Raw genomic sequence first — 72,089 nt, 5'->3', positions numbered from 1 at the left:
CGGTTCCTACATGCCCCAGAATATGTTATATTAGTCAGTCCCTTCTTTTAGACAAGCTACGCGATATTTGTCTATTTTTTTTTCCTTTCGATTCGATTAAGTACTTTCTCAGTAGTCAATCGATCCACTCATCCAATCTTCAGCATTGGCCTACAGCATCACATTTAGAAAGCTTCTATTCCCTTCTTATATGAACTGTTTATCGTCCATGTTTCACTTCCATACAAGGCTACACTCCATACAAACACTTTCACAAAAGACTTCCTCACAGGTGTGTTCGATGTTAACAGATTTCTTTTTTTCAGAACCCCTTTTCTTGTTGTTGGCAGTCTCCATTTTACATCCTCTCTACGTCGTTCGTAGCCAGCTATTTTACCCTCCAAATAGAAAAACTCGTATATCACCTTTACTGCCTTATTTCCTAATTTCTTCAGCGTCATGAGATATTATTCGACTCTGTTACTTATCCATTGTTTTATTTTTGTTGATTGTCATCTAGTATTTGCCTAAATTATAGCACATGCAGATAGAAGAGGTTGACAGTGGCAAATAATGGGGATATCAACTTCATAATGTGAGTAAATTCATTTGGGAGGAGTATACTGCAGAGCTGCTGCGGATAGGGACAGACATAAGTGAAATAAAAATAAACAATTATTTAAATAAAATCTTTTTAAAATCACACGTCTTTAAAACTGACTACAAAGTATAAAATACTTTCTCCTAGCCCCATGAAGATTCCTGCCCCATACATATGTAGTTGCGAGTTTTTAGTTGCCATGAAGATACTTGCAAAATTTAAAACGAAAGACGCACGGCACGTGCAGTAGATAATGGTAAGAGGTGTAGTGAATAGCTGTTGTTGAGAAAAATGACACATCAGTTCAGATCATTTAGAGTACCAAAAAAAATTGTTAGTGACTTAGGTGAACTATTTATGTATCACTTATCTATTTCGCTCCTACGTTTCTCATTTTAAATTCTTCTAGTATTGTCATAGCTATCAGAAATTCATAAGCACATTTTTCAAAAATGTCTGTACGGGGTTAGGAACCCGTATGGGGCTAGGAGAAAAACCCTTATAGTCTATTTTAAAAACGCGTTATTATAAAACTATTTACATTTTAATATTTTCTGCTTTAAGTGTTGTGTATCTGAAATTTTTTAGTCGATTTCTAACATTTTGATGAAATTACAACAGATATATACTTATGTATATAGTCTGATACCGCGGATTTGATTCCCAGCCTTGGCATAAATTTTCAGTCACCGCTTTACTCTATATACATAAAATAATGAATGTATGAGACCATAAAGTCTCTGAAATTGCATCAATTCATTTTTACAGATATATATGGTAAGTTTCAGGCTTATTTCATGTTCCCTTCACCTGAATCAACCAACATATTACTTTCTCCTACATATATCTCACAGAAATACAGTGAAGGAAAATTTGAAGAGATTCGAATTTACACGGAGTCTTACCAGCAATCGTTCTTCCGGAGAACGATTCGCGACTGTAACACGAAAAGGGGAAAATTGCAGTGGTACACAGAACACCCTCCACCACTTACCGGACAAGAAACTGAGTTAATACAGCATTGTCATACAGTTATGACATATGATGAAAGTTTCAAGTCTCTGTGTTATGGGGAAGTTAATTTAAAATCAACTGTAAAATTTGTATCAAACGAACAGACAAGAAAGCGAGCTAATAAATATGTATTAAAACGGTCGTGTATTTCTCTTACTTCGATTATATAATGTGATACGAGATTTCTTTTTTGATAACTCAATAGGACAAACAAAGCTTTGGGAATCCAAAAGTATGTAATAATTTATTTGTGGCGTAAAATGAAAAATGTTTTGCAGAAGCCTGTTCTAAGAACTGTGGCTACAAACTGCCTTCCAATATACTAAACTTTACTAAACTGTTTACATATGTATGTATCTCTTTGTCAAATGAACAGTACAATACCAGAAATAAGAATACATTTAATAAATATTTAAAGCCATTTACTTTAGTCCAGAAAGGTGCCAATTACTCACTTTCTCGCTAACTTTCCAGCAGCCATGCAAAATTGAGGTATTAACGAAGTTCAGTTTGACAGGCGCCTGAAACCTAAACTGGTCGCCAACTCATTCAACTTCATCGATTTGTATACATAGTTAGTAGCATAAAATAACTTGGTGGGAAAAAAAGTTTTCAGCTTATATTTAGTAATGTGATAAGTATAAGTAAGTGTCGCGAACTTGTGTTCTGTTTAGAATGAGTAGCAATAATAGCTTAAGAATCATGAATGCATCTCTCGTAGTGCATTGTACATTTACATGCTCAGTGAAATGTTTGTTATTACACTTTAAATAATAATACATTTCAAATTTATTGACTTATTCCTTATCCTTCAGCCTAATTTCACTTTTGTGGATTTCTTAAAAAATTTGTAGTATATTTGTTTTATGACATGTTCTACAACCTTTAGGGTCTCCTCTCTATAGATTTACGGAAACAAGAGGAGCTACTCCGATCTAAATGGTGACTAACTAACCATATTGATGCATTTAATTATCTGGTGAAGTATTACTGTACAACTTTCACAGGGTAGAATCCACAAAATACATGTTACTTGAGGTACCAGTATACCACTAAAAAGGATAGGCAAACTTACGTACCAGTGTAACATCTTCCAACATTTACAGTCGAATTTCAGTTGCAGAGCAACTCGTTAATTGTATGTTCCTTGGAAAACTTTCATAAGGCACTAACGTGTGGCAAGGAAGCTGCGCACAGCACATACATCAGATGGGTTGCCCTGTAACTTGATCTGAAGATGTTATAAATTTGGACGACACGGGTAATAAAATGCGACAGTAAACTACAAAAAGAATGTTAAAATAATATTTATACAATATAGTTTATTGTCTGTCAAGTCATGTAACAACAGCACAACAACCTAATTGTTTCCAAATGGAGAATCTTTGCATTGTGACTGTGTCACAACATGTTAGGTATCGTCTTTAATGTGAGGCTGCATATGCCAACACGAAAACCTTCGTGAATGAAAACGGCTTTTTCTTGCCATTTAGTCTTGCTTCAATGTGGTAGTAGGGAAAGAGACCACCAGTCTCCTCAATGAAATCTTTCCAGCCTGGAGAGAAGAACGATTTGCTTAAGATCTGCTGCATCTTAGGTAAAACAGTTCTGTTACCATTTCAATACTTGATGTAGGACCTACTGAAAGAGTTTGTAAATGACTCACGTAAATATGGAGAATTTTTCACGTGTCTTTGAGTACCTTTCCCCATCTATCAGCAGCGAAATGAAATACCGTGTGTTTGTTGAACCCCACATTCGAGAAATGATTTTCTTTTGAATCAAAGTTATGAATGAGAGAGAAGCACGAATATCATTCACAGAGACTGTTACTAAGATCTCAGGCAGGAAAATGTACCGACATTATATTTTTGCTGTACCCAACGTGTTGAAAATGTTCAGAAACTATTGCTGTTTGACAAAGCTCAGGATTCATTCTTTGAGCAGACACTTTGGTTTTTTCCCTTGAAAATCTGAGTTATGATTGCGAGGATCAATGTGCCCGATTTCATCAACAGGTTAAATCGAGTGAGGTTCAGTATTAGAGCCAATGGTATTCCGCTATAAGGGGATGCTGATGTTTGTTACTTCAGCAATGAGTACAACAGCAGTTCATTGGAAAAAAAGCTGTTTTAGATTAATGAAAGTGAAGAGACAACATGTAATTCATATGCAAACAAGAAATTCATCGTTCAATAACGCCTCCTTTCATTCCTAAAAATGAAATTAGTTTTCATTCGAGTTACAAAAAAATGGCTCTGAGCACTGTGGGACTTAACATCTATGGTCATCAGTCCCCTAGAACTTAGAACTACTTAAACCTAGCTAGCCTAAGGACATCACACAACACCCAGTCATCACGAGGCAGAGAAAATCCCTGACCCTGCCGGGAATCGAACCCGGGAACCCGGGCGTGGGAAGCGAGAACGCTACCGCACGACCACGAGCTGAGGACATTCGAGTTACATCTCTTTCGCTATTTTTCTAGTTTATAACGAAGCTCTACATGAAGTAATCGTCACTTTTGTAATGGAGGAAAGTTTACAGTATAAAAGTAGTAAAGGAAAACCAAAACTTGATCACAGTAAGCAGATTCAAAAGAATGTGCACTATCTGACCAAAAGTATCCAGGTACCCTTTTGTAATGCGGTAAAGACCACTAGATGTCACTAGACGCTGTCCCGATAGTATAGAAGGAGGAGTGGTGATATTGTGTTGTCAATAGAAATGCAGTAACAGCTGAATGGGTCGCTCAGGGGAGCTCTGTGACCTCGAACGTGAACTAGATACTGGATGTCATCTGAGCAGCAAATCCATCAGCGACATTTCAATCCTTCTAAGGCTGCCAAAGTCGACTGTTGGTAATATGATTGTGAAGGGAAAATGAAAAGGAATTACCGCAGCTCAGCAACGCTTGAGGTGATACAATCATCGACACCACTGGACAATGAAAAGAAACAAGTGATTTGGATGATAAATCACGGTACAATCGATGTCCTTACGATGGAAGTGTTTGGGTTTGGCAAATGTTTGGACAACGTCAGCTGGCATCACTTGTAGACGCAACAGTGAAACACTGAGGCGTTGGTGTTACAGTATGGGGGTGTTTTCCTTGATTAGAGTTTAGTATTCTTATTATGATTAAGGAAACACTATAAGGTGAAAAATGTGAACACGTTTTTCAGCATCATATACTGCTAACATAATAACAACGATTCGGAGACAATTAATGCTTGCATCAGCATTACAATGCAACCTGTCGTAAAGCAGGTTCTGTGACGCAATGTTTTATGGGCGGTGGTACTCCTGAAATGTAGTAGTTTCCAAATGTGTCGACCTGGACCCATTGTAACATCTTTGGGATGGGTTACTGCTTCGACTTGACTCCTGACCCCTGCGTCCAACCACACTACGTTCTCTAGTTTCGGATAATGAGAGCGATTGGGCTCCCATTACTCCACAGACATTCAAGCGCCTAATTGAAAGTGTCCCCAGCCGAGTTTAAGCCGTCATGAAGACGAAAGGTGGAAACATCGTACATTAATGTCCACTAATATGTGACCAGATACTTTTCTTCGTATCGTATTGCTTGCGATAGTTATGCAGGGATGAAGAAGATATACAATCAAGGAGAGCTGAATTGAATAATTCCTCGTAATGACGACCACAAGAACAACGAACTTACATTGATGCAAAATTGCACAAAATAGAAAATAGACAAGGTTACAGAAATTGTCACCAGATCACTAAATAGTTTACGTTGGCCTATTGCCATAGAAAGGCTGAAAATATTTTCATCGAGCTGGAAAGAAGTGGGTGACCAGCCACCGGGACAACCACAATTCAGTCACAGTGCTCAGCAGTCCAGATGAGTTCCTCCTTCAGTTACAACAGTCATTGAAGCCTGTAGACGTGTATCACAGTGGGCTCGTCTTGAGGTTTCCCATTATATCCTTAACCGTGTTTCTCTCTCTACATAGGTACTCCTTGACATAAATCTTGAATAAGCACACCGAACAAAGAATTAGATGCCCCATACATGAAGTTTATACCATGCAACACCGAATCAAAAAAATGGTTCAAATGGCTCTGAGCACTATGGGACTTAACTGCTGAGGTCATTAGTCCCCTACAACTTAGAACTAGTTAAACCTAACTAACCTATGGACATCACAAACATCCATGCCCGAGGCAGGATTCGAACCTGCGACCGTAGCGGTCTTGCGGCTCCAGACTGCAGCGCCTTTAACCGCACGGCCACTTCGGCCGGCAACACCGAATCAAGTCTTGATAATGGAATCACTTCGGGAGAAAGAGAATCCACAACTTTCTTCAGAAATGCCAATCAGGCTGGTGCCACAAACTGATGACTTGATGCCTTAGTGGCATTACATTGCAGGGATACTGATTTTTATGTTTCACGTGCTCTTTCAAATAGTGCCAGACATTTTTTGTGGGGTTAAGAGAGAACCAGTCGAGAAGCGACAGGGTGGCTGAGCGTTTCTCAAACGAGGAATCATACGTGTATCCCCGTGAATACATATGTTGTCATCATGGAAGGCGGTGGCGTCCATCACACACTGACCGAGATAATGTAGAAGAAAGAGCAACAGCTGATCCTCGAGAATGTTCAAATAAGCATCCTGGTTCACAGTCACGGTAACTTAATTAGAACAGAATGGAAAAGAACTATTACCTTATAACACAGAATTTCAAGTAATCAAATTAATGTACAAGAGACTCATCAAAAAACAAGAATTTATTCACATTCATAAAATATCAGTACTATAATACGAGGAGGCTAAAACCAAAGGGGTGCGATAAAAACGACAACTCTGAGAGAATGAGCTGCAAAATTTGTATGAAATTTTTAAATGCTGTGTTCATTTGTTATCTTGTCTACAGTAACCGTCATACGCAGTGGTTATTAATGAAGCTACGCATACAATATCAGTGAATTAAATTAATAATGTTGGGTTCAGTAATGTTTTTATCAATAACCTAGTTAGCACTTACACTCCTCTGCCTCCAAGGATGTAACTTACTCGTACATACCTCTGACTCATTAATATCAGGTTTGGAACGAAACACAACAATCTAAAACAATCTCTTGTACCATTTTCACGTATTATACCATTTCATACATATAACTTTTATTGATTACTCATATAACGACGTGGATAAGACAAACGAATAAACAACGTCACATACAAAAACGTAAATTTCGAAGCAAGCTCTTCGCATACACACATAGATATACAACTATTTATTTGAAATACGCGAAATGTCAATTCCAAGCCCCACATAGCATTATCATAAGGCCTGACCCACCACTTTAACAAAGACATCTGTGTGCACATTCATATCTTTGTTTCCAAAGAGAAAACGCATCTTGTTAAGTAGTTCTTCAAATAAGCGCTAGAAATCAGCACAGATCACCCAGTGCACAAATATCCCATTGCCATGAACAGAGTGATTCTTCCACTACTGCATGTGTCTCCGAATGTTACGATTTATCACTTGCAGCCCTTTGTTTCTAACCACCTTATACGCTGCATAGCATACGTAAATTATTGTTTTTTAATGTTGCAAATTTTAAGGTTATATGTGAGTTCTCTTCTGCCCAAATTCTCGTATCATCCTTCATGCATTCTCCAACTGAATAATAACAGTCCTGAATCAGTACGTCATATAAATTTTTTTAGTGATTCTGAATTAATATTGAGCAAATATTTTCCTTCTAATCCCTTATATAATTTCGAACCCAGGTACTGTGTAGTTTCAGAACAAAGCTTTAATCAAGAGCAGGCAAGCATAAAAATAATTTTCATTCCTTCAGTTTTAATCATTTTGAAATTGTTGAAACTGATTTGCTACAAATAAGTGAGGGTTACTGTGAACAAATGCGAGAGTAATTAGTTCAAAGATATAATGTAAAGGAACACTTAGTACGTACGGTAAAGGACCACTTTCTACGAGTGGTAAAACCATGTTTCTTTGCTTTGCATCGTGTATATTTCTAAGGATGATTTGGTCAAGTGTTAATATTCGAGACACATTTTCCGGCTGCCTAAAATATACGGAATGGTTCTTATTAACGTCGAAAAACACCCGAAATGACGTAGATGACGCGGAGATAAGTAATTTAATGAAAGAAACATACGGTACAAGGAACACTGTGTATAAGACTATTGAAAACATCGAATTCACAACATCTGCTGCAGACAAGTAGAAGAACACAGTGGAGAACACTGCTGCTACTGCACTCGTCGACAGACCATGTGTTTTCTGTGGATGTCGACTGAATTTCAGCATTGACATTAATGATTCTTTTACACATACCTTCATGAAGTAACCCAAACATGAATGAGAAACATTGTACAGGTGACGTCACCAGATATTCCTCGCCACACCTGCAGCATTTGTGCGTGGACGTGATGGATGATTGAGATATGCAATAATTGCACTCGACCAAGCGATGCCGATTTCTAACATCTTTCGTTAAGTTGATCTGTTGTAAATGTAGAAATTACAAATTTGTTGTCCTCGCTGTTGCCAAATAAAAGTTCTTCTTATTTTGTGTTTGTTTCGTTTCGCCCGTTTTTTTTTTCGTTTTTTTCGGAGGAGGGGACGCCATTTAGTAAAAAGACGTAGGTCATTTACTAGTAACGACGCAGTTCGGAATCTTACTCATTTACTGGTGGCTCAGTCCATCAGGCTTTTCTCGTGCTGTATTTTGCAATGAACCAGCGGAGACTGTTAGATCCATAAGTAAAATAATAAATCTTACCTCAGTTCAAATACGTACCTGTCTGACGCAATGAAGAAAAGTACTGCGTGCCAGACGCAAAACTCGAAACCTAAGCCACACACGCTATAGTCGCGTACGTAGGCCCGGAGCCCCACCGACGTGAATCCTTGACTTGTGGTGGGATGATCAGGCGCGATAGGCTCAACCACTGCACGTGTGGTGAGGTACGTCAACTGGTAATGTCACATGTTCAACATGTGTCATCCACATTTCGGTACTTCACGATATTTGCGACCCATGTGTCCTATATTAAATCGCTTGCCTCGTCAGCTAAGTCGATTCGAAGATTTTTAAACGGTAGTAAAAATCACTGTATGATGGGCGAGCACTCGTCTTGTGTCGAAAGGCGACAAGTGTGTATCATGGAGCACCAATCCACAATGGCGGTCTTTGACAGACATGCTGCTCCACACATACACTATGTGATTAAAAGTATCCGGACACCTAGCTGAAAGTGACTTACAAGTAAGTGGCCCCTTCTATCCGTGTTGCTGGAATTCAGTATGGTTTTTGCCCACCCTTAGCCTTGATGACAGGTTCCACCCTCGCAGGCATACCTTCAATCAGGTGCTGGAAGGTTTCTTGGGGAATAGCAGCACATTTTTCACGGAGTGCCGCACTGAGGAGAGGTATTGATGTCGGTCGGTGAGGCCTGGCAAAAAGTCGGCGTTCCAAAACATCCCAAAGGTCTTCTGTAGGATTGTCGTGTAACCACTCCGCCACATGCCGTGCATTATGAACAGGTGCTCGATCATGTTGAAAGATGCAGTCGCCATCCCCGGATTGCTCTTCAACAGTGGGAAACAAGAAGATACTTAAAACATCAATGCAAGCCTGTGCTGTGATGTGCCACGCTAACCAACAAGGGATTCAAGCCCCCTACATGGAAAACGCCTCATTATGTACCGTGACTCGTCACTCCACTCAACACTTTTCCACTGTACAATCGTCCAATACTTACGCTCCTTATACCAAGCGAGGCGTCGTTTGGCATTTACCAGCGTGATGTGTGGCTTATGAGCAGCCGGTCGACCGTGAAATCCAAGTTATCTCACCTCCCACCTAAGTGTAATAGTACTTGCTGTGGATCCTGATGGAGTTTGGAGTTCGTGTGTGATGGTTTGGATAGATATCTGCCTATTACACATTACGACCCTCTTCAACTGTCGGCGGTACCTGTTAGTCAACAGATGAAATCGGCCTCTACGCTTTTGTGCTGTACGTGTACCTTCACGTTTCCACTTATCCATCACACCGGAAACAGTGGACCCAGGGATGTTTAAGTGTGTGGAAATCTCGCGTACAGACGTATGACACAAATGACATCCAATGAAGTGGCCACTTTCAAAGTCCTTCCGCGGAGCGCCTCATTCTGCTCTCTGATGATATCTAATGACTGCTGAGGTCGTTGATATGGAGTAGCTGGCAGTAGGTGGCAGCTCAATGCACCTAATATGAAAAACGTATGTTTTGGGGATTGTGGCGGGGGGTTCGCATACTTCTTTCTCCGGTGGATGTCTATCGATGTTTGTCCCTGTGCAGCCAAATAAAGAATAACATCACGTTAGTCCTATTTGGACGCATTTGATCATAAAGTGCTCTTGTTTACATATCGGAGCATGTATATCCTCATCGGGGTCACGCTACGTTCCATATATGCTGTAGCCGGCTGGAGTGGCCGAGTGGTTCTAGTCGCTACAGTCTGGAACCGCGCGACCGCTACGGTCGCAGGTTTGAATCCTGCCTCGGGCATGGATGTGTGTGATGTCCTTAGGTTAGTTAGGTTTAAGTAGTTCTCAGTTCTAGGGGATTGATGACCTCAGAAGTTAAGTTCCATAGTGCTCAGAGCCATTTGAACCAATTATGCTGCAGTAACACCCTCAACCAAAACATTTTATTGTTCCGTCCTTTAACACTGATTCGAAGCCACTGTGATATACATTTTTCCTGGCGTTCATGTTTGTTGCATTTTATTATATCACCATTGCAAATGTCTGGCCATATCATTTGTTTTCGAGGTATTGTGCATACAAGGCCCAATAATTTTTTTTATGCAGTAGCATTTCTAGGAAATTCACAAAGTGGGTATAGCTCACTGTGCGAAAGAAAAAGACAGAAAAAGAAACCTAAGCAAAGCATCACAGACTGCTAAACCACCGCTTGTTAAACGCCTCATAGAGTCAACAATACACTCGATGCCGTGAATCACTTGAAAAAAGAAAGCGTGACTTGTCTGACCTCCAGTGAGCTAGCGCCCAGTTTTTGTATCGCTTCGTCGATGGAAGAATTGTAGCTCTCAACTGCCGCTGTCAGCAACAGCCTTTTGAGAAATACCCGGCTCCAAATCTCTGCTGTATCCAGAGCTTTCGTAAATTGGTTGACATGGACGTGTACGTAGTGACACAGCAATTTCTGTCGAGTTAGAAAGCGATTGTCATTGACAAGCCGTGACACCCGTCTCCAATACATACACATGATTTTTCATCGTGCTGCATAGTTTCGAGTCGACACCCTGGACCGTCCGTGATGGTACAGCAACAATTCGGGTAACTTCGGTCAAAACGTGCTATTGGGGACGTCCGGAAACGAGAGTTCCTTGCCGCTGATTGCGCGGTCTCTCCCGCAGGAGGTTCGAGTCCACCCTCGGGCATTGGTGTGTGTGTTGTTCTTAGCAGAAGTCAGTTTAAGCAGTGTGTAAGTCTAGGGACCGATGACCCCATAGGAATTCACACAGATTTTAACATTTTGAAAGTTCTTTTCTGCTATTTGCGTCTGGACGAAGACACAGCTTACTGCCCTGATTCCGTGCAGACGATTGGCACATACGTAATACTTCATAAAAGATACACATTCGTCATTGCTTGCCACTAATTGTCACTGTCTACAGTGGTTAAAACAACTAGTGTGAGCTTTTAAGGGCTGACTAATATTTTGACCAGTGATCTTTTGTTCATCGAGCTACAAATTTCACAAGCTGCGAAATGAACAGTCACTCAAATATAAAATAAATTACCTATACTTCATGTCTATGGTCACAAATTTTTTTGTCATCGGACTACCGGTTTCGGTCTATAGTAGCCATCCTCAGATCTGTTTTATAAAAACATGTCTTAATATACTGGAGCCATAGTGGCATCGTGAAATGCTAAATATTCGAGATACCTTACGTGATTTTGTGTTCAGCGTCTGACGGTACCACTATGGCTCCAGTATGTTAGGACATGATATTATAAAACAGATCTGAAGATGGTCGTTATAGACCGAAACTAGTTGTCTGATGACAAAAAAAAATGTCACCATAGATGTGAAGTAAAAGAAATTTGGCCTATAAATTGCCTAGGATTTGCCGCAGCCCTAATCTGTGCTAAGTATGATGTTAAGGGCTACGACTTCTTGCAGCAAGACTGTAATGCTCCAGTGATATGGAGCACGTCGACTTGCCGGTCGCAGCCTTCTTCGAAGGTTTATCTTTTCGAAACTGCAGATCACTGCAGACGTTTGATAAAGGTGCTCCGAAGTACGCAACAATCTAGACAGGGGAAGGAGCGTACTTGACGATGCCGCAATCCGCAAAGCAGGAGGCAGACAGGATGGTGCGAATATCGGAGCTGGTGAGATAAGCCAGTGGCAGGTTCCCCAGGGGTACGGGAGTGGGCGTGGAGGAGAGGGAGAGGGACAGGGAGAGAGCAGGAAGGCCGCGCAGCGTCTGCACAAAGCAGCCCCCCACCCCCACCCACGCTCTCGCCCGCGCGCGCGCTCTCTCACAAAGACGGCGCGCCCGCCATTGTTTGGGCAACAGGCAGCTGATGCATGCAGATAACTTGGAGGGCCCTCCGCCATCGGACCGCGCCATCTCACAATCACTATTTGTTACAAGTCCGCGGCGGTGGCGATAGCTTCTCTCCTCCGATCACCGCAGAGCGCGGTGCCCAGTATGTGTTTGAATCACCTCCTTACTGCATGAGCACAACCACCAGTCTTTCGTGTCACGAGAATCCACGTTCGTGTTAAGAATCCGAGGTTCATCATCCTTGGTGATCCACCTGATGATGGACCCTCGAAGGCTAGTACTGACGCAGCATGAAAGACCACAGAACAAAATCTTGTTATTCCTCATAAAAAGCACACTTGTAGCTTTCAAGCAATAAAGTACTGGCACCGGGCAGTCACGTGACCATCCACCCCTCGTGGAGAATCAAAACAAGTGGAGAGGTATGTCTGTGTGTCAGTCGTTTGCATGGAATCCGCATAGTGCAATGGTGGTTGTGATTATGTGACGGAATGTCAAAAAGAACTACAGTGTCCAGATGTGCCCAAAATTATATCGTGAATGAAGATGTCTAGTTTGTTGATATGTCAGCTCGTACTGTTCAACTCCAAACTGTGAATCACTCACGCCAGGTAACACGGTCTTTAAGAAATCCTAACTGAAAGATACATCTACACCTACATTTATACTCCGCAAGCCATCCAACGGTGTGTGGCGAAGGGCACTTTACGTGCCACTGTCATTACCCCCCTTGCCTGTTCCAGTAGCGTATGGTTCGCGGGAGGAACCCCTGCTGGAAACCCTCCGTCCGCGCTCGAATCTCTCTAACTTTACATTCGTGATCTCCTCGGGAGGTATAAGTAGGGGGAAGCAATATATTCGATACCTCATCCCGAAACACACCCTCTCGAAACCTGGACAGCAAGCTAGAACGCGATGCAGAGCGCCTCTCTTGCAGAGTCTGCCACTTGAGGTTGCTAAACATCTCCGTAACGCTATCACGCTTACCAAATAACCCTGTGGCGAAACGCGCAGCTCTTCTTTGGATCTTCTCTATCTCCTCTGTCAACCCGACCTGGTACGGATCCCACACTGATGAGAAATACTCAAGTATAGGTCGAACGGGTGTTTTGTAAGCCACCTCCTTTTTTGATTGACTACATTTTCTAAGGCCTCTCCCAATAAATCTCAACCTGGCACATGCCTTACCAACAATTAATTTTATATGATCATTCCACTACAGATCGTTCCGCACGCATACTCCCAGATGTTTTACAGAAGTAACTGCTACCTGTGTTTGTCCTGCTATCATATAATCATACAGTAAAGGAGCCTTCTTTCTACGTATTCGCATTACATTACATTTGTCTATGTTAATGGTCAGTTGCCACTCCCTGCACCAAATGCCTATCCGCTGCAGATCTTCCTGCATTTTGCTGCAAGTTTCTAATGCTGCAATTTCTCTGTACACTACAGCATCATCCACGAAAAGCCGCATTGAACTTCCGACGCTATCTACTAGGTCACTTATATATATTGTGAAAAGCAATGGTCCCATATCACTCCCCTGTAGCACGCCAGAGGTTACTTTGACGTATGTAGACGTCTCTCCGTTGAGAACAATATGCTGTGTTCTGTTTGCTAAAAACACACAGCCACACAGCTGGTCTAATATTCCGTTGGCTCTTACTTTGTTTATCATTGGATGAGTGTTACACCTTGTGAGCAATCATAGCCTGCAAAAGTTGATGCAGTGAGTTAATACAGGTCCATTCCAACCACCTTCCGACTAAACATTTTGAGAGGAACTACATGCTACCGAAATTTAAAGTCAGGTAGCTACCAATTGCCAGTGCTACCAAATGGTTCAAATGGCTCTGAGCACTATGGGACTTAACATCTGAGGTCATCAGTCCCATAGAACTTAGAACTACTTAAACCTAACTAACCTAAGGACATCACACACATCCATGCCCGAGGCAGGATTCGAACCTGCGACCGTAGCAGTCTCGCGGTTCCGAACTGAAGCGCCTAGAACCGCACGGCCACCGCGGCCGGCCCAGTGCTACCAGCAGCACATATAGAGGTGCAGCTTGAATGGCTTAAAGAGGGCAAGAACTGCGTAATAGCTGAGAAGGGGTATATAGTGTACTAGTTCGACGACTGGAGGTGTTTCCTCCTTTCAGTTGATACAAGACCTCGAAGACAATGACTCGATGAAGCGTTTAACCCAATGTGCGTCAAGGGCATAATTCTAGCCAGACGCTATTCTGAAATGATTTTTCTTGTGCCATGACCTGAAGCCATACACTCAGATTCCCGTGAACCTTGTCCAGGATGTTTACTTAAACGTTATCGGTGACCAGATGTTGCCCTGTCTTCTACACCTTCATGAGGAGTTCACCGCAGACATGCCATACGATGGGAAGGTTGTCTCAAACTCACGCCATCCCTTTACCCTCATCTCGCCCCTTCTAATATGTCTCTGAGATGGAGGTCAGAACGGCGATGACCAGGACTGAAATCACTTCTGTTCTCAGAAATTGGTATAATGAGCGTCAGTGGGACCGCCCCTTCCCTTATGAGCTTCATTCACAAACCTCTGCGGTCTAAAATGGAAGTTTATACTGTGATGTCCAACAAAATGACGTTCTGGAGAACATTTGACACTTGAAGAGGACATATTGAGGCTGCAACGTTACTGAACATTATCTGACCCCTTTGAAGTGTAGCATGACCATAGGTTTTGTAGTAGCACACAGGGTGGAACCACTGGGGACCATTCAGAACCAATCTGAAGTAGCAAAGGCCGTTTACGCATTTTCAGCTTGATGTTTTGTGCCCTTCTTTAAGCAGCTCATGGGGACCAGCGACGTTAACACATGTGAATAAAGTGGAAAAGCGTCCCTCTAAGACACTCCAGTTCATCATCAATACTGTCAGTGCCACGTGTGCATCTTTGTTGAGCACTGTATAAATGTACCTGTAGAGAGACAACATTTGACGAATTCCTGAAGATCTGTAGGTAGGCAACCCCTCTGACCCTTCGCTGAGTGACGCTGTACTGCTATTCTAGAACCTGCTTGCAGGCATGCAGAACTACACCCTTGTCCAGGTTGATCCTCTCTTATTTATTTAATTTGTCTGCAATACTTGTTTGTGACAGGTCGTTCAAATGTTATACGAATTATAGTAATTACTTGGAGGAAGTCTTGTTGTCCAGTAAAACAAGACATGCCTCTTTTAATTTTATTATAAGCCTTAATGAAGTTAGTGAATATTTATGTGTTTTCTTACAGTGTTATAAGTTTTTTTTCAGAACGTTTTACAGGTTGGTTCTGTTATCAGTACAGATCCTTCCTATTCTTAATCCTGATTCCTGCTCTTTTTTTAAATTCTTGTTCTAATGTTTCTGGAGTATGGCTTGTATGATGTGTTCATTGTCTATATTTCTCGATAAATTTCGTAATTTGGCCTTTCTCCATTCTTGTGTACAAGGAACATCCCTGTGCGCTTCCATTGCAATGAATGTACATGGTGAAGTACATGGTCTAATCCTTTAGATCATTGTATTTGATAGGTATCTATATAGTTCACCATTAGTATTGCCAAATTTGCAGTTATTTCCCTTTTTTTGTAGTCCACTCCAATATTTTCTTCTGCATCTGTTCTTAATTTTACTTCTGCATTTGTCCACAGATCTTTGTAGCAAGCCAATCACTATTTTTATCATATTATGTGGGTTGTTACATCTGCCACACGAAGATTAAGATACTTGTCTACTTTGTACACTGCATTCTGGCACCACATGCATTTGTTGAAACTGTAAGTGTCCCAGGTGGCCTGCTGATGTTTTCTAATATTCGTTCAACATCATTTGGCAACATACTTGGTTGTTTACTATCATGTGTTTGTTTTTGTACCACATTCTTAAGACGTCATCCTTCCTCTATGCTCCTCCTCCTACTTGTTAATTCCACTGCCTTTTGTGAGTTTACAGAGTATATAGGCTGCTGTAGCTGATTTTTCAGTTATGTTTTTATATTCTGTTCTTCCTCTTCTATATCGTTAACTAGGACAAGTAATTATTTCTTTTCTTCACTTCTGTTGTAGACCTCTTATTGCATCTTTAGTTTCATGTATGTTTATTTGTTTTTCTTTGTATCATATGCCTAGTAAATATATTTCTGAAATTAACAATTAGTGATAGCTGTAGATATCGTCTGCTCTATAAATTCTTGTGTCTGTGAACAACTTTGCAGATTTTTTATTAGCTAAGAAGTGGCTTATAATGCTTGTCTGATCTGCTATGCAAGTCACTTTGTGAATCTGTTTTGTTTAAAGAAGGAATCCGTATTCCTCAGTCGATAGTAAGCTACGAAATCGCCCAAAAGCTCTTTCTGCATTATACGCACAATATTTCGAAGACCGACCCAACGATCTTCCACAGGTACTGTGAGGTTTTCTGTCTTTTGTAATCGCTGCCTTGATTCCAACCAGACTAAAGAAAGACAGCTGGGTGTGTCGTGAAAATATTATGTGTAAAATGGTAACAATAACTCGGCCAAATACCCGGATGTCCACTATAAGTCAGTCACGCCGAGATAACGTGAGGTATCATATGTTCCATTTCTGTTTACTTCCGTGAGGGGTAGTCACATGGTCTTGGATGCCTTGCCACATTTCGTGCAGCTCCCCTTGTCGGAGGTTCGAGTCCTTCCTCGGGCATAGGTGTGTGTGTTGTCCTTAGCGTAAGTTAGTTAAAGTTAGATTAAGTAGTGTGTAAGCCTAGGAACCGATGACCACAGCAGTTTGGTCCCATAGGAACTTACCACAAATTTCAAAATATTTCTGTTTACTATTGCTTCTCCATGGTTTCCTACTATATTATCCAACAGTTCATTAGTAATCTCGCATTAAAGTCTTATGCTACAACGTTGTGATATTTTCTATCACTTAGATCTAATGTGCGCTGAGACCCCTTGTTGTAATGTATCTTTTTCGTCCTTACAACCATCCTTCGGTGTACCTGTATTATTAGACTTCCCTATCACGACTACCTCATACTTCCCCAAAGCATTTGCACGCTCCAGTGACATATGGCGTGTTCAATTCCGCTACCTGTGTTCCGAACTTGGAAATAGCTTCTTGCTCATCAAGAAAGCATTCTACATTGATACTCAACAAAGCAAATTGTTCCTGTTAACTGCAGCGTGTCACTACAATTTAAAATTAGCAAACAAAACATTGTCCATAATAATAGGATCCTCACAAGTGGCTGAACATTCATGCTCGAATCCCTGTCTCTGAATATCTCCGTATTGTGCAGTAATGTGTCATTACCGTCGTTTAACATCAATGTTTTCATAATATTAAAGATAGTATTTTGTTTCTGGCGTTGGCAGTGCTATCCACATTTGTAATGTGCACTATAATTCAATAACGTGTCGGTTACTTAACGAAAGTTTCACCAAATAGATGAACTATGCTTCCATGCAATAGTTGAAAAGTTCCTTGCTTGTTAATGACGTTTATTCGATAAATTACGTTGTTTACAAATTTTCTTTTGTTGTTTCAGATGTTTTCTGGCGATTTTTGCAACATGAGAGATGCACGGAATTGAAAAATACATTTAGTTTTAGACATAACTTAAGAGGACAAACATTCGGTAAGGCTCTCCAGCATTTGACTACAATGGTACACATTCGCAGCCTTCCCCAGTATGGACGTCACAAGACACGCTAGATAGACGATGTACAAATGAAAAGAGTCAGGAAAAAATAGACGAAGAGAGATGCTAAATACCTCCATCGGCATTTGTAGGACAACTAACAATAGTTCATTAGAAAGGAACAGTAGGAGGAAAGCAAGCAGGAAACAGATAGTGGTACGTGTAGGACAAATTATCGTCGATGCAGCATTGACAGAAGCGAAAATATTATCAGAACATGGGAAGAGATGTAGCGCTACAATATTTAAGAGAAAGAGAGACAGACAGCGTCCAATTCAGTCGGCCATCTTTGCGAAGCTGTGGCGTCTCTTGAGTTGTGCGAGGCTGTCGGTCAGGTTACACAGTTACAAAGGACTAACGAGATTCTGACCCCGTAGCTCGCACGCTTAGCGGCTGGCGTCCCTTCACAAAGGCACGGACCCCCGTCACCAGACTGGGAGAATTCCTGCAGCAGTGCTCGTTCCTCTTACGCAGTCGCACTACTGATTCTCGGAGACGCGACGCCCTTAGAGGGGTATCTCCAATACGATATTACTCCTCTTAGGTGCTGCAGTTGTTGATTCTGCAAATGTTCATTTTCCGAACGTTGTACTGAGTTAAGGATATTTCAGTTACGCTTAATGATTTACGAGTAATCAGATTAATAAACACCTCGATTACGAACTTGCGGTAATTCTCACCGTTACGTACACACTTCGCGTGTTCCTTGTTATTCGTAATGTAGTGCGAAAGAAGGAGGTTCCAAGCCGCATGATTCATCTGTGAGCGGAAACTGAATGCGAACTGCACTGTACATCGTCGACTGCTAACTACAATACAATCATTGTATCTTCACATATTCATGGTTCATCCGATGTACATTTCTTTAATAGAAGCCAGTACATTCTAATGGACTGCAGATGTTCCTCAGAAGCGAAAGTAAATCAAGCGCGCAAATAAGGAACGTAATACAACCTCCAATACTTTCAGTATACATAAACGGATCATCAGATGGAATCCCTGACGATATAGTTGTGCACAGAAAAGTGTCGTCGTTGGCAGATCGCAAAGAATTTCAAAAGGACTTAGACAACACTCTAACTTCGTGAAATCAATGTTAGCTCTCTTTAAATGTGGTTAAATGAAAGGTAATGCCTGCAACAAAGTTGTATGAAAAATCGTATGAAAGTCCATAAATTTGTGTAACATTATCCATGGAGTACAGCGACCTGGTGCTATATTTAGGTTAAAATCTATAGTATAGATCGCAATTTCGGCTTATGTTAAAGCCATCTTCAGAATTTTTTTTTTTTTTTTTTTTACAGAGTACGATAATGGTATCACGAGAAAACCGAGGAACCGCCAGCACCAGCCATAGGGGCCAAAAAAAAAGAAGCAAAAACATCTGAAGATGGCTTTAACATAAGCTAAAACCTGTAAATAAACAAGTATTTATGCGGTCTCGACTGTTGTTTTTAACCTAAATTGTATGAAAGTGTTGTGCCTCCATTATCTACATACCGTCAGAACTTTATCTTTGGTAGCTAACTGATCGCCATCAAATAGATGCTCAATTTTATTTTTATTTTTTCAGTACACTATTCTTGTCAGCAATTTGGAAACATGGGCTGTTAAGCTGGGTGTTAGATAGTTCTCGTATTTGTTATCACCAGGACTGTACGGATATGTTTCTCCAAAAGTCCAGTGGTACGTCACCAGTCTCACACATTCTGCACCTTAGTTTCAATAATGGTTTCCCCTTTCGACTTAAGTTCTTTGAAAATCTTCTGGAATTCAGTAAACTACCTGGTACTAATATTACAAAGCGTAAAGTGGAAGACAACCTTAGCGTGTTAGATTGAACAGACTACTAGTTCAAATATTTTTTTTATACACTGATGACCCCAAGCATTATGACAACATGCTTAGTCATGTGTTTGTCCATCTTTGGAACGCAATACAGCAATGACTCTGTGCGATAAGAATTCGACAGCTCATTGGTAGTTTTCCTAAGGTATGTCGCACCAGAATTTTACGCACAGTTCACGTAATTTTCGTACATTAGAGGCTAGTGTTTTGTGGGGGCGGAGCGTCCGAGATGAGTTCCATAGGGTTCAGATTAGACCAAGACATCAAAGTGAGATCGCTATGATGATCCTCAAACCTCTGTGGCACGATTCTGGTCTTGTGACAAGTACAGTTGTTCTGCTGGAAGGAACCATCGGGGAAGACATCATACGTGAGAGGATGCGCGTAATAATGATCACATGGTCCACAGCTGTCATGCAGCTTCTATTACTAACACAGTTGGTCCCATGGTATCTCAGATAACTGTCTGTCGCAGTATACCACTGTCCCAACCGGCTCGCATGCGTAGAGTGGACCTTCCTTCAAGCAGCAATTCCCCGTGATTTTGGCATACCAAACACGACCATCGACATCGTGTGCCAAGAAAAGTCGTTCACCCACGGACCAATCTCGATGATCCAATACCCACGGCAATCGTAACTGACTATTTAGTTGGTTCAAGATGAATACACCTGATGATCGTCTGCTGCAAATGCCCACGTGCAACAGTATTCACTGCACGGTGTGCTCCAAAACACGTGTGCTTGACCAAGTATTGAACTATGTTGTCAGATCTGCCACAGATCGCCTTGTATCCTGCTTTACAGAGGGTATAAGCTTCCGGCCTCCACGTTCTGTGGGAGGCGCGGACGTCCCACACCTTGTCGCCCACTGGTATCACCATCCTCCATTTTCCTGTGATGCTCCCGACAGGAGCATGCGAACAGCCGAACAACTTCGCCGTTTCCGAATTGGCCTTCTGCAGATGCTAGATCAATCACAGTTACAGTCGCTTGTGTCATGGGATTTCTTCATTTGTGTCTCATATCGTCGCTAGAATGTTCCCCTTTCGTCTCTGCTCCGTTTATACACTTTTCTTACTGCGTCACATACCCTAAACGCCACCAGGTACTCTGTCTCACGATGGGCAGTTGTCGTAAAGTTTCAGCTCATCCCTTGTACTTTGTGTTCATACTAATTTGCTCAAACATCACACTGATTAAACGTAACGCTATCAACGTGTAATTTTAAGGCACAGCAACGTGACATAACCATTAGGAACAGAAAGTATTCGCAGCAGAGAGAAATCCCTGCATCGGGCCTGAAAGCGCTGCTGCAGCGCGTGGAATGGAGCGCCTTTGAGCACCGCAGACCCGCAACACAGGCGCGTCGACAGGTCCCCCCTGTGCCTGTGCGGTGCACCGGGCGGCAAGCCGACGCCCCGTCGCCCGCAGCCAGACAGCGCCAGCCAAAGCGGATACGCTGCCAGCTTGCGTGGGCGGATGAGGCTCCAAAGAGAGCTCAGCGCTCCTGCTGCCACCGCCGCCGTTGCTGCTGCTGCTGCTACTACTGCTGTCCGGAGAGTCTTACACACATGCCAAAATCAGCCGAGAGACATGCCAACATATCATCACGCAAACACTCACAGCGCCTCGTACATCTATCTTCTCTTGCCTGCAATATTAGTGGTCACAAATATAACTGAAGGGAATCAGAAATTATTCATTTGGGGTGAGAAGACAAAAGTAAGCAGAGGAACACCAAGGAAGATTAAGAGCTGTAACCTTGTGCATACTGCCAATCCGACATCTTGCTTTCCAAATATATAAAATGTAACAGTCAGCCAACCAGTTGCACACAACTTTTTTTAAAAACACATTAACCAGGTTTCGATAGCACTAAGACTATCTTTATAGGAATAGTAAAAGTTGTCTTTTGAGTTCAAGTAACTTTTACCTTCCTGATGAGGATAATCTTAGAGCTATCGAAACTGGTTAATGTGTATAATAAAAAGTTGTGTGCAACCAGCTGGCTGACTGTTACATTTTATATATTTGCATACACGGTTGCTAAGCTCACAACAAAAAAAAATGTTTAACATCTTGCTATGCATTTTTAACACAGTTCGATTGCTCTTAATTCCTCCTTCAGCCCTACCTAAGCGAATTTCTGCATAAAAGGCGACCCCCATCAGTAGATTCTAGGCCCGTAACTCACGTTTATATACGTATCTTGTCATCACTACTTAATCCATGGTTACAAACCCGCGGCTACATATAATGATTAACGTGATTTTAAAATAATAAATAACAAACAGGAACTTGGCGATGTCTATTACTACTCAGCAAAGAATAAAAACGAGTTCCACTTTAATTTAGCGTCACGAATGTTTTACCTGTACTATTTATCTTAAATGAATCGTATGAAACTGTTGCTTCCGCTGTTCTGCTAGTAACTACCATAAATCAGCCAAAATTCTCGAGAAGTGTCCACAACTCTCCACATTTTGTTAGGCAGGTTCTTTTATTATGGTGGCTTCTGACGTCATTCGTACGACGAACCCACGCCTTATGTCAGAATTACAAAGTGCCTTATGACTTAAATAATTATTTGTATAATTTTAGATGATGCTGAAAGCCATCTTTCAATATGAATCAGTGGATCATAGAAATTTAGGAGAATCTCATAGGTTGCTGGTTCTGCTAGCATGTAAATCTCTTTCATTATACTGATACGTAAAACGAACTGAGTTACAGATAGAAAGGAAAATTTCAAATAAACGCAAAAATCTCGATATACCTGTTTCTATGGTGTTCAAGGGAGAATAAGTGCAGATATTTTTGCACGTGGTTCCTTAATGTACAGAAACATTAATGTGTTTTTTAATTTTTCTTTCCACTTCTGAAAGGCTTCCCGAAAATACGTGGCATGGTCGTAACTGCACCACTAACTCGAATAAATCTGTTAGTATACACTAACCGTTTTCAGTTCACGCTCCAACAACCTGCCTGCTGTCCGGGGAAAAATAAATAATAGTGGCTTGCTTTTGCCACATGTACTTTGAGGTACTAACCAACAACTAATTGCTATGCTGCAAATGACGTAAATACTGATGTAATGTTGCTCATTACACCATATCCAGTAGCCCATAGAGATATGTGCATTTATACCTACTACATCCTGCAGACCAGCTCAGTAACTTCGAACGTGGACGAGCTATGTTGACTGGTGGTGATGTGATTGTCAAATGGAATCGCGAAGGAAGAGCCGCAGTTAAGCCATGATCACACAGATTTCTTGTACTGACGGATGGGTACATACAGTCTAGCAGTACGGAGAGTAGTTGTACAAAATCGCCTTAACATCAGGGGAAGGAACAACTCGTGAGTTCCGAAGCGCTATCAGGAGTCCATCTAACACCATAACTGTGCATATGGATTTAAAAAGAATAGGTTACAATAGTCGATCAGTTCCTCACAAGTTACACATTTATATTCTCAGTGCTAAGCGAAACTTGAGCTGGTGCAGGGAGCGACGCCAGTGACCAGTAGATGTCTGAAAACCACTGATTTTACGTATCATGCTATACCTTTGACAACCCCATGGCAGGGTCTGCATTACTCGGCTGTATGAAGAATGTTACTCGCCGTTATGGGTACCTGTGTACAGAAGAGGAACATTTCAGAGACGACGACTGTATCAGCTTGACAACGTACCATGTCTTAAAGCAATGTGTGTGTGTGAGGTAATGGTTTGTGGACAATAACATTCCCGAAGTGGACTGGCCAGTTTCGGCAGAGTTAGCTTTGTTCCAATCTCCTGAACTCTTGTGATGGAATCCAACGGAACAGTTTCGGCAGAGTTTGACTTTGCTCTAATGTCCTTAACTCTTCTAGTCTCAGCTCTTCAGGACGGATGGGCTGCCATACCTCCACAGACACTGACACCTCATTCAACGTGTAACCAGCAGAATTCAAGGCATTATAAAGATGAAAAGTGGACACAGATTACATTAATGTCCACAAATGGGTAACCGGATACATTTGATCGGATAATATATATAAAAAATAGGATTTCATTCACAAATCACATGTCAACTCTTAGGTTTAGCCAAGGCAAAGTGTTTGGTACAGTAACGATGAAATTGTACATACATTCTATTTCCTTAATTTTTTAAAATAACGTCTCTTGGTTGAAGCAAATTAAGTGTGTCAAGGTGTTTCGACCTCTTACATCGACCGTGATACCTTAATTGTTTCAGAAAGTGTCGCAAAGTAAGATGTGCGACACTTCCTTTCCAGTCTTTGATAAATTAGTTTCTAGGAACTATCTTCGATTAAGAGGTGGTTCTGACTTCGAATAAATGTTAGTAATACTGGGGATAATTTCTAAAAGGGAGACCAAAAACATTGGATCGTATGCAGAAAACTTACAAAATGAATATAAGCAAAAAGGTTGATGTGAAAAGAGACGTAAAATTTCAAGCAATTTTCTGTTGCATTCTAAAGTGTCTGTTATGTTGTATCAGAACCGACTTCCAGTCTATCTTCGATTTACGAAAAGAATAAAGAATTCTATTAAAAATTTAGCAAATGTCGTATGTGCACGGATTATATTCTAACTAATACAAAAGACAAATGCAGTTGTACTCATTTTTTACTAGAAAAAGCTTTTAACCCTAACCAGCTTCAGTTCGTATTCTCATCACTGCAGTTACCACACCGTTTTCACTGTTGTTAGTGGAATTCTGGACATTTCCCCATTAACAGTACAAAATTTTAGATGATACATCGTATAGGAATATTATTCTTTTTTATTTTGAGTCATCAGTCATCTGACTGGTTTGAGCGTCCTACCACGATTTCCCGTCTTGCGCCAAACTTTTCATCTCCAAGCAGCACGTACACCCAACGTCCTCAGCTATTTCTTGGATATATTCCAATTTAGGTATTACCCCACACTTTTTACCCTATACGGTTCCCTCTAGTACCAAGGAAGTCATTTCTTGATATCGAAACACAGATGTCATCATCCTGTCCTATCTACGTGAATGTTTCACACATATTTCTTTCATCGTCGATTCCGTGGAGAACCTAATCTATTATTTTTAACAGAATCCTTCTTTAGCATAACATATCAAACGCCTGGATACTCTTCTTCTCAGCTCCCCTCACAGTCAGTGATTCGCTTTCCTACCATACTATGCACCACACATATATTCGCATAAATGTATGTACAAATGTCTTCCTCGAATTGACCGTCCCTTAGCAGTATTAAACTTATCGCTTGAACAAATTTAAACCCAACCGCAAATTCCTTAACACCTCTTCACTGCATTCTTTTCCTCTGACTGGCTCGTCCGTATGTACAGAGTGAACCAGAATTCTCCCGACAAATTTCCGAGGTGGTAGTAGGACGGAAAGGAAAAAGAAACGGTCTAGTATACACGGGTTGGAAAATGCATATTTTAAGATGAACACTGATTCATCTCCGCTACTCTGGGACACACGTACTGAAAGCTCTTTGCTTTTTATATTCTAAGAGGTGATAGTATGCACCATAACAAGCAAAAGAAACCCAGTAAAAAAGCGCGTTAACGTGCATACCTTAAGGGCTATGACCAATTGTTCGTCTTCGCCTCTGTGAAGTACATATCTTCTACTGAACAACTGCTCATAGTTCTTAAGGTAGGCACTTTAGAGCCCATGTTTGCAGGACAGTTTTTCTTGTTGTGATCTACACTACCATCCCTGAAAGTTTGTCGGTGGAGTTCTGGTTCCGGGTGTATTACAGGCCTTGCACTGAAATATTTCATTGAATTTTGTCGTAAATTCGCGGGCCACATTTGACAGTATTGGAATCAAAACAGTAGATGCACTTAGACACTTCAGCTCCAGTGTTTAGATCGTCCCGTCAAAGTTTCAATCTGCTAACTCTTCATTAGAGAATATAGCCCCCCCCCCCCCCCCCCCCCGTAATTACCCCATCGCCCAGCCACTATCTCGTCGCCAAACGGACATTAGAGCTCTCGACCAGGGGCAGTAACTGCCCCTGATGCCGTGATATAGACTCCCCGACGTCCTCGCTGCATTCCGTTTACGATGGTCACAAACCAACAACCGTCTCCTCTCTCGTGCGCATCCATAAAACCTGGCTAATGGCCCTCGTTTATTCGCTGTTTAAAAATTCCATAACTGCGTAGCGGCGTGGGGACGCGGCAACCTGTGCTCTGGCGCTGGGAAAGCGTGGGAGGCGCGGAGGCCATACCGCTTATGACCTGGACCGTACCGCACTAGGGACCGACTGTAATATTTTATTCCAAGAACGCCCTTCTCGTAGTGTGAGGATTCTGCTGCCGATTTCTGCGTGGCTCTCCTAGACGCCGGAGAACTGTACAGGAAGACAAATAAAGAGTACACGTGAGGGGTAGTCTTTTAATCATCACCTCAATAAAATCAAGCTGCAGCCTTGTAACTTGGTGATAGTGTTAGTCCTTGTCTACATGTTCACCCTTCAATTTGACATACTTTTCGGGAACATACTTGTACCTTACTTGTACATTTCGGAATTTCGTTTATCCACCTCGTCGTAGTTCCGGAATTGCATGCCACGCAGTTGTTTTTTCCCACCCGAGAAAAGAAAAAAATGTCTTTACCCAATAACAGCTAAGCCTCCGCAGCTCACTGATTAGCGTGTTTGGCTTCTACCAGCGGCACCCAAGTTTCGAGTCACAGTACAGTACCGCCAGAGATTTTTTCTTGGTGGGAGGATTAGAATGGGGTGCACTCTGTCTCGTGATGCCAAATGAGGAGCTGCTTGAATGAGAAGTACCAGTTCCAGAATCAAGAAATCCAATAACGGTTGTGAGAGTAGTGTATCGACGCCAAGCCCCTCCGACCTCATACAGCGATGACATCGGCTACGGATGACCCGGCGCTCGGTCGCTACGGATTGCCAAAAGGTGGAGCTTTGATTTTCTTTTGCCAAAGAAGCACTATGTATGAATGTGTCGTGTGCAAAATGAGTTTTGTCGCTCTGGCTGAGCGAAAGCATCCCCATGGACAGCTTCGTCTTGACAGTGTCCCGTAAACTCTCCAGGATATTTCGGTATTGTTCTGTGGCGACTTACACATTGTGAATATCTGTTAACAGCACATATTGGTTGTCCCTGAAAACAGTGCACCTTCTTTTATTTTTTATTTTTTAGCAGTAGGGAATCGACATGTTTCAATGGTGTGCTTTGACATTTGCCTCTGGTAAATTGTGAGATGTCTAGCACCCTTTCTTGATGATTACACGGCTGTATTAACCAGACACAGCTGCGACGTTTCCGCTCCTCCTGCATAAGTTCGTCGGGGTTTTATACTGAGCTCACCAAAGCCATGGGATAGCTCCTAATGTCTCATCGGACCTCCTTTTGCCCGGCTTAGTGCAACAGCTCAACATGGCCTGGATTCACCAACTCGTTGGAACCCTGCAGAAAAACTGAACTACGCTGCCCGTATTGCCGTCCGTGATTGCGGAAGTGTTGCCGGGGCACGATTTTGTGCACGAAGTGACATCTCGACTATAGCCCGTAAATGTTCGATGGCATTCATGTCATCTGGTTGGCCAAATCATACGATCGAATTGTCCGGAATGTCTTTGAAACCAATATCGGACGATTGTGGTCCGATCACATGACGTAATGTCATCCATAAAAATTCTATTGTTTGTTGGGAACTTTAAGTGCAGTAAAGGCAGCAAATGTTCTGCAAGTAGCCAAGCATAACCATTTCCAGTCAATGATCGGTTCACTTCCATGTAAGTCCAGACCATTGTGGAACCACCACCAGCTTGCGTACTGCCTTGTTGACAACTTTGGTTCACGGCTTCGTGGGGTCTGCGCAGCACTCGAACCCTACCATCAGCTCTTATTAATTGAAATAGGGACTCACCTGATCAGGTCACGGTTTTCCTATCGTCTAGGGTCCAACCGATATGGTCTCTAGCCCAAGAGAGGCACCGCAGGCAATATCGTTCTGTTAGCAAAGGCACTCGCGTGGGTTGTCTGCCGCCGTAGCCCATTGACGCCACATTTCACGGCACTGTCCCAATGGAACGTTCGTCGTACGTGCGACATTGAACTCTGTGGTTGGTTCACGTAGTGTTGTTTCTCTCTTAGACAACTCTACGCAAAAGCCGCTACTTTCGGTCTTCACGTTAGGGCCGTTGTCCATGAGGAGAGATAATGCCTGAATTTTGGTATTCTCGGCACGCTCTTGACAGTGTGTATCTCGGTATATATTGTCCGCCTGCTTAGCTGAGTGGTAACTTGTTCGCTTCCAGTGCAAGCAGGCCCAGATTCGATTCCCGGCCGGGTTGGAGATTTTCTCCGCTCGTGGACTGGGTGTTGTGATGTCCTCATCATCATTTCATCCTCATCACCGGCACGCAAGTCACCCAATGTGGCGTCGAATGCAATAACACATGGAAGCCGAACTTCACCGAATTGGGGCCTCCCGGCCAACGATGCCATACGCTCATTTAATTTCATTTCATCTCGGTATATTGAATTTCATATGACCTCCGAAACGGAATGTCCCATGCATGTTGCTCCAACTACCATCACGCGTTCAGGGTCTGTTAAATAGCGTCGTGCGATCATAATCACGTCGGAGACGTTTTCACATTAATTTCTAAATGACATCTCCACTAATGCACAGCTATTTTAGGCACTGTGTACGCTATACTACCTCCATTTGTATACGTGTGTAACGCTGTCTCATGACTTTTGTAACCTCATAAAGAGTGGTTGTGGAATCGACTATGATCGTGTTCAAAATGGCGTGCAAGATGGTGAAAACACCATCGTGACAGAAGGCAGCCACCTGTGCTTTCCGGTAATTCTCTACGCTGGTCTATAGCGCGTATCCTGCACCCAAGTATTGTCTTTGTATCCAGCGTTTCATGTGAACAGAGATGATAGGACGAGACAATTAGAGCTGTGTTGTGAGTGATCGAACATTTCTCATCGAAAAGGCTGCAGGAGCGTCTTCACTGCCCCTTCAGAGTGCGGCTGAGAACTGGCAATGAAGAAGGAAGTGTGTGGCAGTTGTGTTAGGTGGGCTGCATACATTAAGGCGAAACCTCTCGGCGGGCCGTCCTACTTGGCGGGAGAAATTGTTGTTCTAAGCACCTTTACTCGCTCACATTGCGCTCACAACTGAAAACACCGTCTTGATGCGATCGAAGGGCATACGAGAGACACTGACCAAAACGTCTGTGAAAAGCCTTGTCTGATTTTCCTTTCAATCTGACAAAGTAACACTGTGACTGTGCGCTAAAGTAAATAAAATTTTACATCGTACCTCTCTCTCCCACAATGGTAAATAGCTTACGTCAGACGAGGTACACGTAATACAGTTTGAGGTTCTGGCATTGGCGATACTTTACCCTTAACTCACGAGGTGTGGTCTATCAGACCGCGCGAAAATTTTCACACTCACTCTCCAACGCCAGTTGTCGTGCAATGACTCTGTACTCCCCCTACCCTCCTTAATTGCTAAGCCTACGGTGTTTTGCTGTCGGCTGCGTTATCGCCTTCGGTGTTTATTGTTGACACGTGTTATTGATAGCTGTTGGAGTCTCCTAGACCGCGCCTCGTGAACTATGTACCTGTTATCCTCAGTACGGAACCATAATGCTCAAAATGTGTGGGCGCGAATATATTTTTAACTTTCCCAAGTTTGATAAAATTGTTAATTGGACTATGGAGGAAGGTGCCAGTGATAAAGATAAAGAAATAAACGAAAAAGACGATAATTTTACATTAGCCAGTGATCACCTGCTATCGATCTGGAGTATGATTCAGAGGAAGAACTTCAAGAAAGGTGTGATGGGGATCTGTCTGTTTCTTCAATGAAATACTTAAAGTGTCTGTTACAATCGAATGTGTTCGGAGTGGTGATAAGAAAAATGTAGTTCCTAGTAATGAATGTCAGTTTGACAGACTTTCTTTTGTACCTGTCGGGTGGAATTTTTATCCGCAAATTTATACTTTGAAATTTAGTTTTATTTGGAAATTTATTTGCTACAGAGATTGTATAATTTTTCAGAATGTAAAATTCAGTATTCTAACAGTCTATATATCTGTACTATTTAAAAGGACCACACAGATTTATGTACTTTTGTGCGATTGAGTAGTAAAATGCTGCAGGCTCTGTTTAGTGTAATAAAATAAACTAGAAGCATTTAAACAACACTTAAATAATTTATAAAGTTAAATGTTATGTAACAAAAATTAGCAATTTCAAATGATTTTGCCACAAATCTCGGTCTAAACATAGGGGTCCCAGAGATCCCACCTCGTGGTATACGTTACATAAAAGTCACCTCGCGGGTTAAGGATTGTGACTGTGCACTAAAGCAAATAAAGTTTAACATCGTACTTCTCTCTCCCACGATGGTAAATACCTTACGTCAGACGAGTTACACGTAATACCGTGTGAGGTTCTGGCACTGCCGATACTTCACTCTGCTTCAGAGGGGTAGGCGGCGAGGGGGTGCAGGCGCTGTTTGTCATGTGGATGGCAAGCAGTGTGCCTCAGTATTGCGCGGCACGGTGCGGCGAGCGCGCCGTTATTGATATTTATACGGCTGGGCCGTCCTTGTTTGTCTTAGGCTTCCCCGCCGCACATCCGCTCTCGTCAGCCGCATCTGGCCTAAGTCTGCTTCATCGCCACCGCTGCCGTGTCGGATTCCCAAAGTCACAAGGCTGCGCAGGGCCTCTGCGGATGTGACTCCTCCTCACAAACGTGTACAATAAGAAACCGACAGCAACGATGTAGGAGACTATGGTAAATTTTGAGAAACAGGTACTCCACCCCAAATACACTGGTGAGCCAATACACTATCAACACTGCTCACCGAGAGACTGAGTGCCACCCGGGTGTACTGAGGTCACGTGACGTCATAAATGTACAGTATAAGAAAAGCAAAGTCGAATTATCGTAGCGACTATATGGGCTGTAGAAGGGGAAATCCCCTAACAGCGACTTTGATAAAGGGTACATTCTTATGACTCGGAACCATGGAATGAATTCCTTGGAAATAGCTCTTCACCAGCTGTTGCCGTGAGCATCTCCGGACAGTTTAATGCGGAGAAACAACGAGACAGCTACGTGGTGTTGGGCGTTCAAGGCTCATCACAGAACGCGAAGATAGGAGACTTACTACTCTCGGTAAAGCAGTGCAGGCGGCATAACATATATTGTAGTAAAATGCTGGTGAAGGTAAAAGTGTTTCAGAGCAAACTGTTCAACATTACACATGGATCTTTACAGCAATTGTACGCTAGGTGTACCCCTGTAGAGCCAATGAATGTGTCACTTGCCATTGTAGACGATATGGAACCATAGAGACTGGTCAGTGGATCAATGGGAACGTGTCCTCTGGTCGGAGTTAGTTACGTGTTCCATTGATCAATTGCATGGAAAAACCGTTATGATGTGGAACGTGTCAAATGCACAAGAAATGCGCACAGGAAACAACTTTTTTTTATAATGTTATACCTAAATATCTCTGTTATCTGTCCCATTCCGTTAAATGGCACAAAATGCATATATTATATCTCTAGATTTATTTACTCATATTCAAGAATTCAAGAATTCATCTATGGTATAGAAGGAATTGCCAAGGAGGTATGATTTCAATTTGTTTTTGAAACTATTACTGCTGCCTGTCAGACATTTTATTTCATCTGGTAATTTATCAAAAAGTTTTATAGCAGCATATTTCGCCCCTTTCTGTGCCAATTATAGGTTAATTAAAGGATAGTGTAGGTCTCTCTTTTTTCTGGAATTGTAATCATGATTGTCACTGTTGATTTTAAACTGGCCCATGTTGTTGCGAAAAAATTTCATTACTGAGTAAATGTACTGTGAAGCAGTTGTAAGAATTCCTGACCTTTTAAACTGATGCCTACAAGATGTGCGATTATGAACCCCACACATTATTCTAACTACTTTCTTTGGTACAGTGAATACCTTTTGCCTAAGTGTTCAGTTGCCCCAGAATATTATTCCGTACGACATCAGAGAGTGAAAGTATGCAAAGTATGTTAGCTTACTAATTTCTACATCACATTTCATACGTCACAAGCTCTTTGGCTTAAAGCGGACACGCAAACGTACGAGCCGTACCTGAGTCACAATTTTTCTCACATTCGATACAGAAGGGGAAATTTATGTGGGACCTCGTCTCCTCACGCCTGTACAGCTGCTTGCGGCATTGTTATCTTATTGCTATTTACAGGGTGGCAATCGTTGAACTACGTGAATAAAATCGTCATAACTTCTGAACGATTCGAGTTAGGACGTTCAAACTGTTCGGTTGGCCGCGGGAAGATGGAAATTAGCATACGCATTCCTGATTTGCTTTAGCGCCAAAACTCACTTTCATTTGGATGGTTTACTCAGTAAGCAACATTGGCGCATTTGAGGGACTGAGAATCCGCATTTCGCGATCGAGAAGTCTCTTTCTCCTCAACGGGTAACTGTGTGGTTTACAAAATCCAGTCACGGAATAATCGGTGCGATATTCCTTGATGGCACGGAGATTACCGAACGGTACGAGAAGATTTTTGAAGATGACGTCATCCCCAATATCCAAAAGTGACCCTGATTTCATTCTCGACCGAGCTCTACCCCATCGAAGCAGGAGAGTGTTTGATGTCCTGGAGGAGTGCTTCAGGGACCGCATTCTGGCATCTGTCTGGATTGGCCGCCATATTCTCCAGATCTGAACACATGCGACTCCTTGTGGGACTATATTAAAGACGAGCTGTACAGCAATAACCCCAAGACCATCGCTGAGCTGAAAACAGTCACTGAGGATGTCATCGACTGCACCGATGTTCTGACACTTCAGCGGTTCATGCAGAATTGCGTTATTCGTCTGCGCCACGTCATCGCCAGGCAGTCGAAAATGACATGATCTAAATCCGAATATCTGTAGTGACGTTTACATGCTGCAGAAAGTGTGTGCACGCCGTAGTTTCTAACTAATTTACGTTTTTTCACATAGTTCAAGAATTGTCACGGTGTAATTAAGTCCTACACAGAATAACTCAAATTTCTCTTCGAAGACTCTTTCCAATGACACAGGAAAAGCAGATACTTCCATTGAAAGAAAACAACTGCGATATAATAATTCTGGAAATTCAGAACATAAAAATTGCTTCTGTACTTCAGAAAATAGACCGCATTGCCCGTTTTGATTTAGCGAAAATAGCTCATTCATATCTTTAGTTATTTTGGATGGCTTTTCGAACGACATTTCTGAACTGTTCCACGCTACGTAGTAAAAACTATGTTCCAGAATCAAAAGTGTATTTGCACCATAAAAAATTCATTTGGTTTCGTCCTCCAGAAGAGAAAATTTTTACAACTCTACACATCTTCCCTTTACAGCAGCGATAAGTGCTTTGTTACTCGGTTGATTGGTTTATTTGGGAGCGGGGACCAAACAGCGATGTCATCGGTCCCATCGGGTTAGTGAAGGATGGGGAGGGAAGTCGACCGTGCCCTTCCAAAGGAACCATAACGCCATCTGCCTGAATAGATTTAGGGAATTAACGGATGACTTAAATCAGGATGGCTGGACGCGGGCTTGAACCGTTATCCTGCCGAATGCGATTTTTACTCGGAATTATTATTACAATTAGCATTTAGCCATGCAGACATGTTTTTCATAATGTGCAACCACGCAGTTTCAGAGTGTATAGCATCTAATGTGTTTAAAAATGTGCCCCGTATTCTTCCAGGCGCTTGGTCTAGTCAAAAAGAGGAAAGAAATACATTATGAAATACACGCCATATTGTCCTAAGACGGTCGTCTGTTAACATTTCAGAAGGTAACTATTGTGGTAGCCACTCATTATCACACACACGTCAGCGCTCCTAAAAGAATCAAGAACGCCAGTGGACACACATAACTGCTCTCGAATTTGGCCACATGTGAGTAAGGCAAACATTTGTATTGGCTGTTCAAGATGATATTCTACTTGGCGTGACATTCTCTCTTCCACATCCGGCGTACGAACTGGACACTTCCCATAGAGATATCTTTCCCTTGTTGCGAATGATCCGTTGCCTGCAAGTTGTTGAAACAGCCTGTTGAACACTTTTTTCTGGTGGAATATGGCGATAAGAAATTCGTTCGGCGTACATTAAATGTTCGTGTCGATTAACTCCCATGACTAAAACATAGCAGGGTACCATCCCTACTATTTCTCACATGACATAGTTAAAGTATCATAGTTATTATTCAGTTAATTGCACATATGAAATGTTAACCGTTTCAATAGAATTCTGTTTCGCTGTTTACAGTACTCACACTCTACAGAAACATTAATTTAGTTTTGATGCCAACATAACATCGAATATGATATGGCCGACATGTACTTATGTTTATAACTCCTTCTGAGCAGTTGTACCACCCCTAAGAAAATTGGAGACATTAAAAAAACAACTCTGTATAAATCTAAGAACACGTCTGACAATCTGAAGGCTAATAAAAGGTGCATGAAGCATTAACATCAGTACCGTAACGTTCTGTAGAGTGAATAACATCAAAATAAACCATGGTCTGCGTTTCAACATTAACTCTCGAAGTGTTCCGCATTTCATTTGCTCAGTAGGACAAACCGCAGCTTGTTGCTTTTATTTGTGTTTTCTTATACACTGAATTCCGAGCGGTCAATAAAACATATAAAGTAATATTTTACCTAGATACGCAAAATCCTAACATGATATTGTCAGCAGAACTCTGTTAGAACGATTCGGAAAAAAAATTAACGTTTTTCTTCTGTACTATGATGAGAGTGGTTCACGCTTTTAAAGGAACGTTGCCAGACCAAAGCCATTCAGAGACAGACTGGATACAAACGTTAAAGGAGTATAGCGAGCTGGTTTGTGTCGTATGCACGGGACACGATCGATGGCGCTTAATATTCATCTAACAAGCCTATACGCTTGTCCGGATTGATTTATGCAGACGGCAGGAAACGTAAATCAGTGTCCGTCGGACTCACCGGTTATTGGCTGCGTGCAGATACCAGCCCTGCACCACGGCGCACAGTCATTGACCCGGATTATACCGGTGTCACCAAGGACACTATTTCCTGTACACGGTCAGACGCTCAGTTCATGTAGTTGGTATTCCAAATAGATCTATAGCGATCATCTAACGCGACTACATGGGTTACGTGCAAAATTCACTACATTTTATGCCTTTTGTAACATAGTTCAACGAAATTAAAGTCCTCTTCCTATTTTTTATCATACTTTCTAAGGCCTAAATCCTAAACACTTTCTACAGCCATTGCAAAGCATTTGATTGTGTGGACCATGCAACACTTTTGCATGACTTGGAGAATTATGGGATTGCTTCAGTTCGTTCTTGGAAAACAGATTCAAATGGTTCAAAATGGCTCTTAGCACTATGGGACTTAACATCTGAGGTCATCAGTCCCCTAGACTGAGAACTATTTAAACCTAACTAACCTAAGGACAACACACACATCCATACCCGAGGCAGGATTCGAACCTGCGACCGTAGCAACAGCGCGGTTCCGGACTCAAGCGCCTGGAACCGCTCGGCCACCGCGGCCGGCTTGGAAACCAGGAAGCAAAGAGTTTTCTTCCAGTATGAATAAACATGGGAAGAATCAATCTGATTGCGGTCATCTGATGTGCAGATTAACAAAGGTTTCCGATGCTTTAATTGATGTATGTCCATGATCTGCTACTAAAAATCATAAACGACTCTATTTTCCTCTTTGTGGATGCAAAAAGTGTTATTTTAAAACACGTTGAACGTAATACAAACGATGAAGCTAACAGGGTAGACAATAACATCAGCACGTGGCTTTCAGAGATCACATTAATGTTTAGCTGCTCTGTAACGCCATGCGTGCCATTACTGGCACGTAACTCTTGTATAGCCGAAATTCTAGTATGTAAAGGTGACCTAACAGTTAGAGAAGCCGACTATTTTCAGTTAGTAGGGCTGAGAGTATATGGTAGACTTTATTGGAAACATCACATTCAAGATATTGTGCGGAAACTAGATGCTGGCCTTACAAATCTTTTAACTGCCAGTCTTAGGAAGAATTACGATACAATTCTCTTGAGACTCTGCAGGATAAGCTGCAAAGCCAACAAACTGCGTTTCGTTCCACTATTTTTTTTATTCCGTACCGTTTTCAGCTGATTAAGGGTTATTCAGATAGCAGCTTAGTAATGTATTGTCAGTTACTGGCTCATGCTTATCTAATAAGCCGAAAACCATTTAGTAGAACGAAACTCAACTTGTTTCCTTTGGAATCTTAGATTTGAAATCTTTCTGCTAGGAAGTGACAGAAGAATCCATTGAGCTGCAGTTTAAATTCAGAGAACCGGAGTTAGCGGCAATTCTGTTGCACTGCTTCCAGTGTATATCTTATGTAAGAAGCGTAACAACGAAGATAGATTTAAGTGTGTGTAGAGGCGTAAGGACATAAATTTTTCTTTCGCTCCCCTTCCCGATGGAACACCACAGTGAATGACTAATATAACACAAAACACCCTCCGCCATACGCTGGGCAGTATTTTGAGCAGTATACAGGATATTAAGAAAACTGAGAAGTCGAAAGAAATACAATACACATGTGTCGAGAAACGGATATTTTATGGGACATAAACACTTGTTCGTTGCACATGTAAGACTATTGTAAAACATGAAACGACGTGTCACTGAAGCTCTGTTAACACACCCAACAAGCCCCTTTATTCATTTTCTGTTTTCCTGTGATCTAGCTACACATTTGTCTGAACAATAGGTAACATAGCCGTGAATTTATGTCAACATGCATGTATACCCGTATCGTGACTTTATGTTACGTTGAAAAATATTAGATTGGTGCCTAAGCTCGTAACGTTGCGCCAGAAGTTTAATAAACGCAATAGATAGATATAGCATGGACTTTAGTCTTCAGTAATATATTCTTCTTTACTGCCAACGTTGGAGTAACTTTTCGATTTCGCTGCTGTAAATTCACGTGGTTTTGAGGCGAACAACTCGTCGAGCCAGGTTCGAGGATCATTTTCATCCCGAAATGAAGTTCCTTGAAAGTTGTTCAGCTGAGAGCGGAAAAGGAGAAAATGTTAGGCCGAAAGATCAGGTGAATAAGGTGGATGGAGAATGGCTTCCCAACCCAACTACTCTATTATACCGAATTTTCTATCTAGTGGAATTGGGAGGGGGGGGGGGGGGGAGTTATCGTGGAGTAGCAGCTCTTCACGCAGTCTTCCTGGTCATTGTCCTCGGACTGTGTCTGCGAGGCGTCTCCGTTGTTGACAATAAATTCCAGCAGTGATGGTTACATCTCGAGGAAGAAGTTCGTAGTAAGCCACACCGTAGTTGTTCCACCAGATTCATAATATTATCTTTCGAGAATGCGCGCAAGTCTTTTTACAAAAAGTAGTTGCTTTGTTGGGGCTCAACCATTTCTTTATTTTCCTTACGTTACCATAAAGATATAATTTCTCGTCACCAGTAACGATATGGGACAGGCATGGCCGGTGTTATTCGCGAGCCTATTTGTGACGAGCAAGCAGAGATGAGCGTATGCCAACCCGCTTGTTTTTGTGATTTTTACCCACACACCCCAGCCGGCCGCTGTGGACGACCGGTTCTAGGCTCTTCAGTCTGGAACCGCGTGACCGCTACGGTCGCTGGTTCGAATCCTGCCTCGGGCATGGGTGTGTGTGATGCCCTTAGGTCAGTTAGGTTCAAGTAGTTCTCAGTCTACGGAACTGATGACCTCAGATGTTAAGTCCCATAGTGCTTGGAGCCATTTTGAACCACACACCCCACTCTGGAATGTTCCCCATAACATCCAAATCTCAGACAAGTGTGGAGTGATCACAGTTCATCACATTTGCCAATTCTCGAGTACAGTGACGTGGATCATTGTGGATTAATGCGTTTAAATGGTTTTAATTAAACGCCGAGGGTCTTCCTGAACGTCGAAAGTCACTAATGTCAAAACAATTTTCGTTTAAACGGAAAAATCCTTTTCTTACCGTGCTCTGTCTAAAAGAGTTACCCTCAAACATGGAACAAATATTTCTGGCTGCCTCCCCTGCTGTCATCCCGCTACTGAACTCAAACAGAAAATTATGTCGGAAATGTTCCGAGTTCTCCAGCTGGCATCCATTTTCTAGCGTCCAAAGCTGCACTTACTATCTCCAATTGACAAAATGACAATATCTAAACTCAAAACAACGGTGAACTACAGATAAAAAATTACGCCCTATAAATAAACCCATAGCAATCAGAACTACAGCATGCAAAACAAAAACGCAACGAACTTATACACTAACGTCATATACACTATGTGATCAAAAGAATCCGGACACTCCCAGAAACATACGTTTTTCATATTAGGTGCATTTTGCTGCCACCTACTGCCAGGTACTCAATATCAGCGACGTCGGTGAGCGCTAGAGCAGAACGGGGCGCTGCGCGGAACTCACGGACTCCGAACATGGTCAAGTGATTGGGTGTCACTCGTGTCATACGTCTGTACGCGAGACTCCCACACTCCTAAACATCCCTAGGACCACTGGTTCCGGTGTGATACTAAAGTGAAAACGTGAAGGAACACGCACAGCACAAAAGCGTAGAAGCCGATCTCGTCTGTTGACTGACAGAGACCGCCGACAGTTGGTCGTAATGTGTAATAGGCAGACATGTATCCAGACCATCACACAGGAATTTCGAACTGCATCAGGATCCACTGCAAGTACTACGGCAATTAGGCGGGAGGTGAGAAAACTTGGATTGGTCGAGCGGCTGCTCAGAGCGGCTGCTCATAAGCCGCACATCAGGCCGGTAAATACCAAACGACACCTCGCTTGGTGTAAGGAGCGTCAACATTGGACGGTGGAACAGTGAAAAAGCGTTGTGTGGAGTGACGAATCACGGTACATAATGTGGCGATCTGATGGGAGGGTTTGGGTATGGCGAATTCCCGGTAAACGTCATCTGCCAGCGTGTGTAGTGCCCAGAGTAAAATTCGGAGGTGGTGGTGTTATGGTGTGGTCGTGTTCTTCATGGAGGGGGTTTGCACCCCTTGTCGTTTTGCGTCGCATTATCACAGCACAGGCCTACATTGTTGTTTTAAGCAACTTCTTGCTTCCCACTGTTGAAGAGCAATTCGGGGACGGCGATTGCATCTTTCGACACGATCGAGCACCTGTTCATAATGCACCACCTGTAGCGGAGTAGTTACACGACAATAATATCCCTGTAATGAATGGTCCGGCATGCACAGCGTCGTAGCCTGAATCCTATAGACCTTCGCGATATTTTGGATCGCCTACTTCTTGCCAGACCTCACCGACCGACGTCGATACCTGTCCTCAGTGCAGCACTTTGTGAAGAATGGGCTTCCATTCCCCAAGAAACGTTCCAGCAACTGAATGAACATATGCCTGCCAGAGTGGAAACTGTCATCAATGCTAAGGATGGGCCAACACCATACTGAATTCCAGCATTACCGATTGGGCGCCACGAACGTGTGTCATTTTCAGCCAGGTGTCCGGATACTTTTGATCACATAGCGCATGTAGTATGCAAAATTGTGAATAGGTCGCAGAGGGAAAACTCACTGACCGAATACGAAATGATATTATTAATGCAATATTGCACATTTTGGCTTCTGCCATCAGGTATCTTGGAACGCCAAGTAACAAGGTGATAACATAGTTACATCTTGTAGTGGTAACAAAATGAGCAGTCCGTCTTCGATGAGACAATGCTATAACTACCTCCTAAGCTGGCGAGTACTGCCACCGCAACTGCTGCGTACTTCTGTTGCGACCTGCGGCCAGGACTTTGGCGCGGGCAGGCTTTTCCTTGCGCCAGTAGCGCCTGCCGTGCGGTTATTGCAGCAGAATCCGGCGCCACTTGATTCCGTTGTTTACGGTCGGACGGAGAGCTTAGGCCGGACAACGGCCGGCTCGAAATCCACGTTCACAGTGAGGTCCGTGCCAAAGCCAGCCGCCCATACAGCCGCTCGTCGCCAAAGCCCGCTCGCACCCACCTACCGAGGTCCCACACACTCGCCCCAAATCTCCCTAATACCTGAATGGCGTGGCAGTGGGTAGCATGTTCCATCCATTATGTTTCTCAGTTTTACAATATCTTCAATTCGCAGGGACTCGGGGTGCTTCAGGAGTAATAATAAATATTATAGGAAGCGGTGGTGTAGGCTAATTCGAATGAAACGTTCCATACAACTTTTAGTTGTTATGAAATGTATTCGCAGGACTGGGACTCGAAACTGGACCTCCTGCTTCACGCGAGCCGTCGCCTTAACCGGTTTGACTGTCCGTGCAAAACTCAAGGCCAGACCCAAACTTTCAGATGTCGTCGTTCCTACGTCACAGCCTGTGCTCGTACAGAGGACGCATTTCAATTGAAAGTCTCTGCTTGGTATCGACGAATAAATACGATAATGCACTTCCTATGTTGCTAAGAAGAACGATGCAGTATAGCTTTGCTTTTTCGGTGGCTCAGGTACTTATTTCACCTGTTCGTACTCTGTTTGCTGTGGGTTTGTTTAACAGCTGCTGTTTTTGTTTTCAAGGACAAGTTGTGAACTTGTGCTTGAGTTCATTTAACTAAATTTTTCAATTGTTATTATGATTATGATTTGTCGATTCAACTGCATCATTTAAGCATGCCACACGTTTTACAAATGCTGATTATCCCGATGGCAACGGCCTTGCCGCAGTGGATACATCGGTTCCCGTGAGATCACCGAAGTTAACGCTGTCGGGCGTGGTCGACACTTAGATGGGCAACCATCCCGGCCGCCATGCTCTGTTGCCATTTTTCGGGGTGCACTCAGCCTCGTTATGCCAATTGAGGAACTACTCGACCGAATGGTAGCGGCTTCGGTCAAGAATACCATCATAACGACCGGGAAAGCGGTGTGTTGACCCCACGCCCCTCCTATCCGCATCCTCCTCTCAGGATGACACAGCGGTCGGATGGTCCCGGTAGGCCACTCGTGGCCTGAAGACGGAGTGAGTATCCCGATATGGTACAAGGGCTACTCGGAAAGTGAGGTCCGATGGGGTGCGAAATAGAAAGCACAGTGGAAATCCGATGAGGCTTTGCACGGATGTGTTCGTCAATGTCAAGTCGCACATCGGGTCTGAGCACACGGTAAAAAAGGTAAAAATATCTATAAAATAGTGTCCCCACCAAGTATGAGGGGCTGGTGACAGATTCCGCCTTATGACATGCAGCCCACATAATGTAACAGTCGTGTGTTCCTTCTTCATAAAAATTCTCACCCGCACTTTGCAAGGTCAATGTAGGTGCTCCTGCAGCATTTTCGACAGGAACTCTTTGACCACCGATTATCCAGCCCGTAATTGACTCCCTCTGAATTTGATCATTTGAACTGCTGGCTACGAAGGCATTTTGGCACAGACAACGAGCTGTACACCAGCTTAGAGAATTGGCGAAAAGTACAAATGGCTGCCTTCTGTGGCAGGGTATTAGAAAGTTGGTACCACGCTATGGCAGATGTCTAATTCGGAGCGGTGACTATGTAGAGAAGTAACTGTTTTCATTGTGGTTTCCATTTCGCAGCCGATCGGACCATTCTTTCCAAATAGCCCTCTTATATATAGGGTGTAACGGGTATAAGCATAGGTAACTGTAGATGGGGTACCTTAATATATAAACACATCAACGTGTTGGTTATTTTTCCTCTTAGACGAAGGAGGAGGAGATTTGTGTTTATCGTCCCGTCGACAACGAAGTCATTAGAGACGGAGCACAAGCTCAGATTGGAGTAGGATGGGAAAGGAAATCGGCCGTGACCTTTCAAAGGAACCATCCCGGCATTTGCCTGAAACGATTTAGGGAAATCACGGAAAACCTAAATCAGGATGGCCGGAGACGGGTGTTCCACGAAGTCTTCCCACAAACAAATGGTTCAAATGGCTCTGAGCACTATGGGACTCAACTTCTGAGGTCATTAGTCCCCTAGAACGTAGAACTAGTTAAACCTAACTAACCTAAGGACGTCACACACATCCATGCCCGAGGCAGGATTCGAACCTGCGACCGTAGCGGTCTCGCGGTTCCAGACTGCAGCGCCAGAACCGCACGGCCACTTCGGCCGGCTTCCCACAAACACGTCCCATAATTTACTGCCCGATGTTTTCTACAAGTTCGTAACAACAACACTAAGTGGACTACCCCTGTCAGTATAGACTAGGCATTTTGTGTCCACGCGTCCACACCTGGTGTCCAGGGGAAAGTATGCATTAATGGCTTGCTCCTGTCATATGTATTTGGAGGAACTACCCAACCAAAAAATATGCGAATTGTGATAACTACAATTATTAGCCTGCAAATGATGTAATGTTGTTCAGTATAGCGTCCTCAGTCAACAACATAAATATCTGAACTTACACTCATTGCGCTCCATATGTAAGTGTTCTGTAGTGGATACACTGCTGTTGCTTTTAGAGAATACGGTAGACGATTTTCTGACCTCAGGTTATCAGATTCAAGAGTGTTCCCAAGAGCTATCACTAAAGTGCAGATGACTGGTGTAGTACGCAGCAATTGCAGTTCATCTGATCGTGAAAATGAAATGAATAGATGAAGCAGAAGACATTATTTAGGCGGTGAAACGTAGTCCTTCAACTAGGACACATACCGGAGTTCTTCGTACAAGAATATGGAAGACATTATACATACACATTCTTTGTCTTTATCATTTACAACGGATTCAACACCTTTTAGGAGATTATGGCAGATGATTAGAATTTTAGTGTTGGCTAATTGCAAATTACCGAGTAATCCGATTTATACTGTCTACTTGTTAAGCCACTTTTACTCATATCCTTATCCGTTACATTGGTAATCCGCATCGGTGGCGTAACGAAACCCCACGTGATTTTGGGGACACACATTTTCAAAAAGCTTATCTGTGGCATTATAATCAGCTGACTGGACCAGATGTGTTGCCACATCGTCTCTTCTTCCAGTAGGACGATATTCCAAGGCTATATTTAGAACTATTTTTTGTCCATCATCAGTACTTAGTTTTCCTAGTGTTTTTTTTCTATTCTGTTACCCAGACTCTTATGAGCTTTCAACATTGTTAGAAGAGGTGTTTCCTAAAGTACGATTGGACCGCTGAAAATTTTAATCATCAGGTGAGAGATCATCTGAATCTAGTGTTCCCATGAAAATGGATCCGCAGATATAGTCACTTTTTTTGACCACCAAAGTCCTGTGCCTTACTTCTTTGGATTTTTGCCTTTGGGGATGGTTGAAAGACGAATTCTACAAAAAGCAGATACGAGCGTCGAGCTAATCTGTCTGATTACAAATAAAACGACGCCGACATGAGAATGGCTACAAGTGGTGTTGTCAACAGAATTCCAAGTCCATGGACGTCTTATTAACTTCTTCTTCATGGACAACCTTGTAGCTTGTTCCGACCTTAGAATTCAGACCATCTTTTTATGTAATGATCAATGTCTCTTCTTCAAGAAGGAGGATATTCCAAGGCAAGTTTCAGGAATCTTTTGTCTTCCATCTTCAGTATGTGATCTTCGCAGTTTTTCTATTTTGAAATACAGTGTTTAGTCATTCAATGAAAAAAAATGTTATTTTTGTCTCATTTCTTCATCCCTTTCCTATTGCTTAGAGAGTAACCTATTACTGATATCAGAAATCTCATTTCCAGTACCCATACTATCTTCAGTATTTTATTCAAGCCCGTCTTAGTTCCTTACAGCAGAATCAATTCCGTAGTAATTTTACAGAACTTTTCCTCTCAATGTTTCTTCGAATTATTCCTGTATTGAGATCTGTGAAGTTTCTTTGTCATTTAGACGTCGTCAATAAAAGAAGGTTCACGACCGAGGTAAGAAAAACTAGAGATCTGTTTTTCACATTGATAATATATTTTATCTTTAATAGGATGGACCAATCGCATTGCAGTAAGTTTGGTTTTCTTCCTGGATATGTGCAGATAGTAACTTCTTCTATTACCATGTAACATATGCATGATGTTCGAAGTCTGTCTTCGTCTTGCTGTAGAAATAATTGGCCTTCTACCAATGGCCTTACTTTTATATACATGTTGATAATTTTTATTCAGGGTAAAATATTCTGTTCCCAGTTTCTAAACACTTCAGCCATGTATATATCTAAGAGAATTAGACAGAGGTTACAGCTTTGCTGTACACGGTTATTAATTAAAGTTTATTGTATTAGTTTCTATCTCGGACCTAATAAATTTTCGTCGTTTCACAAGTATTTTGCATTACGTGAATCATATGTTCCGGATGTCCATTATTTTGTGTTATCCTCCACAGCTACTCATAGATTTGTTGAGATTCCTCCCGTTAGTTTTCTTTTGGAACATATGCGGCTATCAATGTTTACACTGCCTATTTGGTGCCCAGGGGCTAAAATACTTTCGTATATATAATGGTGTAATCTGATATTTTATTTTTTTCATTTTCCATTTAGTAATATTGCCATTCGTGCCGCAACGTTACCTCTTCGTGAAAGTCCACTATAAATCACTGCATTTCTTTTACTTCTTTAATCCCCTGCATTTTTTGTCCCGGTGATTAAAACATTATTAATTTAGTTTCCAGACAGATCTGATCTCTAACAAGTTTTCATTCGTTTTTTTATACGTCTTATATTCCACGTTCCCTCTTAATTAGGATGTTGGTGTAAAAAGGAAAATAAATAAAAAGATGGATTCGGGAGCTTCTCAGATGTTGGGTCCACCCATCGCCCCCCGTGGTTCAACAGGCTGAGTTCTAGGAAAAGCATAGGTCAATGTGGAACACACTTCGTATGGCGCCTCAGCTGATACCTGTGCGGTACGAGTGACCCTGCCAGTAGCAATGCTACTGCTGGTGCTGGCTTAGCTCTCGCCTGCGAGCCCGCAGACTTCCCAAGCCACATGTTCAGTGCTTAAATAATGCGATGTTCCCTGTCGAGGTGCACTGGCTTCAGATGTATAATTTATGAAAAATCAACTGTGAACTCAATCATTTCCCTTGGGTTAACACCTTCTGTGGTTATGTATCCTGTAACCGATAAAAAAGGGCAAATGTTAAATGATATGTATTATTCGAATTAGTCTCTAATAATACGCACCCGCTTGTATAGCAGAACTCGCACCCCGTTCACTTGGGAAACAGAAAGAAGAGACAGACCTGGACGGAATCAACGAAGCGAATCAATGACCGTGACTGGTGCATCGGGAAGTTTGACAGTGGATTTTAGGTGGTTTCTCACGCTCGCTTGGGCCAATACTGGAATGGGTTCGCAATTTCCACCTCACAAAATACGACTCACAAACAGCAAACAAATTTTACACAAGAAACAGGAAGATGGCGCACACGGCTTCCTTATGTAACGGTCGGCTGCGCTACAGGAAGGGCATGCAACTGTAAAGTTAAATCAGCTAGATATTGCATTATAAAATACATATCTTTACCTCAAGTGTTTATTGTAGACATTCGATTTTAGTCGAACACAAATGTTACTTTGTTCCAGTAACCTTTAGGATCATTATATGAATACACGGTGTCTCGACATTTGGACATGTCCAAAAGAGCAGACACCATGAATTCACATAATTGATTCGCCTCGATGAGCAATGATTCAAAAAGCTTCAGTGCAGATGCACCTTTACGTTCGCCTTCCGGCAGGAATCTAAAATTAGCGAGAACAGAGGACATGGACGGGACTTCGGAAGGGTGGCCCCAGGTGAGAATGCGAGCCGGCCAGGTAACATGCCGAGAAAGTCTGCGGTGTTGCGAAAAACGCTGTGTCTGGGTAGCGCAGTGGTTAACTGTCTTGTGAGCTGGCGATACCGAGTTCAAGTTCCGCTACGCACACATTTTCACTCTTCGCTGCTGATTCCGCATAAACTCCCGATATCTTTGTTGCTCCAATATGGACTGAGGGACAACGGCTGACATGTATTTCTTGATACAATTAATTTTCTTGATACAGCTTTCTTGATACAATTAATTTTCTTGCCACAATTTATTTACTTTATTATTCATTTGTATGAGTTAATTATTTTTTAAAAATTCCTTCCACTGGGCATATAATTGTATGCAGTACATTTCATTGTTGTGATGCATGGCCTATTACAACTGCGTGGTACGGAATTATGAATAATAGCGTACACATATTTTCATCTATTATGCTATATTCGAATAAAAGAGTGAAAACTATTAACAACAACATGACATAGGGAGAAGCATATTTACCCTTATGGTACATATAGGTTTAATGATGTACAATATGTCCTTTTCAGCCATTTACATAGTTAACTTACATACCTGTCAATCGTTAACATATGTTCTATATGTTTATAACAGTACATTTGTTCTACTCATTGTGCAAGGGCCTGAAGATGGCATCAATGTAATGCCGAAACTGGTTGCATGTAATAAGTTCATAAAATAAATTTCTGCAATACATACGGCTGTTGGTTAATATTGTATCAAGAACTCCCGATATAGTTGCTATCATTAGTTCCTTCTCTTCCCTTTCCTTTTCCTCCTCCCCTTCAATTTACATTACATTTATGACCAGTCAACATCAAATTCAAAACACGACAACAGAGCGCACACAACCGTCCCTCATGTTGACTGGTCATAACGGATTCGCACAGACAGTTAGTAATGGAACAGTCTATAATCTACAGTTGGTATGAGTGGTGGTTGATTTGCTTTTGAGATCCGAAGATCGTCTGATGTTGGGAGTTGTGTATTTTATAACACAGTTCTTATCCTTCATATGCTGTTCAACACTGCCTACACAACGTATTTAGCCCGCATCTCGTGGTCGTGCGGTAGCGTTCTCGCTTCCCACGCCCGGGTTCCCGGGTTCGATTCCCGGCGGGGTCAGGGATTTTCTCTGCCTCGTGATGGCTGGGTGTTGTGTGCGTCCTTAGGTTAGTTAGGTTTAAGTAGTTCTAAGTTCTAGGGGACTTATGACCACAGCAGTTGGGTCCCATAGTGCTCAGAGCCATTTGAACCATTTTTGAACAACGTATTTTAAGTGAAATGAATTTGCCAGATTCTGATAGCAGAAGACCTCGTATTAGAGGGGATTAACGCTAACAAGGGAAACTCTCCATTGCATCCAGCGCATATTTAGTGGTAAGGTGGCCCAGTGCATAGTCCGTCAAAAACAGAACACAGATCAAGCATGAAAATAGTAAGAAGGTGTACTGAAATGTGGGAAAAAACCAAAATAAGAACAGTGAGAGCCGCGCGGAGTAGCCACGCGGTTCGGGCGACTTGTCACGGTCTGGGCGGCTCCCACCGTCGGAGGTTCGAGTCCTCCCTCGGGCATGGGTGTTCGCCCCGAACAAATGAAACGAAGAAAATGAGATGGGAAGAAAAACGTGGCTTCTTGGTTAAGCGGTCACGGTTCAGACTATATGGCTGCCGCGCCGGATTCGGAACTCCCTTGTGCCTTTTTTTTTTTTTTTCAGACATCATTAACTCTCCATCCGGTCATTGAAATGTTTGTTCTCTTTCTGTAGTCTTGGCAGTTCCCATATTACACATTGGTTATAGAATGTGAGCCAAATGGTAAGAATACGTTAGCGTAGCAAGTAAACGTGATGAATAGTTGCAGTAGGCGAGGTACCATATAGGCGTCTCAGAGAAACGAAAACAACAAATAAACGAGTGTGAACTATGTTACAACAAAAGAATTCAAAAGCCGAAACTTCCAAAACGGAGCCTAACTTCAAGAGAGTTAAAACATATGTTTCGACGAAACACAGAGAAACTGTGAGTGTGAAACTGTTAGTTCATTTGTTGCAGCGTATGTGACAAACTATTATGTTTTCAGAATTTCCTTGGGAGCTGGGTTGGGTTGTTTGGGGGAGGAGACAAAACAGCGAGGTCTTCGGTCTCATTGGATTAGGGAAGGATGGGGAAGGAAGTCGGCCGTGCCCTTTCGAAGGAACCATCCCGGCATTTTCCCGGAGCGATTTAGGAAAATCACGGAAAACCTAAGTCAGGTTGAACCGTCGTCCTCCCGAATGGTGCTTGGGAGTGATCACACTCACATTCATACGAACACCTAATCGGGAAAGTAGGCATATCTCACTTACTGTGCGTACGAATTAGGTGCGTCGGTAAGAGATTCCTATCACATGACACACGTACTGTCACTGACGCCGTGAAACACACGTCAGACGTGTTTTTCGGTGGAGGCTTCGGTTGACTGGCCACCTTGTTATCAAATGTTTGCGATTTTCATTTGAAAGTCACTTCCTTTACCTCAGATGTTAAGTCATCGCTTCCTTTCGGCTGCTAATAGAGTAATTGCAGGATCAACTGTCATTAAAGCGTGTAACGTCCCTTAGAAAAATTATAAATGACTGTGCTTCAACTGACACACAATATTTTTACCACAACGCAATCTGACTTTCAGAAATCTCTACAAAAGCATGGCCCTGACTACTAATAACCTATACCTTTCACGAATCACTTACCTCCCAAAAATCTTCGTTACTCAGACTACTGCAATAGAGCGTGCGCCAATACTGCCAGCTGAATAAAAGGTTCTAACTACTGAAGGCACTAACTACTGATAGGCATAGTTAGCAAATGAAAGATTTTGATTAAGAACAAAGAATGTATTCACCTTAATAGTGTTCAAAAGTCATAATACGTATATCAGTTCATGACATCCAGTCTTATAAATTTACTGTCTCTGATGGACACACGTCCAGATCATCCGCTCTCAAAACTCCGCCATCTCTCTCCCCACATCCACCACTGCAGGCGGCTCACCTCCAACTGCGTACCGCTATGCGCTATTCGCATCCAGCTACCCAACACTACAATAGCAAACAACAATGCAAACCGACCACAGACTGCGCACAGCACAGTCAATGATTTTCGTACAGAGTGCTACCTGGCGTTACCAACATAAAAACCTAAACAGCCTACTTACAAGGTCCCTTCATTATACCTCGCTGTTGCAAACGGACGTTACACCACGACAGAGACACAAATTTGAATGCAGCAAAGAGCGAAAAACAAAGTTTCTGGCACAATGGAGGTTTCAACACGGCTCGCCCTCTTTGCAATCAAACAACGTGACAATCAAACTTCCTGGCAGATTAAAACTGTGTGCCGGACCGAGACTCGAACTCGGGACCTTTGCCTTTCGCGGGCAAATCACGACGCCAGTGCTCTGCCAAGTTCCTCTGTATTGGACTTCCTTTCTTTGGACCATGCACTATTCCTATTCTTTTTTTTACTGTTTTCGTGCTTGATCTGTGCTCAGTTTCTGACGGGGCGCTCTTACCCCTGAATCTGAGGCGGGTGCGATGTGGAGTTTCCCTTGTAAGAACAGGGCTGGTTCAAATGGCTCTGAGCACCATGGGACTTGCGGTCATCATTCCCGTAGAACTTAGAACTACTTAAACGTAACTAACCTAAGGACATCACACACATCTATGCCCGAGGCAGGATTCGAGCCTGCGACCGTAGCGGTCGCGCGGTTCCAGACTGAAGTGCCTAGAACCGCTCGGCCACAACGGCCGGCTGTAAGAACAGGAATAACAAAAATTGGGACTTAACTTCTGAGGTCATCAGTCCCCTAGAACTTAGAACTACTTAAACCTAACTAACCTACGAACGTACGGACGTCACACACATCCATGCCCGAGGCAGGATTCGAACCTGCGACCGTAGCGGTTGCGCGGTTCCAGACTGTAGCGCCTAGAACCGCTCGGCCACACTGGCCGGCCAGTAATAACAAAACAAGAAGAAGAAATCTGTACCAAAGCACTGTGTATATTCTACGTCCGAGGAAACGGAAGGAGAACGTGCACTGGAGTGTTGCAAAGAACATACGTCAGTAGTGGTAATCGGGAACTGAGCGCTGGGCATCCGCTCATTGGGAAAGCAGGCAGGGGAAGCACAGGCGAGGCAGCAAAGGCGGTAGGGCAGGGCAGGGCAGTGGCTAACAAGCCCGAGACTAGTGTTGGCCGGATGCGTCAACAGCGCCGAGCTGGTGTGGCGTGGCCGTAGCCGACCCTGCCGCCCTGCCGCCCTGCCACGGTCGATACGCCACGCCACGCTGGACTGCGCGCTCAACAACGGCTGGCCGGAGCCGGTGCAGCTTCTGGCTGCGGCGCTGCGTCTGCGGCTGTCTGTAGCTGCGGGCGAGTCACGGGGCGGCTGCGTGATGCTTTCTGCATAAATGGCTCTGACAAGGGAACCTCCCCATCGCACCCCCCTCAGATTTAGTTATAAGTTGGCACAGTGGATAGGCCTTGAAAAACTGAATACAGATCAATCGAGAAAACAGGAAGAAGTTGTGTGGAACTGTGAAAAAAATAAGCAAAATATATAAACTGAGTAGTCCATGGGCAAGATAGGCAACATCAAAGACAATGTGAGCTCAGGAGCGCCGTGGTCCCGTGGTTAGCGTGAGCAGCTGCAGAACGAGAGGTCATTGCTTCAAGTCTTCCCTCGAGTAAAAAGTTTACTTTCTTTGTCATCGCAAAGTTATGATCTGTCTGTTCGTTCATTGACGTACCTGCTCACTGTAATAAGTTTAGTGTCTGTGTTTTGCGACCGCACCGCAAAACCGTGCGATTAGTAGACGAAAGGGCGTGCCTCTCCAATGGGAACCGAAAACATTTAATGGCAAGGTCATAGGTCAACCGATTCCTCCACAGGAAAACACGTCTGATATATTTTATACGACACTGGTGACGGCATGTGCGTCACATGACAGGAATATGTTGTCGACCCACCTAACTTGTACACTTGGCGAATGGGTAAAAAGATTCTTCTACCTTGCCCTAAAAAAGTGATGAAAACATAAGAGTTTGTCACATAATCTGCAACAAATGAATGCAACAGTTTCACAGTCGCACAGTTTTCCCTGTGCTCTGTCATAACATATGTTTTTAATGTTTTCAAATTTTTCTGTGTGTAGACCGTCAAATCCTGCATATGTCCAAGCAAATCTGAACATGTCCTGGAATTTTGGAGAGCAAAGTTGATTATGTGTCAATGCCTGAACTTTGACAATTGCCTGAAAATAAAAAATTAAACTTTTCACTCGAGGGAAGACCTGAACCAACGACCTATGGTTCCGCAGCTCCTCACGCTAACCACGGGACTACGACGCTCCTGAATTCAATCGATCCTTGATGTTGCGTATCTTGCCCATGGACTACTCAGTTTGTATATTTTGCTTATTTTTTTCATACTTCCACACAATTTCTTCCTGTTTTCTCGATTGATCTGTGTTCAGTTTTTCAAGGCCTATCCACTGTGCCAACTTATAAGTAAATGTGCGGAGGCTGCGATGGGGAGGTTTCCTTGTGAGTACTATGGGACTTAACTGCTGAGATCATCAGTTCTTTCTGCCCATACAGAGGTGGACAATACTTCTCGACTTCCCCCATAACCAGGCCCGGATCGAAGAGGGGGGGTGGGGGGGGGGGGGGGCAATCCACGGTATCTGCCCCAAGCGATACTTTCAGGTGGCGCCAAATTCACATTACTGAAGAAAAAAATCCTGATTCACAACGCGCCTATCATCCAGCGTACTTTGCTTTATCGATCATTCATATGATATTCACATTACTGAAGAAAAAAATCCTGATTCACAACGCGCCTATCATCCAGCGTACTTTGCTTTATCGATCATTCATATGGTTTTGACACCGATCCCAGTTGGTTTTTGAACATTTTTGATTAAATCATAAGTTGATTTTTGCATTCGTGCGTACTGTACGTGATTTCTTTGTCAGGTGAATCCCCGTCGCATCTAGAAATAAAAATAAGCTTCCTTTAATTTATATCTATGGTCACAAACTTTTTGTTAACAGATTACGGGTTTCTGTCTATAATGAGCATCATCTACTGACAACATGACTCGTGCATGTGATGTTATTTATATATATATTTGACGACGCTGGTGCTGATTTTGCATTTAACATCTGACGATGCCACTATGGCTCCAGTACATTAGGACTTTGTTTTTATAAAACAGATCTGATGATGCTCATTATAGACTGAAACCGGTAATACGTTAAAAGGTTTCTGTCCATACACGTAAATTAAAGGAAACTTATTGTGTATACGGGTCACTGTTTATGTAGGAATAAAAAGTTTTCCCGCAAACAAAACGGGAAGGGGTTATACGAGCTGACCCGAATGAACCCGAAAGGATGAATGCCATTTGCTGTTCGTTTGTGTGGTTGGCTGGATGAGCGAATGATCAGCGTTGTCATAATTACTAGCGGAATGCATAAATTCAGATTACCAGAGTGGAAATAAACAGGAATAACATGTAAGAAAGATTACATATTATCTTCTTAGTGTATCCAATAAAATGAAAATTTTGACGGAAAATTTTTGCCAGTTCGCTACACTACCAGTTGTACAGTCCCGGTTAGCAGCCGCTTTAAGTTCTACCCTAGGAACAGGGTGAAAAACGTACCTTGCGAACACGTAGTAACGCCCAATCAGAGAATAACTAAATGGTTCAAATGGCTCTGAGCACTATGGGACTTAACATCTGAGGTCATCAGTCCCCTAGAACTTAGAACTACTTAAACCTAACTAACCTAAGGACATCACACACATCCATGCCCGAGGCAGGATTCGAACCTGCGACCGTAGCGGTCGCGCGGTTCCAGACTGAAGCGCCTAGAACCGCTCAGCCACACTGGCCGGCAGAGAATAACTGAATCTGTGATTCTGGCGGGGTTAGTGAAGATAATAGGAGAGTAAGTTTTCACAATGAAAGGAACAGTTGCAGAGTTAGTGATTACAAGATTGTTTGTTAGAACGAGGAAAGAGCAGCAACGGCGACATCACACAAATTATATGGAAAAATATAACGATTCCAAATTTGTATAAAAATTTCATTTTACTACTTTTAGACGTCATGGATAAGAAACTGGCGCGTACGAATGAAATATCAAACTAATTCCTAAATAAAACCTTTTTGCTTGTAGTAGCCCTTATAAGCGTTTGATATCGGTATTTTGTGAATTATGTTCTGTCGTGTTATTTATGTAAATGAGCTACATAAAAATGACTATTTGTGCCAAAACAGTTTCGCTTTTTGGTGTGTGTCACGCCACTCTTACAAATTACTAGTATTAACGACTTTTTCAGTATTAGACAACGGCATTTTGATTTTTCGTAAAGCAAAATGTTTGACGAACTTTAGGGTAACAGGCGGTTTCGCAGAAAGCACGCCGTGTAAAGCTGTAGCAAGATTAGAGAGAAAAAGATGCCGCGACCTAAGGATTGAAGAAATGTGCACTGTTTTGCTTGCCTCTTATCTTTATTGGTTTTATGTTTCCTATATTTAACTCACACAAAAGAGAAACTTATTAGCCAATAGGCAATAAAGAATGCAAATTTTGTGAAGAGTTCTTATTCTCCCGATCACAAGTAATGCTACCAGGTAACAATTGTGAGTCCTTCTTTAAACGGGGTAGGATGTCAAACCAGCCGACTAGGACCAAGAGAGGCACCACAGGACATTTCAGTTTCTACTGTCCTCACTACAGGCTTGATGGCTTCCATTACAAAACATACACGTTTCAGTTCCACAGAGCAAAATAAAGTGACGTGAGATAGAAGAATGCTGCGTGAAGAGGCGTAGCACTGCCCTTTGACACACTTAAGACCAAACAACATGTCTTAAATTTCCTTGAAATATATGTTTTATATATCAAACAATTGAGAAATACATACGCTACAAAATAAACTTTTTTTTTTTTTAATTTTGATTTTTAATTTTTGATGTTCTATCTACAACTCTCAAGGCGACGGAGGGGTGCCACTATCAAGCTTTTGCCTCAGTTCGGAAATATCGTAGATGCGGGGCTGCCCATACCACAAACTCCAAGCGTTTCCCACCGAAGTGTCTGGCAATGCTAGCGTAAGCGCCATATTGCACCACTGTTTCTGAGTCACTCTAGAAAACTTCGTATGCTCAGGAAGCTATCGGTGCTGCTACTTAAAGTAATGCGTGTCGTGATTGCTTCATCTCACCAATAATGACACTGCAGTGGCTAAATACCGTCAATACAGCAAAGCTAACATTAATCTAGCAACGCGAGCCAAGCTAGTGCACGTTGCCGCCATCGCGCTGCTTACCCTAACCAGCCGGCACAGTATTTCTCCAGCCCACCTGTCTCAATACACGACCGTTCATTCAATGGTTAAAATAACAGTCTAGAACGCAATGGAAAGGGAAATGTTGTGTGACCGGGGCCTCCCGTCGGGAAGACCGTTCGCCGGGTGCAAGTCTTTCGATTTGACGCCACTTCGGCGACTTGCGCGTCGATGGGGATGAAATGATGATGATTAGGACAACAAAACACCCAGTCCCTGAGCGGAGAAAATCTCCGACTCAGCCGGGAATCGAAACCGGGCCCTTAGGATTGACATTCTGCTGCGCTGCCCACGCAGCTACTAGGGGCGGACTAGAACGCAATGATTATTTATTTTGACCAGTTTCGGCTTTTATTCACCTTCAGACGTGAACACTACAAGAGTAGCAATAGGATAATTACAGATAGTACTAAAACGTATGGTGTTACAAGAGAATGCAGAAATCATCTAGCACCTGTTACTGGTTTCTCCCCGGCTGTCTAGTGGCAGCACGATTGTAACTATGACTGATGGCCTTAGAAACTTGGGGCCACGCGCTCCAATTGGCCGCGAGATTGCCCTATTGCCAGATTCTCTGGACAACTCATGACCGCGAATGCTTTGCGTGCCGGAGATCGCGAAGTATCCCAGAAGGGACGTTTGTATCTGTTAACCGACAACCATAGATTTACCCGTCAATTGACGTACGGCAAGAGGGCAATCCCACGGCCAGTCGAAGCACGTGGCGCCAAGTTTTCGTAGTTCAAGAATAGTGCGTTGTTGACGTACACAACAATAGTAATTTTGGTTCCTGCTGGCATCAGCTATCTAGGATTAAAATTTCGTGACACAGTTTTTCTCCGCCTTGTGTAAGAAATCAAACCATTGCAAATTATCTGACAAGTAGTCTCCTATGTTAAAAATAGGCTAGCTTACAGACAAGTGAGGGAGCTGTATCGCCTGGTGACACTGGTATGAATAACAAAAACATCGTTCTTATCAATATTTTGGTGATAAACAAACGGACTAGAGAAAAGTAATTATATGCACGTGCAGATATCACTAGAAAATGTAATCAGGAAGTTGATTACATTAAAAGATACGCCCATTTATATATATACATGTCGTAGTCTATTTGCTATGCAGTACCTACTAGTGTGTATTCGAAAATGACGCCGTTGTCAGGACAACGCAGTAGCCAAGATGGAAATGCTATGTGGCTAGGACCTCCCATCGGGTATACCGTTCGCCTGGTGCAAGTCTTTCGAGTTAACGCCACTTCGGCGACTTGCGTGTCGATGGTGATGAAATGATGATGATAAGGACAACACCAGTCCCTGAGCGGAGAAAACCTCCGACCCAGTCGGGAATCGAACTCGGGCCGTTAGGTATGACATTCCGTCGAGCTGACCACTCAGCTGCCAGGGGTGGAAAGTGGCCAAGATGGCATCCCAGAAATCAGAGGAGTGTGTACTCAAAGGGACGCCTTTGTCACGGTAACTTTGATCGCTTTTCTTCTAAGGATAATGTTGTCGAAATTTATGACTCTTTCAAAGACAAATGGTGTCACTGTAACTTGGGACGCTTCAACGGCGTTTCGGCAAGTGAGGTACAAGATACTTGGGGCATCCACTCAAACCGTACTCATCCAGGCACGTAAAAGTACTGCTGGCCTGGACAAGGTGTGGCATCAAATCGCCGAGTCACAGGGTCGGTGTCTGCTGTCTTGTGGGCTTCCGCTTTGAGGTCATCCTGACAAGATCGCCTGCTGAGGGATCCAGCCGTAGCAATGATGCGCGAGGGGTCGAACTGAGGCCCTCCCAGCCACTGGTCCTCCTGACACCTGCCATATGCTGAGGTAGCCCGCCAGCCCGCATTGCCTATAGATTAGCCAGGTCGAGTGGATTCGCCAGCATGCGACGATCCCCCCATTTAGGTGTTCGAATTCGGAAAATATCTAACAAAGTGGACAGCTTTTAGAAACGGCAGCGCTATTACACTCGAGCTAAAAAAATGCGTGAGAAAAAAATCTTGCAATATTAAACTATATAACTCGCCTCTAATCGGTGGTTGGGCCATGAAGAAGATGACTCGCTGTAAGAATAATTTGCATCTAAGAAGTATGAATCGCGTTTCTGTCATTTAAATAAGATCACTGCAGGTTTAAATTGTACCTATCCTTTCTATATTTCCTTCATTTCATATTTTTATTGTTCCAAAACGTTGAAATTACATCTGTTCAAAATGACAATACGCACCAGCAACAACCACATAATTCTCCTGCACGAAATGTACTCCATCTTACAACAGAACTGAACAGATTACTTTTTAACATACGTTGAAACATATTAGGCCAAGAACAACAGAGATATAAAAACTCATAACACAGCGATCTTACACAGTATCAATTCTTGCATCCAGATAAATTTAAATTTGATAAAATATTTTTTTTTACAAATGCTTTCAAATTATTAACAAGAGTACACTGCAGAAATAGCAGTAATGTCATTAACAGGCTATCAATAAGAATTTTAAATATCTTTCCAAAATTCAAAAAATTATTATCGCAGTTAATTGTATCTCTTTATCACTTTGTTTTCTTATAAGTAAATGATACTTTATGATTTTGTTTAACTTAAAAAATATATGTTTTTATGATATCACAAAAATTTCTCTAAGTGGCATGATCTGGTTGTCTTAGTGTATCACGTACTCCGAGTGTTTTTATGCATCAAGCACTCCGGTTGCTTGAGTGTAGAGTGGTTCCCGGTTTGTGGTGAAAACAGTGCCATTAACCACTTCGATTACAAGCTGCTGACCCAGCACAGCTCTGTCCCTGAGGAAAGCTAGCCTCGTAAGGTCGTCCCATGCTTTGCGTCTGCTAGCTGTAACTATCCACACATCGTCACCGTGGACCGTGGAGGCCCACGGCACGAGTCTTCCGTAATAAAGCTATTGGGAAATAAATAAGGATTCAGCTGTCTCGGAGCAGTCTGTAAGTTGAGCTGACCACCTGCCTCCAACAGAGAGCTTCGGCACTCCCACATCAACATCAATGCTAAATGTTTTGCAAGCGCCTCGGAGAATGCGCTGCGGACAGACTCGGCAGAATGACGCTATTGGCTGCCACACCACAGGGTACCCCCTCCTTGCCACAGCGCATCGCCGCGCCTCGCGCCTCCCTACGTTCACTTGGAACAGAAGCGTGTATGTCGCACACAATACACTCAGCTTTTCCACCTCGAGACGAGAGCCTGTATTACAGGGAGATATAACAGAGCAATACGATTTGCGTCAGGATCTACTCACACTACAGTAGTGCCTATCACATAAGAGGTCTCAGACATTCACAAACAGCACTATCCACGGTGGCAACGGCCTTGCCGCAGTGGCTACACCGGTTCCCGTGCGATCACCGAAGTTAAGCGTTGTCGGGTATGGTCGGCATTTGGATGGGTAACCATCCCGGCCGCCACGCGCTGTTGCCATTTTTCGGGGTGCACTCAGCCTCGTGATGCCAATTGAGGAGCTACTCGACCGAATCAAGAATATCATCATAACGACTGGGAGAGCGGTGTGCTGACCCCACACCCCTCCTATCCGCATCCTCCACTGCGGTGCTTTTTCTTTTACTATCCACGGTCCCGTTGAGACACAGTAACACGAATGCCAGATAACCAAAAAAAAAAACAAAAAAAAAAAAAAACGACGTATGCTCTGCGTGTGTACGGGCGTCTGTGTGTGTGCGTGTATGTGTGTGTGTGTGTGTGTGTGTGTGTGTGTGTGTGTGTGCGTGCGTACAGACATCAGTAAGGGTTTCGAATCCTCTCAAGAAAATATATTTTGCGTAAAGGATCATGGTGTACAGGATAGCACACAATTGCTGGATGCAGTGGCGTAACTAGTAAATGGCATAATTGACGTCCGGGCCAAACTTTGACCTGAGGAGCGCTAGAGTATCACACCGCTTCCACATCTTCTCTGTTGCCATAGCACATGCACGTACATGAAAGCTGATATACACCGTCTACATCTCCTACTAGTAAATCGTTATGTCAGAGACCATCGTATCTGCAGTAGTTTTCCACGATGCATAGGCCCTACCGACTTTTTTCTTCCAATGGACTTTAAAGTTCCATTTTTCCTGTCAGTTCATTTCTTCAGCGCCGTGAGTAACTTAAGACTTTACTGACGTCGCAATAGCATCGACAACGACACGCCTTTGCAATGTAACTTACTTGAAATTTACGTTACGCAATTCCATAACTTGAGGGCCTCAAACACCATGCCCATTTCCATCTCGTACCTCTTCGTAAATTTAGCCTCGGAGATATGGTGTCTATTATGATTGTATTCACTCTGCGTACCTTTCATGGCGTACGATATTAACGAAAAGATCTGATCATTTGCATTTCAGCCGATTAGAGGGATATTGTATAGAACTGGTGTGAAGTGCAGGTAACTATAACGAGAACAAAGTAATACTATGATCGAAAATGGGAGAAAGTCGTAACTCTTTCCCCCTGGAAGCAGTATACATGTTTTATAAAGTAGGTACTCTGCAGCTCGCAGGAGTCCTAGCAACTTCATTATGACTAAAAGTCAACATCGACTTTCTAGGATTTATTTTTAGCTAAACGTATGTTTGGCCTCAGTTAATCTGCTGACGTCGTTCGAGTGGAGCACGTGTACCACAAGCTACCGTACGTGCACATGCATATATTTTACAAATATTAAATACTGTTCATATGACATAACGGTACATACAATGTGAAGATGGGTAAGCCCGAATGCCGGTCCGACATAATAAACTTCAAAAATAAATCCTGTGCGGCCGAAGCCGACTTTTTGTCGTCATGAAGCTCCGGAGGTCCGGTTACTGTTTTAAAAGTTTCAGGTGACTCACAGTAGCAGAGAAAAATGCTGGGTCTTCTTCGGTATCCTGTTTGTGGTCCCATATGTTCTCCTCCTCCTGTTTTTATGCGTTAGTACTATTCCTGCTGTTTCTGTTATTGCTGTTACAACTACAAGCATCGAATACAGAATCCCCCTCATGAGCGTTTAACGATTTCAAACACCCTGGCTACAATTGTGTGCATTAATTTTTGCTACGTGTTACGTGCAACAGAAACCTTTTTTCCCATTGGAAACCTCATGTTCTCATTTGTGAATATTCACTCGTCTCATCGTGCGCAAGTGCTGCCACATGTTGTGCGTCACTACAAAAATATTAGTAAGTCAATTTAGCAGTGCGCACCAGCTCCGTTGAATAATCCAATGCTACTATTGTTATTTTGTATTGTAATTATTAAATGTTCAGTTAATTTATTACAACAGCGAATATTTCAGAATCAATTATTTTAGTCCATAAAACGAAGCCACGTGTACGAAGTATGTTTTGAAAACTGGTACATACATTTGTATAAATCTTGCATATAAAATCATAAAAAAAATAATCTAAGAGCGTCTTCCTCCAGAAAAAATTCGTGTCTGAAAGGGTCAATAATTTATTTTCCCTTTCGCCATTTTGTCATTTTCAACCATAGCGGGATAAGGCCTCTCGACAGCATTAACTCGTCATATGCCAGAACTCATTTCACCACTGTTGTAATCCAGCCTCCACATTGGTTACATGAGCTTATATGGTGTGTAAAAGAGAGGAAATGCTCATACCACCATGCGTATTTCCATTCAATCTGTTGGCAACTATGTTCCAGCGTATCATGACAAACGCTGTAGAAGGATTTTGACATCCCACTAAGCTTGAAAATGACAAAATGTCAAAAATGTTTATTGCGAGTGCAGTTTCAACAACCATAAGTGGACTGACTAATTTTATCAATCACAGTCTGCTGGCCCATTCCTCATCAAAAATTCTTCATCCAGTGTTGCATAGGTACTCCTTAACTATCTTCTGATCAAATGTTGCATACGCCGCAGTACGATCTCTATGAGTGCACACTTTCCAGCTTACGTGGGAAGTGTCCAAGAAATTATTCGTTCCCTATTGCTAGCGTATTTCTTTGCTCTATCTTGTATAATTTCAAGGTCGGAGTAAATAGTTTGATCGTAGTGGACGTTAGTCCTCCGACAAACAGTACGGGAAAGCAAAGAACATATTGTCTTCGCTTTATTTCCTCTGCGGTGAAGAAAGAAATGTTAGACGCTATAAAGCACTGTAAACCGGGGTTAAGAACTCCGACAATGAAGTGTTTCCTGTGTTTTAAGGTTGTGACACGCGATTTATTACGCCAGAAGCGGATTGTCCACTACCTTTTCGAAATATTTCATTAAATCAGCTTTGCGTCAGTCGAACGCCTCTGTGAACAATGTAATCCACATTTTCTGCAGCGCGGGCCCTGTTCGCCCTCTAAAACACGACACGGTGGTACAGTCGCTCGTTAATCCACCGCTGCCGCCACACTGCCTGTTCGGCTACCATGTCACAACAACAAAAATAATCGAATAAAACTTAATTTTTTACCAGTTACTCACTAGATAATCACATTCGCAATCAGACTGTGAACACGGCAGGATCAGGTGTAACAACATTTCCATTTTAGAATTTATTGTACGTCAATATGGATGCTGTGTGAGCCCAATTTTTGCCACGACAGTCGTCTGCATGTACTTCAGCAAAAATCTCTTGCAAAATGAGGTTATTGTATATTTGTTGTAACGAATTCTACTCCTTCATGCACATCACATTTCGCCTACGTGGCGTAAGGACTGAAAGCAAGTATGTATTTAAGCAGTAAAAAAAAAAAAGCGCTTCATCCCAGTAGTAACCGAATCAACAAAATACTATGCGACAAGTCCCTGTTTATAAAAACCGTGCGCTGTGTGACGAGTCCTTACTGTATATGAAAAATTAATTACGAATATATCCTGTGATATCAAGACCTTTTACTATGAATCGACCACCACAACTGTGTCTGATACTTGACATTTAATTCTGATTGTGGTTCACTGTCTACTACTGGTTAATAAATTTAAATATGCCGTTGATTAGACTTTCGGACTGGAGCCTACGTCGTGATCATAAATGTACTTGAATTCAATTTTTTTGAAATAATTCCTTCTACTGTATGTCGTAAACGTCTTGTACATCTGTAGATTTGCCTCGTTTCATGACAAATGAGTTAAGAAAAGAAAGATTATTTTCTACGCTCGTTTCCAAGAAGCGTGATAAAATTCGTCCTCCAGGCTACCAGCGATGCTGTTTAAAAAGACGCTCAATAAAATCAGTGAATCGTTGCCTTCTGTACAGTTAGTGAAGGCCAGGCAAAGTGGAGCAGCTAAGGTTTCTTAAAAAAAAATTGAGTAACAGCAGAAGGAAATGCATACAAATGAGTAATTATAATCTGCGACTATTGAAGTACAACATCGAATAGTTTAATTATCTTAGGATCAAATTAAGTACTTTAAGCAATTCAGTTTCATAAAAGTGGCAAAGTAAGGAACAAAGGTGTTTTAAAAAATAACTAAACATATTTTACTGTAAAACATGATTCGAATTAAATTATTTACACTTTTCGCAAATGAAAGTCAAATTTTATTGCTAGTATACAGAGTTCGTGCACCAGAGGGAACACGACTGACACTAAATCTTTGCTTTCCTGGTCTTGAATTTGAAAATTTTTCTTCACTTTACATGCACTGTCTACATTCATCGTTTTCATCGAAAAGTGCCCTTCTGGAGCTGAGTTCCCTGCTCTTCGGATTTTTCTTTTTACTATCTTTGCTCTTTCGGCTGCTTTCAATTTGTCCCTTTTTTTTCCTTTCTTTATTTGCCGCTTCTGGGTAATTTTTATAAGGGCTTGCTATAAGTGTCGCCGCGGAGCTCTTCTTTCGTCCTCTGCTTTTACGTTTTCCCCCTACACAAAACGGCCAGAAGCCACCACCGAGATCACTTTGTCCGTATTGACGCCATTATACAAAAACTGTGTATCCTCTGATAGCATGAGCGAAATGTCAGTAACGAAATATGGAGTCAAGATACGTCACTTCAAACAGAATTTCATTAAAGAGCATTAGCCACATTCCCTATCCACAATAACCATACAAGCTGACCACTTTCCTTACGTTAAGGTAACTAAAATCCACAAAAATTATTATAACTCTGAGGAGCGGAAAAGCTGCCAGGTTCGTTGGGTGATTGGGGCCTCCAGGGAGAATAGGTTAAAGCATTTTCCGCACGGAGAGAGTACCTTAATGCCCCAGGACCCAACGGCTACTTTGTCCGTCATGACCACTTCCGCTGGCTCACGCCTAATCACACTGAAAACTGTGGCTTTCAACATTAGTAAGCCTAGAATTAACACACACATAATAATACTTTCCATTAACACACAGGTTGTAGCCCTTACTTGTCCTTAACTATCAATAATTATATTCCTACCTAAATTTATGTCGAAGTTTTACAAGATGGAAGATATATCATTTACTCAATTATTTCATTATAACATCATAATGGTTGCAGGCTTCTTGTTGCTGTGGGCGGCTATTATTTGGTGAGGTCGTGCTTAATATAGCAGGCTGCGTTCGCCATTTCTCCAGGACGTAAATATAGCAAGTAATACAAACAAAACATTTCGCTGTTCATGTTAGGTTAACTATATGCGGTGCTTCTGCGTAACATCCATCAGTGCATCGAATTCGTCCGCCGACAGGGCTGCCAGCTGCCAGCAGAGCAGTGTCAGCTGTGGACTATTTCAGTGCTAGTACTGGGATGGAGATTCTTCTGCTAGTCGCAACAAAAGAAGAATGGCCTCTGACACTCACGCAGTTCCTGAAGTTCAACCATTCTTGAAGTTCCAGCATTTCCTGCAATTACACTATGGAGCACTCTTTCGCGAATTGCATTCATAAGACTAACGGTCGCTATTTACGTATCAAAAGCGCTCAACTACGAATGGCGGCATAATTACGTTCAATTAAGTTAGGTATCGTATCACCACTGTTAATAAATAACTTTTCCGGTAGTGTGGACGTTTGGACTGCATTGAGAGTAACATTCAGTTGCAGCTTCCCAACAGAACGGGTCGCTTGAAATGAGCAGATCATCTGGTGTTCAACGAATTACATCTGGTAAGTTTCGGGCATAGAACATCTTCAGAATGTCATACACAATGTCTCCGTACAATGCGTAGCGTCAGTCACGTACGTTCTCATTATCAGTTCTTAACCAGTTGAGTACTGATGGCAAGGACAATGTATAGGATGCTTTGCGTTGTATCAAGAGATCTTTAAGACATTCTGAAGATGTGTTACTCTCGAAACGCATCAAATACAATTTTTTGAATAGCAAATGATCTGTACATTTCAAACAACCGTTTCAAAAGAGATATACGAGGACGGGGGGGGGGGGGGGGGGGGCTTCAAAAAGTAAAGTAAAACTCTTTTTTTTAAAAAAAGAAAGAAAAGCAGGTCGTTTTTATTCAGGATTCCAGGACTCCTTATTTTTGTACGTATCTCTATTAAATACGAGGCCTTATGCTACCTTACTGGGAGTGGCAGTATACCTGCATGGTACTACTCCACTGGTTGACGTCGGAGCCAACATCTTCCTGCATCTATAAACCCCATAACCCACATACTTCTTCCCGTGGACTGCCTCCTTCATTGGGTCAAATAGATGAAGATCGGAAGGTGCCAGACTCGGACTGTAGGTGGATGAGGAAGCTCTAGTGGGGTACGCAGACTTGTCTGAGGCCTTGCGTTGTCATGGGGAATAGGATTTCGACTGCATTTTTGTGGCGACAAAAACACTGAAGTCGTTTCTTCGATTTCCTGAGGGTAGCGCTGTAGCAGTGACAGCGGCACACGGGAGATCGGAGAGGTCTGCGCGATGATGACAGGCGCCTCATCCAGCTCTCGGTAGACATTCTGCAAGCACCTCTGTATGTCTGCGATGCTCTGGTTTTCCGCCAAAAGAAACACAATAACAACTCTCTGCCTGGAATGCATCTCCCTTGCAGATGCCATTTTGAAGGCTACGCATGGCGCCGTCCCTTGTCGGAACATAAAACTGAAGGGGCGATGTCCTGCGACAAATTCTGATTTTCTCATCCGAGATTGCCGAGAAAAAAAAACTGCTTCACTCTTAATTGAACGTCCCTCATATGAAGTGCTCGCGGTTTGTATCTGATCATGTGATCATGCTAGTTGTAACTGCTTCCGGCTCTACGGTTTGTTGTACGAGTAATAGATTCACTTGTTTCAAGTGGCTCGCGCCAACCATTCAGGTCACGTGCGCTCTCCGCGCGCCGCAGGTAAGTTCCCGAAGTGAACCCGTGAACGAGTAGCGGCCGATGCGATTGCCAGGCTCATGCTAGCCGCGCCGAGCTGCGTAGGCAACCCGCCACGCACGCCACGCCACGCCACGCGACACGGCGCCGCTGGCTGTAGGCCGCCCGCAGGCACGCCCCAGCGCGCGCGCGCGGCCAGCTGTGCGTGCCGCCTGAGCGACAAATCTGATTTACGCGCCAACAAGCGTAACGTGGCCGCGTAATGCGAGTCACGCACAAAGCCGCGCGCCGCCTGCTGCCTCGCCGATGATTCCGAGAGTTTCGCCGCCGCCAATCGCGCACTGTTGCGGTTACTCGGTAAAAGTAAACACGATAGCTGCTCATGTCCCTTAAGCTCTCAGTTTTGTCTGCGCCAACTTCAGCCCTCGTCATGCCCGAATCCCTTACGCTATAGGCGTCTAGGGGAGACAGGGGCTCATTTATGCAGATTTCTTTTCGGAACTTTTTAAACCGTTTGGTTAGATTAATCGAGTTTTAAATTTTTAATACTTGTACACTGAAGCGCCAAAGAAACTAGTATAGGCAAGCGTATTCAAATACAGAGATATGTAAACAAGCAGAATACAGTGCTGCGGCCGGCAATGCCTATATAAGACAACAAATTTCTGGCACAATTGTTGCATTGGTTACTGCTCCTACATTGGCAGTTTATCAAGGATCACAGCATCTCCGAGGCAGCGATTTTCCCGTACGACCACTTCACAAATGTACCGTGAATATCACGAATCCAGTAAAACATCAAATCTCCGACATCGCGCGCGCCCGGGAAGAGATCCTGCAAAAACGTCAACAAAGACGACTGAAGAGAATCGTTCAACGTGGCAGAAGTGCAGACCTTCCTCAAATTGGTGCAGATTTCAATGCTGGGCCATCAACAACTATCAGCGTCCGAACCAGTCAACGAAACATCATCGATACGGGCTTTCGCATCCAAAGGCTAAGTCGTGTACCCTTGATGACTGCACGACATAAAGTTTTACGCCTCGCCTGGGCGCGTCAACACCGACGTTGGAAAGTTGATGACTGGAAACATGTTGCCTGGTTGGACGAGTCTCGTTTCAAATTTTATCGATCGGAAGGACATGTACGGGTATGGAGACAATCTCATGAATCCATGGGCATGGGCTCTGCATGTCAACAGGGGAATGTTCAAGCTAGTGGAGGCTCTGTAATGGTGTGGGGCGCGTGCCATTGGAGTGATACGGGACCCCTACGTCTAGATACGAGTCTGAGAGGTGACATGTACGTAAGCATCTTGTCTGATCACGTGCATCGATTCATCTCCATTGTGCATTCCAACGGACTTGGGTAATTCCAGCACGAAAATGCGACTCCACACATGTCTAGAATTACTAGAGAGTGGCTCAAAGAACACTCTTCTGTGTTTAAACACTTCAGCTGGCCACCAAATTTCCCAGACATGAACATTATCGAGCATATCTGGGATGACTTGCAACGTACTGTTCAGAAGAGATCGCCACTTACTGACAGCTCAGTTCAGCGTCGTGCGTTGGCGCAGCTTCCTCCATGGAAGTCCACCTGCCGTTCTGAAGTCTGAAGATTATCCTTAAGGATTGAAACCAGTCACTCCAATTAAAAGAAATTTGCGATCAAGACTGTTTTTAATTTCGTATATTTAATTATACTATTGATGGTGCTGAGTCTGTCGAATGGGGAAGTTAAGAATGGCGGTTCTCTTGGTACTGTTCGAGAGAAGTAGGGCATGTGCCGGCATCTGATTTCACCCTCTCCCTTCTCTCAACATCATCATGAAATACAGACTTACCCCAACACTATAAACGTATCCGGCACACTCATGCACACGCTGGAAATGCACATGCAACTTTCACCTATCCTTAAGGATGTGCCCGGAGGATGAACACCCTTTCCGAGAGGCGGCGTAACCCACCCCATGGGATACCTCAGCCAACAAAGCCATACGACATTCACGTTTAAATCGCAACCCTAAATTGATGAAACGAATAGAACTACTGAAAACTGAGTTTTAACACATTACAACAGGTGTGGAAATCAACTAGCCTTAGTAGTTATTTTGTGAAAAACTATGTTTCCCGTATACGAGAAGTCAAAACTAGCGGTGATACTATTTATGTGACCTGAGGCTGATAAATCAGTGAAAACAGTTCTAATTTTTGTTTGACCTCTGTATTTCATTCACAAGTACTGCTCAGGAACTTGGGTAGGAGCAAGTCATTCGTTCCCCTTTTATTAGTAGCGTGCCGTCTACAACCTCATACCCCCTCCAGCTCCACTTGCTTCTCCTGTACAACTCGCAGCAAGCCAAGTGACGCAGTGGTTGCACACTAGCCCAGAGATTCAAGTTCCCGTTCGACTCTACAAAATTATGTTTTCCGTATTTTCTCTAAATCGCTTAAAGCATATTTCTGGTATGGATTCTTTGCTAAGGACAGATTTCCAAATTTTCCCCAGTCCGATCGCGTGCTCCGTTTCCAATAACCTCGTCGTAAAGGAGACGTTAACCTTCAATCTTCACTCCGTTTTTATTGAAGAAAGCTTTCTTCTTCTGTATAATCTATTCGATATCTTACTTACTTGGCTTTTCTGTGTAACGTTGTTTCCTGTAGAAGAAAATTCTTTCACATCTTCCATTATTTTGTTTTTTCTAACGTTGACGTTAAACAATTCGTTATTCCTTTTCCATCTCTTGATTTTCAAAATGGTTCAAATGGCTCTGAGCACTATGGGACTTAACATCTGTGGTCATCAGTCCCCTAGAACTTAGAACTACTTAAACCTAACTAACCTAAGGACACCACACACATCCATGCCGGAGGCAGGATTCGAACCTGCGACCGTAGCAGTCCCGCGGTTCCGGACGGAGCGCCTGAACCGCTAGACCACCGCGGCCGGCTCTTGATTTTCCTTAAGCCGAATTCTGTGGTGAATATGCTATCCACACACTTCACCAGGTCTTATAATTTGTCATTTACATCCAAGCAGAAGATCTATTTCGTCTTCGGGCTTTACACTTTAATTTATCTTCGGGAATTGTTATTTCACTTCCTTAGTTGCTTCCTCGAAGTAAAAATTGGACAAGAGTGGTGATAAGCAGCATCCTAGCAATACACCCTTCTTCAACATCTCTTTTTTGACATTTTAAAACGCCTACATGGGTTTTTACAGCGGTTGTAGATTAGTAGTCTCTCTAAAGAATCCAACTTAGAATGTCGAGGAGTCCCTATAGTTTCACAAATGCTTTGAACGTACTCTTATTCTGCTACAGTATGCCTTCCACTGCCGCCCGCGGTGGTCTAGTGGTTCTAGTCGCGCAGTCCGGAACCCCGGGACTGCTACGGTCGCAGGTTCGAATCCTGCCTCGGGCGTGGATGTGTGTGATGTCCTTAGGTTAGTTAGGTTTAAGTAGTTCTAAGTTCTAGGGGACTGATGACCACAGAAATTAAGTCCCATAGTGCTCAGAGCCATTTGAACCATGCCTTCCACTACTAAAAGCAACGTTACATTAGCTTCAGTCGTACCTTTCACCATCCTAAAACTCAGATTGCCCTCGTACAGGATGTCTTCATTTTTGTTTATATTCTCCTTTATGTTACTGTGGTCAACTGTTTACCAACATTAACCATTGAACCTTTAACGCAACCATATAGCTGCGTGCGTTAGCAAGCCTGTTCCTGCTTTCAGAGAGGCGTTTCGGTCTCGGATTGCATCCGCCTGGCGAATTAAATAGGAGGGCTGGTGTGCCGTCGAGTTTGGCAGCGGTTTTTAAGCAGTTTTCTATACCCCAATAGACGAATAACGGTCTGATACTCACGTCCATCTCAATTTACACTGTTCGCAAACATTGCGAAAAACGTTCTCGCACTTTCCCATGGCTAATACTCGATGGACACTGATGGAGTACACAAATTCCGTCCGATGGAGGGATAAGCAGCGCGGGGAGGGGGGGGGGGGGGGTTGCGGGGGGGGGGGCGAGAATTGAAGAAGGGGGGCGGGAAATGAATAAGTGGGGTGACCACCTTTTATCGCTAACATTGGCATTGCGGAATCTAGATTAAAACACAGCGATCCATGGAATGACGCCAGAAAAAAAAAAAAAAAATATATACATATATAATTAAATCATTAACCATTAAATGAAAACAATTTTTAGTAACTGACTAACTGTTTAAAACCCTTTTCTACCCACGGAAAAAGTAAATGCTGAACTTTTTTTACAGTATATTTATATTATTCGGGAAATATAAAGTAAAATAAAAACCATGTCTCCAGATGTACATTTTCAACGACACGAGAATATTCCTCCTGTACAGTAATAATTCTGGACCAGGTTAATTTTAATGCAACTCTTCCAAACTTTTATTATTCGCGGTCACCAAAACAGCGGTAACCGTGAGAGAGAATCTTTGGTTTCAGACAGAGCGCTAGAAGTGCAAGAATACCGTCCTCGGAGGTAGATGGCACATATAACCAGTCAGATAATGGTAACTCTACAGATCTGGAACTCGCTTGTAATCGGACATATCTCTTTGTAGAAGAAGCCTTTCAGTGCGGCAACGGAAGAAATTAGTGCTGACCCTGATGAAAGGTTGAAAGCGAAGAAGCTAAACTGACGGGAAAAATCGCAGCAGCAAAAAAATAATAAATGTTGTGTAGTGAAATTTCTGGAATACACTTGTCTAGGTAATATATTTGAGTGAGTAACATTGCAAGATCACAGTTCAGTGTAAGCGCGAGATAAGCCATTGCAATTGTGAAATGCTTGTACTTAATAACCGGTATAATCGCCAGTATATTGAATGCAAGCATGCAAACGTGCGGGCATTGTATTGTACAGATGCCGGATGTCAGTTTTTGGGATGAAGTTCCATGCCTGTTGCACCTGGTCGATTAACGGTTAATGCTGGATGTTGGTGACGCTGGAATTGTCGTTCGATAATATGCAATATTTTCTAGACTGGAGACAGGTCTGGTGATCAAATAGACCAAGGTAACATCTTGATACTCTGGATCAACTGCGGTATGTGGCTGAGCAGTATCCTGTTGGCAAACACTGCCTGGATTGCTGTTGAAAAAAATGGTTCAAATGGCTCTGAGCACTGTGAGACTTAACATCTATGGTCATCAGTCCCCTAGAACTTAGAACTACTTAAACCTAACTAACCTAAGGACATCACACAACACCCAGTCATCTCGAGGCAGAGAAAATCCCTGACCCGCCGGGAATCGAACCCGGGAACCCGCGCGTGGGAAGCGAGAACGCTACCGCACGACCACGAGCTGCGGACCATTGCTGTTCGTGAATTGTGCCACAAGAGGTCGAATTACCAGACTGACGTACAAATTTGCAGTCAGGATGCGTAGGTAACCACGAGAGTGGCCTTGCTATCATACGAAAACGCACACCATACCCCAACTCTAGGTGTAGGTCCAGAATGTCTAGCGGGCTAACAGGTTGACGGGCCCTTAACTAGCCTCCTTCTAACCAACACACGGCCATCACTGGCACCGAGATAGAACCAGCTTCGATCGGAAAAGACCACTGACCTCCACCCTACATTCCAATGAGCTTTCACTTGACACCACTGAAGGTGCAACTGGCGGTAGTTTTGGGTCAGTGGAATGCACTTTAGGGGGGTGTCTGGCTCGGAGCATTCCTTCAAGTAACCAATTTGTAACACTTCGTTGTGTCACTGTTTTTGTACGTCCATCCTTCTGATGAAAGGTTTGAGCGACTTCAGCAGTTCACGTACGTAATAAAATGGAACATCTGCAGCCATCCTTTAGAAGTTATTTGTTACATAGCTACCAGTTTTGGTGATTCAGTGCACATCTTCAGGCCTTAAATGACGCGGTAGGAGTGACTCCAATCGTGTACACGTTTCCATCAGTGGCCAACATGTATGAACTGGTTTCCGTTGACTGTAACAACGATTTCGTGCCTCCAACCAACAGTTACCATCTCAAATGAGTTGGTAGTTGATGGCTGGAGACACAACATAAGCTGAATTTCTTTAATGTTTTGAAAATGGGAACTGGTATTAATTTCCAGAAGCTTCTGTTTCAAAATATATTTAACTTGTAACTGGTCCTTGACAATACCTCTGCTTAGTTTGATTTCACTTCCTGATTAATTGACTCCAGTAGAGCAATAATGTAACAGATACACTACCAAATACAGTAATGGTAAGATTCTCTTAATTACCACGGTTTTAAAGTTCATTGCAACCTCTGTTCCTGGTTTCATGGCCATGTTGTACTTTGGAACATGTTTTCACATTTGGAAAAACGTTAAATTTCCAAAGTAATTTTTATAATTTCGGGAAAGCAGCGCATAAAAAGTTATAACGCCATCTTTTAAAAATGGTATAAGAAAATATGAAGTTTTATCGTGGGACTGGATAGTGGGGAAAGTCTTGTTAACCGAATCGTGCAGGTATCCGAGTATGGCGGCTGGCTGAATTTGATTTTAATGATAGTCGATGTGGATAGTTTAATACTGCAAAGCTGTACAGTGTCGTATGAAGCGAGAAAAAGAATAAGCCCGATACGGATGACACTGACACCAAAACTTCCAGATGTCAGACACTCTAATTGGTACCAAACGTTGTACGTCAATGGAGTATCAAGCAAAACACCGATTTATTTCGTGCTATGTACTGTTGTCCAGTAGAACACGCATAAAGTGGAATAAAAGGTAGCACCGCACAACGGAGCACAGCAAACCGGATCTGTCCATAATGCTTTCGTAAATCTGCAGTGAGAGAATTGGTAGAGCGTGCGGTAATCGTACCAAAAGCCCCGCTTTCACACTCCAATGGTTACATTTTTTTTATCTGTTTAAGAATTAAAATGTTAAATATGTTTCCTGACATACTAAAGAACTTTTCGGAGTTTGTAGCAATGTTCCTTTGGCAGTCTGCTTTTCCTTCGTTAGTTGAACGATATATACTTGTTATTGATCTTAATAGATATGTACCTATTATTTATCTTATTATTTTGTTTATTATTACGAATACTAATAATAATATTATTATTATTATAGCTTTCGCACGTGTGACGCAATTATTTCTTTACTTTTCTCTTCTGTTTACATATTCTGTGAAACTACAAATGCACTCTATTGATTTATTACTTTCAAAGAAACGATGCGAAAACAGACTGTCAATAGAAAATTGCTGTAACCCCATTTACATGTCATAAAAATATGTCGTCATTGGAGTTTTAACCCAGAACTCTTTATATGAGGTTCCAACGGCCTGCCAACTTCTCCGTATTAATTACTCACAGTTAGGATTTTCCCGTCCTCCGTAAATCTGGTGTTACTTTTAATTAGACTACTGGCCACTAAAATTGCTACACCAAGAAGAGATGCATATGATAAACGGGTATTCATTGGATAAATATATTATACTAGAACTGACATATGATTACATTTTCTCGCAATTTGGGTGCATAGATCCTGAGAAATCAGTACACAGAACAGCTACCTCTGGCCGTAAAAACGCCCTTCATACGCCTGGCATTGAGTCAAACAGAGCTTGGATGGAGTGTACAGGTACAGCTGCCCATGCAGCTTCAACACGATACCACATTTGATCAAGAGTAGTAACTGGCTTATTGTGACAAACCAGCTGCTCGACCACCATTGACCAGACGTTTTCAATTGGTGAGAGATCTGGAGAATGTGCTGCATGGGGCAGCAATCGAACATTTTCTGTATCCAGAAAGGACCGTACAGGACCTGCAACCCTGGAACATCCGGTCGTGGAT

The sequence above is a fragment of the Schistocerca americana genome, chromosome 5, assembly GCF_021461395.2.
Source record: "Schistocerca americana isolate TAMUIC-IGC-003095 chromosome 5, iqSchAmer2.1, whole genome shotgun sequence".
Taxonomy (NCBI): Eukaryota; Metazoa; Arthropoda; class Insecta; order Orthoptera; family Acrididae; genus Schistocerca; species Schistocerca americana.
This window is presented reverse-complemented; position numbering follows the sequence as displayed.